This window comes from Hippoglossus stenolepis, chromosome 3, assembly GCF_022539355.2.
Source record: "Hippoglossus stenolepis isolate QCI-W04-F060 chromosome 3, HSTE1.2, whole genome shotgun sequence".
NCBI classification, from domain to species: Eukaryota; Metazoa; Chordata; class Actinopteri; order Pleuronectiformes; family Pleuronectidae; genus Hippoglossus; species Hippoglossus stenolepis.
Window position 1 is genome coordinate 3,791,584 of NC_061485.1, and position 72,089 is coordinate 3,863,672.

General features: G+C 42.0%; 2 protein-coding genes across 2 annotated transcripts in view; one reads left to right on the forward strand and one right to left on the reverse strand.

The window, feature by feature from the left end:
* grip2b (glutamate receptor interacting protein 2b) overlaps positions 1 to 2,446 on the forward strand; it is a 202,560-nt gene extending 200,114 nt beyond the window's left edge. Inside the window, 2 exon segments of the mRNA XM_035152981.2 lie at positions 1,787 to 1,933; positions 2,143 to 2,446. Coding sequence (XP_035008872.2) covers positions 1,787 to 1,933; positions 2,143 to 2,301 — 306 coding nt within the window. The 3' untranslated portion in view covers positions 2,302 to 2,446.
* An 8,776-nt stretch (positions 2,447 to 11,222) lies between these two features.
* On the reverse strand, positions 11,223 to 44,657 carry LOC118105340 (sodium- and chloride-dependent taurine transporter). Its single transcript, XM_035152999.2, has 15 exons — positions 44,381 to 44,657; positions 35,168 to 35,397; positions 34,888 to 35,022; positions 29,393 to 29,481; positions 28,187 to 28,332; positions 27,657 to 27,789; positions 26,007 to 26,141; positions 25,668 to 25,771; positions 25,445 to 25,569; positions 22,650 to 22,762; positions 21,724 to 21,861; positions 18,950 to 19,052; positions 18,008 to 18,108; positions 17,552 to 17,722; positions 11,223 to 16,907 (listed from the first exon to the last, which is right to left on the reverse strand). Exons 2-15 carry the CDS (start codon positions 35,394 to 35,396, stop codon positions 16,752 to 16,754), a joined length of 1,878 nt encoding a protein of 625 aa, XP_035008890.1. The 5' UTR covers position 35,397; positions 44,381 to 44,657; the 3' UTR covers positions 11,223 to 16,751.
* Positions 44,658 to 72,089: the final 27,432 nt, after the last annotated feature.

Sequence of the window (72,089 nt, forward strand, 5' to 3'; positions counted from 1 at the left end):
CATAACGTCTCACAGAAAAAAGTGCGGCGTCAAGACAAGAACAAAAATGAGCTCGTTCCCCCTGGTGTCCTGTTTCCATCACTGTCCATCAGAGCCAGAGCCGGTGTCATTGCAGACAAAAGCCAGATGTTAGTGGGTGTTAATGGTTTTCTTCGACCAATGGAGAAGTCGCTATAGAGACAATCTGATTCCCCCTGCTTCCAAAATTCAAAATGATTTCTACCAGTGCTGCTAAAAAGTTCCGTCTAGTTTTTTTAAATGTGAAGACAAACACGTTTTCAAATGTCGTGAGGAGGAGTTATGTAATGTTCCTGACAGATCCGTCGCCTGGCAGCGGCTCGGCAGCAGCGGACAGTCTGTCGGCGGCACCGGGACATTTCCCCCGCGGGCCCCGAGGGCTGTTTTGGTTCTGAACATTCAACAGCAATGAGTCAAAGACCTCTCAGAATCCACACTTTCATTTTTATCATCCAAACGGGTGAGGAGTCGTGACCAGAAACCATCGCATGCTATTAACGTTAACGGTTCACAGCTGGAATAAACCAGCGTCCCAGTGCTGCTGATGGGCCGTCCGACCACTGACCACGACTTTCAGCTGCTTCCACTTTGCAAGGCCATAAAAACGACCTCTCCAGGATTTGTTTTTGTGAGGAAGACGTTACATTTGCACACTGCAGGGTGTTATGTAACAAAGTGGGGAATGTACTGCTCGTCTGCTCCGGCCTGTGCAGCCCGGGATGAGAAAGACATTTGTTATCCAGGGAGAAAGTACATTAAAGTGAATCCTCGGCTGTTTCACTGATGGACTCGTTGGCCCTCAGCCAAAGTGTTACAGTCTTTAAATGGTGCCTCGTTAAAAGATCATGTAATATTCATACATCATGCGCTGCCTCTCCAGCTTTTTGTTAAGCCGTATTTCTCAGGAGAACATCTGGTCCTCATTACTTATTGTAAAAATATCCATTTTGCATTTAGCTCTTTGACTCTGTTGAATGGTTTAGAGAAGAAGCCGTCATGCTTCAGTGAAGTGATGCAACATGGCTGAAAACTGAACAGTGGATCATTTAGTAGAAACACATCTTAACACAAGGGGTTGGTTGTTTTTAAATAATTGATTCTCAGGATGTTAAAGTCTAACATATACATAAAAAAGTATTTAGATAATCTTGCATTTCATTTACAAAGGTCTTAAATGTTGTTTAAGTTATTGTTATATACTTCAGGTAGGTACTGAAGAGATGTACGATAATAATAATGTATATTTCTAGGTCATCATACTTTATTACATAGGATTTAGGAAACTGTGCTTTTTTCCTGCTTTTTTAAATCAGGAGGATTTTCTGTCACTTTAAGGGTGAAAGTTAAAAAAAGGTGGCAAAATATCCTGCAGCCATTTTAGTTAGTTCAGCTCTTTCAATTTGTGGAACAGGAGCTGTCGAGACTACAGAAATAGTCACTTTACCTTTTTTTTTACAGTCTCCATTTATGTCTTGCACCTTTCTTTTCATCTTTCACAAGCGAGTCTGTGGGCAAACAACACCGGAGACATTTTTAAAGTTTTACAATTGAGTGACAATTTAGAATGATCATCATCAACCGTTGTCTTTGTGTGACGTTCCAGGTATTTCCTAACTTAACAGAGAGTAGTCAGTCAGTTAGCTCTAGCTCATGTTTCTTTTTTTAAATATAATCTCCAAGTATTATTCCTATCTCTCGAGCAGCCTTTGTTTTTCATTCAACTAAATTGAGTTAAACGAGCCCGTTTTCCCTCGTTCCTCTTCCGCAGGTGACGGTGATAAAAGACCCAGAGAGCGACGACTTTGGCTTCAGCGTGTCGGACGGTTTCTTGGAGAAAGGAGTTTACGTCAACATGATCAGACCTGATGGACCCGCTGACCGAGCCGGGCTCCGACCCTATGACAGGATCCTGCAGGTAATGATGAGACCGAGAGAGCTCCACAACAGGAGGAGCAAAGGTGGTGCATCAGCAGGAGGAAACCTGTGGGTCTGGGACTTCAGATATTAGCTCCAAGGATTTAGCACTAAATACTAAGTTGTAATCAGGAAATATCGTTTAACCTGAGTGGATTTCTGTCTTTGCAAGTCACAAACTGGCGAACCATTTCCATTGTCTCTGTCCAGGTGAACCACGTGAGGACGAGGGACTTCGACTGCTGCCTGGCGGTGCCTCTGATTACAGAAGCAGGAGACCGACTGGAGCTGGTCATCAGCCGCAACCCGCTGGCCAACGATGACCCGGAGGACAATAACAACACTTTGGACCATCCACTAGACCTGTAACACACACACACGAGGACACGGAGACGGATCTGCAGACACACACATCCACTCTGTCTCACTCAGCCAGGAGACAAAGTGGTGGAAACTTACAGTATATCTGGAACTGGCCCAAACATACACACACACACAAAAACACACACACACACACACATTCAATCCAGCAGCTTGCAATAATTCTACGAAAGCGGGGCCAGTGTGCAGAGAAACCACCAGAGGCTCCGTGACGACTCGGCTCGGACGCCTCACGTTGCTGCTCGAGCACAAACGACCACTAACCTGGGACGTAAAAAAAAACAAAACATTTTAACTGATACAGATTGTTGTTTTCGTTTTTTTCTTAAAACAAACCTGAAATTTGAGCAAAGTGATTTCAGCTGCGTTTCAACGTGAGGCCCACAGCTTCGCAGAAAGTCCCAGTGCTGATGGTTCCAGACGAATCTGCCTTATTACACATTCTAGGAATTTCCAAGTGCAACTGAAGTGATGAAGAGAACACGGCCTTGCTTAGGTTTCAGATTTTGTTTTGGGGTGTTTTTTACATTGTGTCTGTACAGATGTGGCCATATTGTTGCTAACGTTCTGCTCAAATATTCCTGCTCCCATGCAATTCCCGAGAGTCATTTCCTGGAAAAGGTCGAGTGGAGCTGTTTTTCCAGGTGTCCGGTCCTGTAGTCGTACTTCTATATCGGATGTTGCACGTCAAGTCACCACGCTGCTTCAAAAAAAAGGAAGAAAATCTGAGTCTTTGCCATCATCACATGGTCGAGACAACGACGTCAACTGCCGAACTCTCTGGCAGCTGCGTTTGTTAGATAACAACTTGTTATACCACTGAATGTGCTGTGTGTAGCACTTCTGAGAAATCCAGTAGAACAGGAAACAGGGATTGAGCCGTACTCTATAAAAACACAGTTAAAGCTTGTGAGCTTGATAAAAACAGATGGCAGATGAAACGAAAAGCCAACGCGAACGTGTTTATCCAACTTGGTTAATCTTTACATTAGAGGAACAAACATGTTGCATAAGAGCCATTGGTAATACCCACTGGCAAACATCAGAACTCGCCTGGGCAGGAAATGTCAGCGCTTAAGACCAGTGCTGACCCGTGAACACTCCACATCCACTCTGTTAGCGAGCTCAATGTTGAAGAACGAGCATTGATGCTTCCCACTTGCACTGGTAAAACTTTCCGGCATAACTGAGCAAGTTTAGCATCGTTGCTGTTGCACATTCTTCTGCGACCAGAGTCACAAAAACAAGCAACTTCATAACAGGAGGCAACAGGTTCCCAGTGTTGATTAAATGAAATATCTCAAAGCATTAACAACACCGGCGTTGCAGAACAGATGCTCACAATTATCACCACTACAACAAGATACAACAATTTTCAAATGCTACACACAGCACTTCCAAACGGTTCCAGTGGATCGATCATGACCACTTAGTGTTAGTGCTGTGGGGGGAAACGGCCCAGATCCCAGATGCAGATGACGGTATCATCTGCAAACAGTGTGACTGGATTCGTCCGGCTGCAGATGAAGCACCAAGTTGTTCAGACTCGCGGCGTGTCACACACACACACACACACACACACAGATATGTTTACACAAGAGGGCCAGTATGCAGTGTGTATGTGACTTTACATTTGTTCATGTTCCTGGATGTTTGGATCTAGTGGACTACAGTGATCAGTGAGTGATTTCAGACACAACCAGGATGTTTCCCTCTCGATTCAGCTGCTGAAGCTTCTGTGTCGTACGATCACTTTTACATCGTAACTTCACAGACGGTTTAAACAGGTATAAACTGGAACTTCTGCCAACTTCAACATCGGCCAAGAAACCACAACGTTATAACCAGTTACCAGTAGAATCAAGTGTATAATCTGATGGTGAAGGCCTATGTTGAACCCATGACTTTAATTTCTGAGACATGAAGTTTGGTATGGAAGAGGATTTAAAACTGCATTTCCCATGAGCCTTAGCTGCTGTTGCTTTGGAGACAAAGCCTCATAACCCCTGTATCAATTTCAATGCTCAGTCATTGCTGTTAAAGACAAAACCACCGTAGTTGTTGAATTTATCCAAAAGTGAGAATTCACTTCAGTTAATTATACTTTTTCTCTCATTAATACGTTTGTTACTTTACCGAGTTTTAACCTCTGTTATGAGACATTTTGCATTTTAAAAGAAACAGATGCATTTGCAAATATTTTACATGGAGGATGAATCCAAGCAAATGTCATGTCCATCCACGTCTGTAGAGACAATGTGTGATGGACCAAGTATCTCCTCCCTCTTTGCAACTATGGCGAGAAATCCAAGACTATTCTTAACCCTCCCACCGCTCCTCTAACTCATATTTTGATCCGTTTGGTAACGACAGATTCTTCCACTTCTGTCACCTCCTGTTTTTCATGGTTTTCTCATGATTCCTTCCAAAATAACGTGTGTGATTCCAGTGTGGATCGACATGAGCGCCCTTCCCACTGCAGCTGAGCACACGTGTTTATGTGACGGAGGGAGAACGTACACAGGTCAGAAGGTGACACATGTGTGGCAGAGGAGAGAACTCACAAAGTGATGTGTGTGTGTGTGTGTGTGCAAAAATGTGTAAAAACTACACAACACACAGGAATAATACACGTGAGAATGTGTGAAAGAGAGAAGGAGGGAACAGGAACAATCACAGCTTCTGTTCTCTCGCTCTCTTTCACTTGGGTTGGGTCTCTCACTCTTTCCTCACATTGTTACATAACACAGTTAGAATCCAGCTGCCCCCTCAGAGAAGGCCCCTATATATGTGTGTGTGTGTGTGTGTGTGACTTTTTATTGTCACGTGTGCATCTGTGTGTGTGTGTGTGTGTTGGTTTCTGTGTGCACTATATACATGTGTGTTTACATGTGTGCATGACTCTTTTTTTCTTTCTTCCTTTTGAACCCGTTTTAACTCTTCTGAGCTTCTGAGCTCGAGTGTTAGCGAGTGTGTGTGTGAGTCAGAGCGAGCGTTAGGTGGTGTACATTTCATTGTACAGTGGTGATTTCTATCAGGGCCGTTCACCAAAACCCTGAAGAGACAGAAAACAGGACAGACTCGGTTTCTGTGAGCGAGCCAGAGAACTTTTTCATGAAGAACACACACAAAAAAAAACTAAAGGGACTTCAACCTCTTTCCAAGCACTTACTACAAAAAGAGAAGCACACTGTTGAATACCATGCACTGTAAGTATTTTCATGTACAACGTTAAAAAAAACAAAAGAGAGAGTTTTTATCTTACGCAAAAATCAAGTGGCCAAAAAAAAAATTAAATGGAAAAAAGCGACAAAAGAGAGAGACGTTTAAAAAGCCTTCCAAACTGTTCTGTTGGTTTTCATGTATGTATGTAAATACGTATGTGGTCAGTCATACTCCCTATGCATTTCTGGGGTCAAAGGTCAGTTCAAAGCCAAATCCAGAATCGTAACACAACAGTCAACAGTGGAGTCGAGTTTTTATTGTGATTTGTATTTTAACGTAATTTCATGTTTACAGTTGAATGGTTGAGATTTACGATTGACACTGCAATTATACTAATGACTATTACTGCATGTTATTACTCCGCCCTGTCATCATCCTGAAGCCATTAACAGATAGTTATAAGCTTTATAATCTGGAATCAGCTGCAGGAAGTCGGTGTCACGTGCCCGCCTGCCCCCTTTAATACCCACACATCCCCACAAAAATCCACTGTGTTTACATTGTTCACCTTTAGCTTGAAGTGAATCCACTGTCTAACGAGGAGGATTCCATTTTTCTTGACCAGAGAATCGAGCCTGGAAGAAACGATTTTAATTCCTCATTTCTCAGAGTGACAGCGGCTCGTTGTGTTTCTACAACAAGTTCCCATGTGTTGAGGTTTCTGTCGCATGGATTCTCACGTGCAGTCGATCCTTCTTTGGAGACACTTGAGAAAAGATCACGATGCTGTTGTTTCCTTTCAGTTTGGTTTTTCTAGATAAGGAGAGGCCATACTGAAAATATAATATAGACTATATTATATAATATATGATATAGTCAACTTACCATTAGCTTTCTGCCTGGAAAAGTAATGACATTTTGAAGCATATATCTTGTTAAACTATTGAAATGGTCTTATCTTCTCTTATCTTATCGGAGCTCATCCATCTTGGAATTTATCAACTCGTCTCCTCGGCAGAAAACCGCCCAGATAACTGATCTGAATTCATCGAATTTGCTCCATTTCCAGTCAAATCACGTGAATCAATTCCCGAAGAACCACCGTGACCGTGTTGCTCAGTTAACTTGGTCATCTGAGCATCAGGTCGTTTAATTTTAACCATATGGACGTTACTGTAAACATGAATTTAACGTTATACTCTGGACTTCCAGCAAACTGTCTGTACGCAAAAGGGGAAATGTGGCATATTTCCAAAAAAGCACATTTTGGTGTCTCTGACTATCTGTTGGTATTTTCAATATTTGCTTCACATTTCTGATAATTACATGTCAACATTTGGCATAACGGCTTTTTTTTTGTATGTATTTGTTCATTTTTACATTAAATCATTTTTTGAAAAGATGTGTTGACAAGTGGCATCAAACTGTGTTACGATTCCGGATCGTGTTTCTTGTAATGTATGCGACGTGTTGACATTGTGGTTTGTTTGTTTTTTTTCAGATTGTGTAAAGTTCTATTCTATGTAATATAGTATTTTTCTATGACGATATTACAGAAAATACAAAACAAACAATATGAAAAGGGAAAATAAAATGTATAACTTTGTCGTTGTTTGTCCTTTTTTTTTCATTTTCTATGAAACAAAGCGTGTACTGCTATACTTCTCTTTTTGAGAAGAACGTGAGAAAAAAATGAAAGAATAAAATGTCTAATTTTCTGACCGGGGTCTGTCGTTATTTTGATGTGAATGTTGATAAAACTGTTTTAATTTTGAAACTTTATATTTAAATACTTTATATTTACATCAGGAGCGGGTCCTCTCTACGGAGGCAGCCATGTTTTTTACAGTAGCCCAGACTGGACAAACTAAACCTTTTGAGTTTCTATGACAACTGAAGCTACCACAGGTTCTCTGTCATGTTTGGAAGGGGGGTGAGGGTGTTCAGCTGCAACATCACACTTCACCACTAGATGTCCCTACATTCTACACAGTGGACCTTTAAATCTGGGAAGGACACACTTTGATATGAAGTAGTTTTCCATCAATATTTCAGAAGCTTCGACAGGAACCAACTTTAAATTGTGTTTCCCTAGTTCCATAAAATGTCAGTGCATTGGACGTAATCAGCACAGATGGGACATTTCTACCACTTACACCAACACTGCAGCTTGTTACCTGCAAAACAACATGATCGAGGCTTTTTGCATTATATTTAGAGATGGTCCTGAATATGTTGGTGGAAAATCTGCGTGGATAGAGACACAACATTACTGTCATGTGCACATCTTATAAAACGTTGTGTTTCTCTTTATGTGTGTGAATGGAGCCTCTTTGTGTGTATCTGTGTGTAGCTCGTGGGTTTTCTCCATTTTCCTGTGTATACTGGACTTTACATTCTGCCTCTGCTGACTTAATTATGCCCGAGAGCCAACTGTTATATAACCGGTCCAGCACACACAGCTCACATACTGACGCACACACACACAAGCAACAACACATGTTAAAGTAGTTCAACACCCAATGCACACACACACACACACGCACTATTATGCACTTTATAACCCTACCAACATTAACGCAAACCATTAGATCACAGATTTTCATCGTGATTCCACCAGCAGCAGTGGAAAGTGACGACATGTGGGTTCAGACGTTAGAACTCCAAGAAACCTTCCAACACACATAATGACCGACTTCCTCCAACAACTACACAACGACTGGTCCACGGTCGACACATGATTGTGTGATTAGGAAACACAAGCCCCTTTCTGTACCAAACTGAAACGGGTGTTTCAAGCTGCTCTTTAAATGGACTATTTCATTCTATTCAACCAAACTTTACAGTTACTGGTGTCTTCAAGTAAATAAGGTGATTTATACCGTTTCTTTTCGTACAACAATTCTGCTACAAAATATTCATAAAGTTAATCTTTTAAGTATTTCTGTTTTGTACTAATTACGACTTGTACCTTTTCTCCTCCATTTACTTGAGAGATATCTATTCATCTATTTATTTATTTATGTAATTTTGCCCTTGGTACTAAACAGTCATTATTTCAGGTGGAACCAACAGCAGCAGGTTTATTTTGGGTTTCTGTACAGTGCGGATGGAACTGAGGGGAAAACCCAAACCTCACATGTCGCTGAGTTACAGTTACCAGCGACTGATCCGAGGAGGAGACGGGGGTGGACACGTCCGATGGGAATAAAACTGGCAAAAATTAGAAAACATGTTCGTTCACATGTGTCCCTGAAGGGATAGAAAACTGGTCACGTTTGATTCTCTCACCATCTTTAGCCGCTCTTCCATTTCCTGTTCCTCTTCTGGTTTTTTACTGTAGAACAAAAGCAAAAGCACAAGAAAACACGTTTAGTTTTTTTCTCACTCTGCGTCGATGCCAGAAAACTGTCGTGGAAGATGAATTGCAAACCAAAGATTCTCAGCGGCGACGTCTATTCTCGGAGCTGGCAGGCAGAGAATGGAAATATCAGCAGCGTGCTTCTTTCTTAGGAGTGAGAGATATTTAAAGCTCAGGCCCCAGAAACACAACAGCAGTATTCCTCTTGTTCAAACCACAAACACCGTCTGAGCTCCGGCAGAACTCTGAGGTCAAACCGGATCAATAACCACAATAATCACATCTGAATTTGTTTTTACACGTCTCTGGGAAAAAACTATAAATCACAACAGCAATGATGACAGAGGATTAGCGACTGGATTCCTGCAGAGCTTTCTGACGACTTGCTGGGAAGAATAAACACAGCATTTTTAAACGAGTATTTAATGTTGCACTGTAAATACTTCCCTGGGAATCCTCAGGTTTAATGTGACCCTGCAGATATTCTGGGGAAATTACAATTAGCTGTGTTGAGTACACACACGTCTGAGCCTTTACTTCCTTGTTGTGTAACGGATGTTGGGGTCAAAAAAAGATTCCATAATAAACTTGGTTTTAAGAACACACAGCTTAATCATGGACGGGGGGGGGCTTGTTTGTATAGATTCTCCTCTTGTTTTCGCCGGTGAGCAGCTTAGGTGGTGATTTCTGTTTTGGTGTATTTCTGTTTGGTTGAGTGAGCGCACACTGGATTTATTTAGCTCAGGTTCTGTGGGTTGTTCTGCCGAAGCGAAGCCAAGACAAACCGTGAACTCCGGATAAACAGTTTTTAAGAGATGATCACATGAACAGCACGTGGAATAAGAGTTGACTATAAAAGGAGAGAGTCTGGAGGCTGCTGGGATCTGCAGACGCTGCCGCGAGGAAGCCAATCACAGACCTGGATCCACCTGGGCAATAATCTAAATCAACCAATCAGTGATCCACAAGATATATCAAAACATATATACAAGTATGTCCACTGGTGGTTTGTGCAGGGAGGGTTTTTGTTTACAATATCTGGAAATGATAAAAAAAAAGAGAAATATGTGAAATCTGAGAAAAAGAGAAATGCTCTGCGGCGGAAATGTTTGTGCAACTTTATGTTTCGATGAACTAACCTCAGTTCTGGATCTGCTCCAAAACGATGTGGAAATCCGTCCAATAGCTTATGTGTAATCTTGCTCACAAATAAACAAATACACTAAAAGGCCGACTCCATAATGTAGCTTGACATTTTTATTTCCTGTACATGTTTAAATACACAAACATACAGCGAGTATCAGTTGTGTAACAGCCAGCAGCATCTGTACAGGCTTTAAAGTAACGATAACAAACAGCAGTAATGTAATTCAGTGCCAAAATAACCATGTTCATCTTAACGATGCGGCAGGTTATCATTATAGTTTTATTGTTATTGTCCTGTAGCTGTTCTCAGTGAAAGTGCTGCTGCAGCCTCGTGTTTGTAGACGTAGATTAAATCTTGTATTAAAAGGCTCTGAAGGTTTAAGAGTTTATTATGTTGTCAAAAGGTATTTTATTACAAAGTAAACGTGATTGAATGACAAGAGTGCACGTGTAAATAAAGTATCCTGCCAAAAAGAGAAAGGAAGATCTAGAGTAGATAATATTAAAATGTTATCTTTGTTTCAATCATAATAAACAAGATAACGTGTTATTACTGCACATCTGAATAAAAGTAAACATTATTTTCCGGTTCTTGAACAAATCAACACAAACACTGAATATAATAATTGTGTTTTACTGCAATTTAAAAGTTTTTATCTCCGGCTTTAGAATTTGAGTTTATTCACTAGAGTTTATTTTGTTATATCAGTGTGTGAGTGTGTGTGTGTGTGTGTGTGAGTGTGTGTGTGTGACAATCATCCAAACAAATAATTCAATATCCAAACAATAAAAACTCGGCTCATTTTCTGAAGACAAATTTTTTATTAAGAAATAAAAAAAAGTTTTACACCTTTGCAAAACCTGTTCAAACACATTTTTTTTTTCTAGCTCACAGGTCGGCCATAGAAATAAAAAATAAAACCTTTCAAATTCTTTTAAAAATGTTTTATCCTTCACCAAGGATTAAAAACACATTTTCCCCATGTACATTCTCAAAAAGGAAGGGCTGGTATTCGGTATAATGCAGGAAAGACTGAGGCGTCGTCATTGGAGACCACGCTCAGAATGAGGATGGGGGATGAGCAGGACTCCATTTCCCAGAGGCCTTAGCGCTGAGATTGCCATCGTTCAAGCAAGTAAAAAGGAGAAAACTTGATTCAGATATTGTTTTCTTCAAATTTTCAAACCAAAGAACAAAGAGGATCTTTGCATTAAGGATGATTTTTTTTTTTTTTTCCATCTTTCCAATAAAGAGCAACTTTAGTGATTAAAAACAGATGTGTCAGCACAAAGCGCACATCTGTATGATTACATGTCACAGGAACAAACAACCCGACTCCAGCCTCTGCTGATGAGTTGAAAAGCTGAAATCCAGCTGTTGGCTGTTCTCGTGTCGGTGAACGTAGAGTTAAAGTTTCCTGATAAAGTTTTCCGGTGGAGGGGGGGGTCGGATTCAGATAGAAACGTCTGAATGAGCTGAATGTAGAACTTGCATAAAAAGAAAAAGACCACATTTGATAAAGTGTAATCTGTGTTTTATTGGATTCGCTGCTTTTGCTTTTCCAAAAGCAGCCAAATTTATTCCTCCACGGTTCCATCACAAGCAGATTGGAAACGAGAGCCTTATAAGGACGTGTTTGGATTCTGCAGACGTCCGATGGGTCACAGATTATGGAGTCGTGAACTTTGGTGCTGACATGTTTTTGGAAAGCTGCCTGATGTTTAGCAACAAAGCAGTAATGAGATTCAAGTGATGAGTATTAGAGCCATAAGGGAAAAATACCAGACTACTCAAGAATAAAGTTGTAAATTTACAAGAAAGAAACTGTAATGTCGAAAGGAAAAACGGAATAAGTTTACGACTTGTGCAGGAAATAGAAGTGAGCATGAATTTCCTTCAATGCTTATTTCCTTGTATAGTTTTGTTGCTTTATTCGTGCAATGATTTTGCTTTTTTCTCGTTAAACTAGGACTTTGTTCTTGTAAATTTACAACTTTTTTCACTTGATATTTTTACAGTTTGTCAAATTATGACTTTTTTCTTGAAATGCAACTTTTTCTCAATAAATTAGACTTTTAGCATAAATTTACAATTTAACCATATCACTTTTTTTCATTAAACAACGACTATATTCTCATAATTTAAATAGCTTTTAATGTAATGACTTAAATGTGTGTTATATTACAACTTTATTCTTAATTCTACTCGTAATTACTAATTTCTCACTAAATTACGACTTTTTTCTTTTAAATTTACAACTTTTTATTCCGATATCATGACTTTGTCGATATCCCAGATATTTTTCCTTCGAGTGCCTCTAATACTCTAGAACTGAGATAAGTAGGCGGATGGAAAGACGGTGGTCTTAGTGGCAGTGTCGTACCCCTCAAACTCTCCACTTGACTCTCAGTGCATTTCAAACCACGTGGTCTTTGATGGAATAGTGGTTTAGTTTAGTTTCACACTGCAGAGCATTTTTGTTTGGATTTAAAATGGACCCCGAAGATTAAAAAAAAATATTTTCACAGGCTTTTAATCTTACGTCAAAGGTAAGTACCACCTTTAGAAAAAAAAATAAAAAATAAAACAGCAAGAAAAATAAAAGTTTTCTACAAAGTATTGCACATCACAAATTGTAGCTTTTTCTGTTGGTTTGTTTTTGATTGATAGTTCTACAAGTTAGTCCGATGACAGAGGTTCAGATACACTATATTTGGAATAAAAAAGGCAAAACGTGACAGACACACAATCAAAAAGTAAAATAAAACAAGAAACTGCTCGATTCAACAAAAAAAACCAAACAAAAAATCAATAAAAAGTCATAAGTAATTATTTTCTTAACCTAAAAAATAAATCTTCAGAAACTTTTACATTCACCCGCAGGTGACGTTCACATTTCAACATTCGGCGGTAAAAACTTGTGCATCGCTAATGCTTCAATTCTCTTGCAAATTCATTAACTCTGAGAAAATAAGTCAGTTAGCTTAGGTTCATTGGTTTTACGTAGGCTAACTGATGGGAAGTGTAAAAAGGCAGAGGGACATGTACAAACTGTAAATATACACAGACAGGCTGAAGAAACCAATACATGGCTGCATGAATCACTACTTCTGGTTCATGGTTTCACCAAAGAGAAGAAGGGTCTTAGCACTGGGGGGGGGGGAAGTTTTTTTTCGTTTTCAGCTGCAGGATGAGAAAAGCTTAAACTAATTTGTGGGTCCGTTATTTAAAGTCTCCAACTTTTTGAGATGCATGAAAGTATCTCAGTAAAACCAAAAGGTAATTCCTTGGTCAATGTTTTGCATGAATTATTTAAAAGGTTCATAAAGTTCAAAGTTTTTGCAGGAAGGAGCTGACAGATCTTTAACTTCCGCTACGTTTCAGCAAATATCTTAAACCTGCAGGTGGGTGCTGAGGTGGTGACGGGGGAAATGGGAGCGATGGGAAATATTTGCAGCTGAAACAAATTTGCCAAATTTGGAGGCTGTGCATCGTGGAAAGGCTCTGGAGAGGGACGCTTTCACAAATCACACAATCTGTGCTAAGACCCTTCAGGGGAACGGAGAACCAGGTCTGTACAAAAGAATAAAAGCTGTGAATGTGTATTAAAACGGGAGGTCTGCAGTGGGAGCTCCGCCGTACAAACAACTCATATAGGAAAAAAGTTTGTCACTGTATGAAAATAGATGTGTGCTGCGGATTTGGTCTCACAAATCCCTTTTAATGATATGAACTACTTCAGTCTATATGAAGAAATTGAATAAACTATTTTTTTTTTTTTACTAACACTAGATAGATTAAACATGAAAACAGGCCCTGGTCGTACAATCACGTCTGATGTTTGATTCCTGCAATGTGAAAGCGGATGGTGACGTGGTTTAAGGGAGAGCGGATGAAGTTGAGGTGTGTCGACAGTATTCAGATATTTGTACGTCAGTGAGAACCCTGAATAAAAAGATGGCAGTGTTTTTCTTCTTCTTCTTTTTGGCCTCATCACTCGATATGACGTCCAAATTATACAAGTAAGGTGCAATTAAAAACTCACTTTGATTCACTCCCACTGTATTTTTGCCTTTGACTCTGGATAAAATAGGCAGTTAAGGTGTGATTTCTTTTTTCTTTTTCTCCGTTCTGACTCAACGGCCTTTCGATCTCGATGAAAACATTATTTTCTACTGCTACCGTTAAATTTCAGCTCTTCGTCTCCCACAGTTTGACGTCTAATATATATATATATAATATTTTTTTTGGGATGCTGGGATAATAAAAGCACGACAGAAAAAGGTCCTGAGTGGATGGTCGCTGGTCACACAAACACATTGGAAACCCCTTGTTACACAGACATATTTAAAATGAAAGCGACAGTTGTTCCTGTCGCACTTCGTCTAGTTTGAGTTGTCAATGGTTCACATTGTCGATATTATGGCCCCTTTGCTATTGTGAAGAATGTAATGTAGTTTTATTTTTGTCTTTGTTTAAATAAAGATGTTTTAAAAAAAAATAATAATAATAATAAAATCAGCCAGGACAGAAGCAGACACTGTTCGTGTGTCACAGGGCACGTTTCTCTCTCTGGGTCCAGTGACTGACGGAGTTTGGACGGAGCAGGTTTCAAATGGAATCAACTGCTCAGATTAATTTAGTTTGTCATGCATAAAAAAAAAATGCATCGATATTCACCCAATTTCGTCCAAATAGTAAAAAGTACTGTTCACGATTTAATTTATTTTGACCTCAGATTGCTTTTTGAACAGTCTGGGCTCCCGGTTTGAATCCCGAGCCCAAACGCGGCCAAACTCCGTCGGCCAGCGGCTCCGATTCGTCAGCTGCCTCCTCTCTCGGTGTCTGGACAGGAGTTTGGCACTCGGACGAGTCGGCAGGCTGACACTGGCTGATCTGCTGGGACGTGTCACCCGACCAATGGTTCAACGCCGCAAGTCGCAGCGTCGGTGACATGTTGGTTTTAAACCACTGGCTCCAGTGCCCCTGCGTGTCTGGCTGAGTTCATCCAACTTAAATACTGTCACCTTGTATTTACAGAAGAGGAAAAGCTATATAAACCCCCCAACAACTACAAACTTACAGATGGAGCCATTGTAGAAGTCCCATTTTTTTTTGTTGTGTACATTAAACTGCTTGTTAATTTATCCCCACGCGAGAAAAAATCTGGTAAAAATCAGTTTACGTCGTCTTAAAACTTCACCACGAGGAATGTGCTACAATGGCTGCCACTGTAAGTGTATGATTTGTATAATAGCTTAGCATTTTCACCAGATGAAAGAAGTATTCCTTCTTCTATGTAAAACTACAGCAATAATCATCAATAGTGAATACCAATAACATTATAGTCTTAATAATAAAAAATAAAAAAAGAATCTCTAAACATTGACAGAGGAAAAAACTAATAATAATGTCACTTCCTCTGTAGAAAACAAAGTAAATCCAATCCAAACTCGTAAGCCAAGAGTGCCTAGTGCAGTCACTATGTACTGTAAACTGGTCTAGGACAGAGAAAGATAGATAGAGAGATAGATATAGATAGACTGATTAGCTACTACTGTACAGTACGCCACAGACAACACACTCAAGGGTTCAACCTCCACACTTCAAATCCTTTCAGATACGTCCCTCTTTGTGCAGGAGCGGGTTCTCCCCCATGCAGCGCAGTCTCAGTGCTCGTTTCTCTTGGACCCATCGTTTACGGCTATGGAAGATGGGGGACTTTGTGCTAAGGTGCGTTTAAGAACTAGGGTCCTGCTTTGATAAGGGGCGTCGGCTATGGCAGTGTCAATTCTATATTATTTTTTATTAGCTGCACCAGGCAATTTTATTAACGTCGCAATGCCCCAAAGGAACAAGAGCTTTTGGGCAAGTTGGTCGGTACCAATCCAGCTGGTCTGCGATTACACGACAAGAAGGAGGCGGCGTAAGAGAAGAGTTTGACTTTGGTGGCGACAGCTTTGGATTTCTGCTCTTTAGTTTAGATTCGTCATGTCTTGCTGATGCCAGACTTTAATTTGAAACAACAACAATTTGGAGGATTTTGACATTTACGTAAGTTTGGTCGTGGTTCTGATTGGTAAAACTTTGCCTTTCGCAGACGAACAAAGTTTCAACTTCTACAATTTATACACAAATACGTCCAATAGATTAAAAAAAAAAACATGACTTTAGTTGTACCTGCAGTGGCTCGACCTCCTGCCTGTTCAAAAAGCCGAAAGCTGAACCCAATGGCACATTTGCTCAGTCAGAAAAATCCGTATTTGTTAATCTATGATAAGTGTAGATAACATTTTTCATATAGTGGCTACAAAAGCCCGTTTTGATTCAAAGACTCGATAACCACCTTCTTCCTTCTGTTAGAACAATGGCTTATTTTCTGCAAAACTAGCTGTTGGACCAAATAGAAATCCACCAGCGTATCACTGCGCCTTTAAATAAGACAACTGTGGGACGATTTGTGGTCACATGAATATTTAAAATAAAATACAAAAAAAAACAAAAACAAAAAAAAACAGCGTCTGAGTATTTCAGAAATAGATTTGAAATGTGATCGCTACCCTCTCATTAAAACCACCAACAGCAAACTACTTCCGATGTACTCCTAAAAGATTTGAAACTGGAACTTTTTTTTTCTCCTAAAAACCCTTATCAGTCCACCAGACAGACAGATAGACAGATAGACAGAGAAGCTAGCTAGCTTTAGAAGCATTTCAGAGGACAGGAGAGGAGAGCGATCTCATGGAGAGCCTCCACCTCATTCCTTTACATCATCGTTTCTACGATGGTGTGGGTGGGGGCCTTCAGGAGGCCCTTGTTCCCATTGGGATCCAGTGGGTAGGTGAGGTCCTTGGGGCCGCGGTGGTCTGCGGGACGGGAGCTGGCGCCGCCACGAACCGGGGCAGCAACCGCCTTGATCCTCTGCGGGAGGGAAGGAGAGAGGACGGAGGGGTGGGAAGGAGAAGGGAAAGAGAAAAGAAGTGGTAAGGGACAAAAGTATTAATGGAGACATTGAAGGAAACGAATGAGCAATAGTCCAGAGAGCATGGGACAGAGAACATGACAAAGAACGAGATGTGTTTTTAAAAACAAGCAGATATGAGCAAAATAATGTTTAAATGGTTCTTGAATTACAAATCTTAAGTAAATATTTCTGTGGATCCTCCTAACAGTCACTACAAGAATTCTTTTGAGGATTAATTTTATGCAATTTTAATTGCGATTATGGTCACGCCTCTTGAGCGGTATTTAATGCCCAGTTCAAAGTAAGATTCACTAAGCTGATTAAGACGTGTGGTGATATTCGGTTGTGGTCGGTCACGTTGGTTGGGCAGACGCACACGCCTGTAATCGGAGAAACACAAACTCGGTGCAGCTTCGAGTTCAGCTCGGGGTCAGATAGTTTTCTCTCGTGGCTCAGACGGGTTGAAAATGCAGCCAAAGCCGCTCTACGACAAAAGGCTCAGAAGGAATGGAAGAAAACTAAAGTAATCCTCAAGAAACTCTGTGCATGACCCTTCAGGCGCCGTACAAATCAGCGAGGGAGCGACAACACAAGCACCCACCTCAATGAGCGGCCCATCAGATTGAATGATCTTGATGACAACCACCATGGGGATGCAGATCATAGAAGCCAGGGCCAGGGTCCAACCGAGTCCAATGGCCCCGTCAGGATACTCGTAGACCTTGTTATACGTCAATGGCTTGTATTTGACCAAGGAAAAAATAAAGCAGCCCTGAGGAGGAAAAGGAACAAACGTTTGAATCAAGGTTCCTCTTCATCAAAAAGCAAAAAAAGTTAATTTACAGCAGATATACTTGTCATGTTTTTTGGTAAATTTAACTTCAAGTGAGCACAAGTTCAAATTGGTGATTTGTCTCTTTAAGACAAGTGTGAAGAGGAATGAAGAAAAGATTGTGATGACACTAGAACAAGTTTCAGGAAGCGGAAAACGTCTTAGAATAAAAAAGAGGAAGAGGTCGGACTCTAGCCATGTGAAACGCAAAAGAAAAGCTCTTACCGCACACAGTGTAGGAGTGATGAAAGACCAGCTCCACTTCATCCATGGATTTGGTCTGTAGCCAATCATGTCCTCAACCGCATCGTAGAAATTATCAACGCCTGCGGAGACAGGAAAAAAAACTAATTATCTTCTCCTGAGAAAAACTCGCTCAGCAACAGAATGTGCCAGGAAGTTTAATAGGAAAGGCAATATTATCTGTGAGGCACATTTTTATTTGAAAGTTCTGTAAAAACAGGACATGGAACTTTTATTCTCCCAAACTGGCTTTGATTTACCGTAGATTCGTAGATTAAGTAGATTCTCTTTGTGACAGTGCAAAAAAATATATAGTATCGCGATATATACAATTTTCGATTTTATTCTTTTCGAAAATAAAGTTGCTTGATCTGCTTCCTCTTGATTTAGTCGAGGCAAGAAGATGATACCACTTTGGTCCAGCAGATGGCAGTATACATTGACGTCTTACGTAATGACATTTCAGAAAAAACTAAGCGGACGTGTGAAAGCAGAAAATACTCGATGATACAACCTTGAGGTCTTAAATCCAAAGTTTGGAGGAAGAGGTTACGTTTTTTTATTGTTTTCTAATGGCACTAGCTCAATGAGCAAGAACAACGATAACAACTATAAATAAAACAGTTTTGTGATGTGCGTTGTTTTTGGAAATATAAATCATATTATATAAAGTGTTTGGTAGAGAATCTTCAGCTTTTTAACCACAGTCTAGTGATTAAAAAGAAAAACTTATATCAAATTGTGATACTACTTGACAACCAAGTATCGTGATAGTATCGAATCAGGAGAAAGGTTCTTCGTCCTCTCGAGTGCACGTGAGCATTACATTCAGTACAGACACAAGATAATACCTCAGGAGCATCAGGCCCCTTTGCACTACAGGAAATACAAAAATAAAAGATATTAAAGAGGGATGTTACTCACCATATACCCAGGCAACAGCAATACATTCAAAGAATGCCACCCACAGAAGGCACACACCGCTCGCTGCATAGTAATCAAACAGCTGGAAAACATACATGCCACCCTGCACAGAGACAAAACACACAGAAAGACGGCTTTAAAATACTGTTCAGAAAATGTCCCGTTTTATAAAATCACACTAAAAACAACTGTGTAGGATCTATATGCTTAGATCTTCTGTTACATAGAGGTTAACTGCAGGAGGAAGGTTTGGCACTAAGCTACAGAAACACACACACAATTGTTTAAGTATCATGTGAGTATTAAAATATGTGGTGTAGAGACAGAGATATAAAAGAGACAGAGATATAAAGAGACACAGATATAAAGAGACACAGATATAAAGAGAGACAGATATAAAGAGACAGAGATATAAAGAGACACAGATATAAAGAGACACAGATATAAAGAGAGACAGATATAAAGAGACAGAGATATAAAGAGACACAGATATAAAGAGACACAGATATAAAGAGACAGAGAAACAAAGAGATATATTTAGACAGAACATGACCGGCAGACATGTCGGCACGTGAGAAGACAACTGCCTCTGAGTGTGTGTGCATGAACATGCCTCTGTGTGCTCACGTGTGTGTGTGTATGTGTATATATGTCCGGGGTGATAACTGTTTTAACAGTCATGGGAATCCTAAACTTAAACCAGGCCACCGCAGCCATAAAAAGATGTTGTCATGGGAACGACAGAGAGGGAGAGGGAGGGAGGGAGGGAGGGAGGCGGGGCAGAAAATAGAATGACAGTGAGAAGGTTATACGTTGTGTGAGAAGAGAAATGAAGGCTGGGAGGGTGGTGGCGGTTTGGGAGGTCGGAGGAGGAGGAGGGAGTGACGATATATATTCTGGTCGTCAAGGAGACAGAGGATGAAAGGTGCATGTGAGATGAGGTTCGGAGACACGAGCTGCACAATGAATTAACATGGATTCAAAAAGGTCTCATTTGCTTTTTCCCCCCCCCCCCATCATAAATTATTTGAGTGTTTCCGGTCTTAATGTTGGTATTCGCTGGGACGAGCCGGTAGCACAGGGGCTGATGGATATTTCCCGTTTCTATTCTAGGAGAGACATTTAAAAGAGGAACCGACAACAGTAACAGTAACTATGTCCAAACAAAGACTCCCAGCTCGTCTTCACACTGAGTCTCTTTGTCTTAATGTTACAGCAGTTAAAGATTCATTCTGGTACGTCTCACACCAAACTCTTCAGACGTTCCAGTTGCTTCAAGTGGTGAATGTTTAAAACATGAATTGATGTTATATATAAAAGAAATCCAGAAAGAGATGAAGGGATATCTAAAGAACGTACAAGGCTAACCAGCCAACAGAGCGGAGCAGCAGAGAGATTCACACATTTCATTTTGTCTTGTGATGGGGATGAAAACCACAAATTTGTTGCCTCCTTTGTGTGTGAAATTGGAATTTGACAGTTGGCCAGTTGTTCATAGTCATAATTTATTCATAATTTTCAGATGAATACAAGGCACGCAGAGATGGAAAAATCCACTTTTTTTTTTTAATGCTCCAAGCGCAGTGCAGGTAATGTGACGGCTTGTTAGCTCAGACACTGTGGTTTCATGAAGCTCTGTCTGACACAGATCAAACTGGATCTTTAGTTCATGCAATTTTTATCGTTTTTTTTCTACTAAACACGAAACGCTAGAAAATCTATTTATCCTTGTTTTGGCTTTTAGCTCTTAGTGCATGTGGACGTCCCCAAAAAGATACAGAGTAAGGAAACGATCGGGGTGGTGAAGCTTTCCAATGTGGATGAACACAGACGTAATGTGTGTGACAATCTGTGTTGTTGTTGCAGAAGCTTTTTACATAAGACTGATATTGAAATAACTGTAACATCAAACTTAATCTGATTGATCAAATTTAGCCAAAAAACACAGATGGATTAAACAAAGTTGAAAACTTCAAGCGTCAATAGATCTTTCTTCTTGCAGACTTTGCTATGACTTCTTATATCATGAATATCTCCGGCGTAACAGATGAAACAGGGCATTACTGTGTAGCTGCTCGACAAAGCCACAGCAGATATCCACAATATCAAGTCCCTGAGAGAGAATGACGACCACACTTCATTTGAGAGGTCAGTGATGAAAAGAGTCTGCTGGTACAGAGCAGGTTTTGTCAGGATGGTGCATCACAATGATGCGTCTGTATTATTCAGGAGAGGATAAATGTCACAGACTTGCTTTGTGAGTCACAAAGAAGGAGAGAAAAGAAAACCCGTCAAGAAAAAGGTATGAGGAGTAAAACGAGTTCAGGGAGGAGACGAGGAGAAGAGCTCAGGACAGACGAGGAAGAGGAGTTCAGGCCGAAGAGGGGAGGTGGAACAGCATGGCAGGATGAGAAGGATGGGAACAAAGAATGATGGGAAAACCATCGGAAAACTGACAGAAATAGAAAGAGGAAGAGAGGAAGATTTGGAAAAGCTAAGTCAGGTCTAAAGAATCTATTAATACTGGCGATGGGAAGGGAAGTTCTCATGACTTGACAGTATAAATAGTTCCCTGTCATCTCCCCAGGGACGGACTCTAATAGCCGCCTGAACGCTGGTGGTTCTGGTGAACGGAGCTTTGGGCCAGAGCCGATAAATGAGGTCAGCAGCCACAATATGTACATACAGTGGCTACTGTAGTAGTAGTTGCATGGAGCCTTTCCAAACAGTAAAACTCACAGGTGACAGTATATACATCATTCACAACACTTCACCTTGGTAACCATGGTGAGTCCAAGCAGGTAGCTGATGCTGCAGATGATCGCGATGAAGATCTCTCTGTTGTAACCCTTCCTTAGGAAGGACGGATACAGATCCACCAGTGATGTGATCTGCCCTTCCACCTCCACAAACTGCAGGGACACATAGGTGTTGTCAGATCGATGTTACATGTTCATTTCTTTGTTTGTTTGTTAAACTTAAATATTTTTCTACCGTCGTCATGTTGTGAGATTTACAAGTATTGTAATTTAACTTCTATTTCTGTTCGTTGGAGAAACTTACAGGTGAATTTAATTAAAGAAGCTTTAGTCACAGTCATTACTTCCACCAAAGGAGGTTATGTTTTCACCCTCGTCTATTGGTTCATTTGTTTTTGGTGCAGGATTACATGAAAACTACTGAATGGATTTACATGGAATTCATCACCAAACCATTCGATTTTAGCGTGGATCATGGAGTGTGAGCAATAAAATATGAAATATGACTCAACTGAGAGGCATTCTGGTTCATTCTGTGAGAGTCAACTGATCCCACATCACCCCTTTTCAGGAGGTGTGTGCATGTCGCTTTCAAACGCAGGCACGTGAGGGTCAGCGTGACACGTGTGTGAATTCTAACAATGTTTAGTGAGTGCAATTCATTCCAGATACGGACCTGGTGAATTTAAATATGATTTTATAAGACTTTGGCGAGTGCATTAGCTCGACTTAGTGCTGTAATAGTTTCGAATGAATTCTGTTTTTAATCCACGTTAAAGAATTAGTTTCGTCTCTGGGTGCATGTGCTTCCTCACACATATTCCTACGTCTACAAATGGCCAATAAGCCGTTAAGAGTCTTGCTAATGGGCGCCTCAACAGTTACAGCTTTGTATCACCACTTCTTTAACATTTACAACAGCTGGGACTTTTTCGGCTAACCTGACTGTCGAGGCCAAGCAGCAGCAGCATAACGAAGAAGAGCACTGCCCAGACTGTAGGGAAAGGCATCATGGTTACAGCCTTGGGGTAGGCGATGAACGCCAGGCCAGGACCTGCAGAGGGGAGGGGAGGGGAGGGGGGCGGGGGTGAGAGCAGAGAGAGGGGCATGGGGGGGAGGCGACATTAGTATCATATGATGAGCTCATCTGATCTGCATCCATGTCGGAAGAAAAGCCCCAAACACATGGCGACGCAGAACCAGATATGAATGCACATGATGGCAAACCGACAAACTACAAATAGATGTTTATGTGTCTTTATGTAGGTGTGATTGTGTGTGTGTGTGTGTTGTGTATTAACATCAAACTAGGTGTCGTTAATTCAAGTGTATCTGATCTGACTCATCTTTACTTACCTCTTACCTCCTCGGAAACAAGCTACTTATGACATTACTGAAGTTTTGTATTAACACGACTTCATTTCACATTAAACAACAAAAACATGGAACGTTATAATAAAAGGAGAACAGATCAATAACAGGAATACAACAACAATAACAAACATGTCGAATATCATCTGTAATGTCCTTTTTTGTGAGTATAGTTAAGTCATGAGAAATTCGTAAAGCAACCTACATATTACCTAAATATATACATGTGTGTTGTTAAGTTACCAAAAGAAATATAAAAACAAAACAAAACAAAAAAAAGAGCGGAAACCTCTGGAAACAAATCAGCAATTACGTGAAAAATTTAACCTGATGAAGAAACGCATGAGTCACTTCTCCAGGCGGCTGAGAGCCTTTAACACGGAGACGATCATCTGCCTAGAGAAGGTGATTCAAGTGCTTCTTTCTTAGTTTCTCACTCTCATTAGTGTGTAAGTATGTCAACACTTACGTCACTCAAGTCATTTTACATTCCTGGCTGAATAAAGCATGTTCCTCTCTTTGATGAATGCAAAATGACTGATACAAAACAGCAGCAAATGCAGTCTGTGATGTGGGAATAAAGAGCAAAACCTTTTTTTGCTTTTCGAGGGTCTAATTTGATGTTCAACCAAGAAGTCAAGAAACAAGGAAGAAGCCGGAACAGCAAAACAGAATTGCAGCTGATAGCAAGATATGCAAATGTGTTCCGTTTTTTTTTTGTCGTGAGTATGACAGGGCATCCAACCAAACACCGCGATGACTCCGGAAAAAAGTACTTCCAACCTCCAACTGCACAAGCAGAACGTTAATCAAACCAAGAGTATAACTCATGGAACAGGATCCACATCCGTTTTGATAATTCATTATTCCACTCTACTAAAAAGCTTCAGTATTCTAAAACTTTCTTCAGCTTTCTTTTCTTTTCAGTACATTCTGGAGTTAACAGAACGTATAGCATGGGTGCACAGCCACACTCTATCCTCCGTGTATTCAGTCAGCATATTCTCTCATGCAGATAACATGCACTCTTCTGTCAGATACATCAGAATCAAGCAGTCGCGGTTAAGGCTGACTTGCCTGTGATGTTCCTTTGATATATTGCTTACCTGTCAAAGCCTGATGGCCACTATGAACACTTATGGTAGTTCTGCAGTAGATTAATCAACCTGCTGGTCTTTGGCTCATGGATATATTTTCTCAATTACTGGATTCTATCCTGCCCATGAGCCAGGGATGTAAGACGCATCTGCTCCAACCCAAAATCAACCAAATAGCCCTCACAGTGTTGATATTGGACAATTCCAAAAACCCAACCAGACTGATTTGACCTTGGGACATTAGATGAAGCCTGGGTTTCTTAAAAGTACTTGAAGCTGAAACTATCTTCGTTCTGTCGTTAGCATGAATTGCAAGATCCAGGTTTTCAATTTTTGTCCAACCAGATGCTTAATGTCTTCAGCAAGTAATGGAGGAGTGTATCACAGAAAACAGAGTAAAAATAAGTTTCCAAGTAGTATCGGCTGTTATTTATAGCTTGTATGAGCGTGACTTGTATTTCTTAAGACTAAAGAAAGTCCCCTTTTCATCTGAAAAACAAGCATGAATAATTTCTCTTGTGTTTTTCCTTGGAAAACCGGGCAAAGTCCACAGTAAACAAAGTTGCACTGTTATTAGGCTTCAGCAATTCTGTACATTGTATATATACACTGTAGATCTATGGGAGAGATGATGGCACTAAGAACTTCTTTGAAGCTTTTCAACCACATCTCACTCTCCATGTTACAATCAATACAAAAAAATAGAGGCACTGAGGGACAGTCTCTTCTTCCTTTGGCAAAATGTTGTGTAGCTCATATTTCCCATGTGTCTTTGTGATTGAGCTATGGTACTTACTGGCTGTGGACCCTCAGACATTGCAAGCTTGGCAGAAACTACTACTAAACACCATTTGCCAATATGTCACTGAAATAGATAAGTTACAACAATGGTCATGGCAGTTTGTCACGTGTAGACAAGGAACATCTCGAAAAAACCAAAACTCTAGCACACTGGCACAAGAGGTACTGTTTTTTGCTAAGCCCTAGTCCATGAACCTTCCTCAACTTGATGCGGTGATACAGGTTTCCTCCCATTCTGCGTTTGTCAAGGAGTGTTTGATTGCGGAAACTTCCATATTCAGATGCCGTCATTTGTAATTAATCAGGGAATCCTTTTGATTCCAAATTACAATTGAATTTGGAATTAAACGTATTGGCTAATTCTCTTTTGGGTTTCGTTGCTGTTTTTCTTTATATTCACTGTTGTTTAATTTGTTAACCAGGAAGCAGCGCCCACCATCACTGCCGCCTTTACAGAACCCTCGTACCTGACTCTGCCACCTCAGCAATGTCCACCCCTTGCTCTTGTGCCATGAAGCCCAGGACGGAAAATATTGCGAAGCCAGACACAAAACTGGTACCACTGTTGAGGGCTCCCAGCAGCAAACAGTCCCTATGTCACACATATGTCATGAGGAGGATTTGTTAATGAACACACAAGGATCCCTCTCTCCCCTACAGCTAACCCCCTCACTGAAACTAGCACCTCACCTGTAGCAGTTGTATTTGTACTTGTTGTAGCTCCCCAAGGAAGTCATGGCGCCCAAACAGATGGCGTAGGAAAAGAAGATCTGGGTGCCAGCGTCAATCCACACCTGCAAAATGGGAAGAGAGAGCGGGGAGAGAAAGGCTGAGGCCACTTGATGAGGGGGAACACAGGAGCATGATCGATGTGTAGAGAAGCTCCGACGACCCAACTGAACAGATGCTAACTGTAGCTAATCAGTAGCCTATGCAAAATCGATAAACTGCTAATGTTTGGTTAGACTACTGCAGAGAAGAATGGCTCGCAGCCCACTGATGTCACGTAAGATGAGCAAGGGCACCAACCTCTGGGTCCTTCAGGCGAGCAAGGTCAGGGTACAGGTAGAACTTGATACCGGCTGAAGCACCTGGCAGTGTCACGCCACGAATCAACAGCACGATGAGCATGATAAACGGGAACGTGGCTGTGATGTAGACCACCTGAGGGAGATCACAGAAACAGCAAAGCAAGGTCACATTAAGAAAACACTCAACATCCTCTTGTTAGTATTCTGGAGGAGGCCTGTTTATACAGCTCGAGTGTCTGCTCTGCCTCTTCCAATGACAAGGATGTTAATTTGTTATTCGGCCCCTGAGATTACATCTTTGGTTTCATTACACAGAATTATGCCTGATAAATATTTGAAGTCTGGAAGTTATTTTTTTCCAATTATGACAGGAGCAGACCACTGGCTGCCAGTTGAATCAATAGCGGTGTATCAGTATCGGTTATACGGAAAGCAGTGACCACACTTGGCCTTGTAGGAGTCTTTATTACCAGAGTTACAGCATGTGGCTACCAGAAAGCATAAATCCGACCAGACCAATTAGACTGTTGAGGCTATAAAAAGAGTCTGGGATTGATTGAGCTGCCTCTGGTCTCATGGCGAAATGTTGTTGTCGCTGTAGCAGCAACAAACCAAGGTCTTAAATGTCGTGCAAGCTATTCATCCTGCAATACTCCTACAAACTGTGATAATCAAATGAGCCAGTTTCTTTCTGAGTAAATGCTTCGAATTAACCAAAATAATTACTATGCCGATATCAAATTTGAGCTAATCACAGATAAAATCTTCATGTTTGGGCGATTCCTGTACAAAAACAAACATTTATGGGTTTTTGATCAAGCCAAAGTGTTTTATGTTGACGTGTTGAGTAATAGCTGACATTTAATCATATGTTTGGAACTCTAAAACATAAATACAAACAGTTAAGTGTTGTCAGACATTACCAAGAATACTTGCTATTTTTCCGGTAAGCTAAGCTTCAATTGTGGCATTATCTCCTGTGGTAAGCCAACTAAGGACCTAGACCCTCTGATGTTTCAACAACAAGTACTTTTTATTGTGAAATGAGGGTTTTTTTTATGTTCATGTTGACAAGATTCCTCTTTACTTGCAACTCAACTTCAAGTCCGTTTAGCCATTCTTCTTTACCTCAACTATATCACTAGCCTTACAGAGCTAACAAGTTGTGACAAAATGTTGTCTCTACTAATTTTAAACACGGACCCCAATCAGCATCGGGATAAGAGGAGTTCGATTTTGAACATGACAAAAGGTTTGTCATACGTTTATGGCAAACACAGAATGACACATACTTCCTTGTTCCATTTCTAAACATTTTCTGTTTCACAAGATTAATAAACTTCTTCATACTAAGTCCGGGAAATGGTCAGACAACATTGCATAGAATACATTTGCAACTCCCTCAGTCTTGAAAAAAAAAAAAGAAAAAAAAAGAAAAGCGCACTCGGCTCGAACAGAGCACGTTATTGTTCTCCTGGTCATGTGAGCGTCGCTCTATCAGTGTTTTCTGCATCAGTATGATATATTAACAGTGGATGAGTCAGTTCTCTGACTTTTTGAGTTCAGCAAGTTCAAGAGGAATCTTACAACACGACTGTTAATAAACGACAACAGTACATAGCACAGGACACGTTATGTATGTATCTACCTTGCCAGTAGACTTGACTCCCTTCCAGATGCAGAAGAAGCAGATGACCCAGACGAGCAGTAAACACAAAGCCAGGTCCCATTTAACAGGACCAATATCTTCTATACCATTGCTGATACCCAGCACGTTATGTCTGTGAAACAAAAAAGGGAAAGTTTTAGAAAGACAATATGATTTAGAACTTATGTAAATGATTACATTACTAATGTTTCAGCTACTTTCTGTGTCCTGGAGACAGACGAGTTGACTTTGGCAGGTTTCACCAACCACGCAAACCACTAAAGATTTGAAAATATTTAACATGTGTAGCTGTAGCATAGGGCTTTGGCATTTGCCTCCTATACAAAAGTGTTGAGGTTCTCTTATATCAGCCAATCAGGTTGGTTCCAACACATTCTTTAAGGTCGACCCTCTCTTTCTGATTTCAGAACATTAATCAAAAGGCAACTCTAAACCGGTCACGTGTGAAACGACATGAAGAGTACACGTGATTAAATGAGCATGTGTGCACACACTCTTATGTAACTTACTCCCAGAACTCAGTGACGGGGGAGGTGAAGTTGGTGATGTTGGAGGCCAGCCAAAGGGTTTTGTTCTTGCGGAAGGTGTCCTCAATGCAGCGATCGGTGTTCCAGGGCTGATTGCACTTGGCCCAGGGCAGCTCCGGCTGAAAACACTGAAATGGAAAAAGAACAATTCACATTAGTGATCACTCACTATGCTGCTGCTGCTGTTTTTTCTTACACATAGGTCACTTAAAAAAAGCTGTGGTTTTCCTCGAAATGTCTCTAATTTCTAACCTATACAAGTTTCAGTATAAATTAGCAGAACAGGTTATACAGATGGGGAATGGAAGCTATGATTTGGAGGGTTTGATTTAAAACTAATATTTTGGTCTAAACCACTGCACATAGATCTGACTGAATGTTAAGAAGCAAGCTACAAACTGTTCTTTTTCCAGCTAAGTTTAATTAACCTTTGCAGAAAACTACAATTTTTCCTTCAGTTTCACTTGGAACATGTTAAAACCAGTGGAACCTCATGCAATGCTCATTTGTGCAACTATTGTTACTTTTCTATTTCATGGTAGTTTTGATCCATCTCCTTTTCTTTTTTTAAACATGTTCCAGTTTACAGCTCACACTTATGTGCGTAACGATGACATGTGATTCTACCGCCAGCAGGATGAAGAACAGGTAAAACAATTTGGCCCGTTACACTTATTTATATTTAATAAGCGGTGACTTGACAGATTTTTATCTTGCATGCGTTGCCAGATTCCTGACGCGCCAACACACACACACACCTACACAAACATTAAGTCAACACAAAGCCCGATTCATCTTGGCACACAAAGGGCAACGTGCAAAACAGGAACACCTTCCCAAAGCATAATGATAGGGTTGTTCTCGCAGATCAAGGACAAATTCCTAATTTGTCATCACATTATCTACTGGATCTGTCACTCTTCCAGTTAATGATGGACTGCATCTGTTGATCATTTCCTCAGCCAGGAAATGTAGGAAGGTTTTTTTCCTTTTGGTGAGAGATTCACTGTCTTCGGCTGATCCTGATACTCAGGACAACAGAGATTCCAACCAGGCAGTATTTAGTCGGTCGAAAATACAAAGTCCAACTAACATAATGAATATTCATTGTCTCTAAAACACAAGTTGTGTATGAAAAGGAGTAAAAGAAAAAAGAAGGTGCCATCAGTCATTTCTCTCCAATCCTACCTGGAATAGGTAGTAGAGACCCCAGGCCAGGATGACGATGTAGTAGATATTCAGCAGGGAAACGATCACAATGGAGGCATAACCAATACCTGCAGAGAGAGGGGGGGGGAGAAAGGTCACGATACAGGAAGACGTCTGCTGACAAGGTGAAAAGGCAACAAAGGTCACAATGTGATTAAACTCAAGAAAACTGAGTCATTAATGTTGTGCTTGGAAAAAAAACAAAACAATGTGGACGTTCTTTAAAATAAGAAACTGGGGCTTTAACGTGACAGAACTTTGTCTTCGTGACCCCAGCGAATGACATTTTGAACTTCCTCAAAAAAGGGTTCACTTTTTTTTCTCTTCTTCTCTTTGTTAACTGTAAAGCCTGCGCTTGTTGCGTAAAGCGAGGAAGGTTTTCAGAGGCATGTGGTGAGCGGCCATAGAACAGGATGTGAGAGCAGTCGCTTCATAATGAAACAAGTGTCACATTTCATGAAACTAAAAAAACACACACACACACACACGTGATGTTCAGGGGGGTGAAAGTGATGCATGTACATGTGGAGTACATCCTGTTGTGAGAGCCGCAGAGACAGTCTGCTGTCGAGTTTATTTTTCTTTCTGCCGCCATAAAAAAAAAAGAGGTTTAATAAAATATAAACTCCGATGCACGAGATGAACCTGGGTCATTCAAAAAAGGTATAAAGAGAAAAGCTTTCTACAAACCAGCAGTCACATCCTGATGCAGTGCAGATGCACTTCAGTGATAAAAGTGTTACTTCCTGTTCTGACTGATTTCTCTTTTTCTGTTATGTTCAGGAAACACATTTGTGCACGTTGTTCACACTGGAGAAGCCCGTGTTTGAAATGTACTGTCATCGAGCTGAAAATCCAAATGTCTCTTCCTTTTTTTTAAAAAACAGCTCGGGTCACTGTGGCCCTTCGCCCTTAGCTTGTGTTACTTACGGGACAATTTCACATGTTGCTCAAAGCCGACAAAACAACAGGTTTTAGTTTTTTAACCTTCAGTGGTGTCAGTACTGGAGCTGGTGGTAAACACAGGATCAAGGCTGAGTGAGTGAGTGTGTGTGTGTTCCTACTACACAAGGGTATGGAGATAAGAAAATCCTCTAAAGTAACAACAGGTGTTGGAAGATTGGAACATGGATTAGGTTAAAGGTTAAGTAATGATCATGGCCACAAAAGGCTGTGTGTGTGTGTCAGTCAGCACAGACAGTCGACAGCTGCCATTCATCCAAATTAATGTCCTTCAACGTCATTGGCCATCTGTGTGTGTGTGTGTGTGGTGAACTGTATGCATTAATTCAAAAGTTCTTCAGCCTGATTCACCATCAGTGTGTACGTCTGTGTGTTTGTGTGAGTGAGTGTATAAATGAATGTGTGAACTACTTCACTGTCGCATCATGTCCTTTTAATCACTCAGCTAAAAGCTAATTAGCAGCTGCCGAGCATCTACATCTCTGACACACACACACACACACACAGTCACACCACACACACACACACACACACACACACACACACACACACACACACACACACACAGTCACTTGCTCGGATCACATGGCACAGTGCTGATCAAACAAACAGATGTGTTCTCCTCCATGATGTAATTTCTTGTGCTCATCTGCTGACCTCAGCTGACCTCGTTCAGTTCTGTTTACATTTGGGATCCATACTTTTAAACTCAAACCACCGTAATTTTTTTCACTTTACAGACTCGGGTGATTTCCAGATAAATCTTTTGGAAAGTTGAGTCTATTATTGAGGATTGAGACTGAAGAATATTCTTTTGTGTCAGTACGCTGCTATTGGGCTTTTTAAAAATGTCTAAATCCGCCTTTAGTGTCGTTGACCTCGTTTCCAATGGAAAACTAAGGTTAGGAGCAGATTGTAAATATGATAATCCTACAGCCATACAGTGGGCTACTGATTTACTCGCGCTTCCTTCAGCCCTCATCAGCATTCGTCCCTGTCTGTCTTTCAACTCCCCTCGCTGACCCGTCTTCCTCTGCTGGAATCCTTCACCTACATGCAACAATAAACCTTTAGTTGCTCATTCTATCTTGAGTCCTGTGTTTGCATGGTGTTAAACCACCCGGCCACCATGGAACCACCAGACTTTAAGCCCTTCTCTTCCAAGGCGTCATGAAAGGGAAGTCATGGAAAGTCTCTGGGCCTTCTCTAGAGTTCCCTGGTGTTTCAAGAACCACCATCAAGATGGTATAGATTGAGCAACAGCGGTATGAGAAGGGTCAACCACTAGTTCTTCTTTTGACAGTTTTACTGCTGAGATGAAAAACATCCTTCAGTCATGATGAGAAGCTGTCTTCTCTCCTTCTGGGTATTTGGAGTTCAGAAAACTAGCAGCTGATTCTGGGTAGAATCGTGGTGGCAGAGGATGTTTTGAAAGGTGACCTTGGACTCACTCTTTTCCCCCCCGATCGCCCCTGAATGACAAAGTTCGTCGAGCTTGCCCTCATTTGCCTTCCTTTCACCCACTCACATAAAAACAAGCCCTGAATCTCTTCTTACGCCCTGAGCTGTTCCCAGATCTGCGCCTCCAGCCTCTCGGGGAGAGAAACGTATGCAGCAGGGTTGTCCTCGTCTTTTTGCGGCCTCCAGAGAACAGGACGTTTTCTTGACACCTGCTGTCTCTAACCAAAAGGGGACGGTCACCTGTGGATGGGTCCTGGTGAGCTGCTGAACGCAATTTCATGCCACATTATGCTGGAATGAAACAGTCCCCGACCTTCCCTGCTTCGGTGGAATCCTCAGTCGATGAAAATTTCTAATCCTGTCAAGCCGCTTTACCTCCTCATAGACGCCAACATGTCAGCTGGAAACCTCCTGGTGCGAGTCACACACCGACCCCGGCTCCTCTTGCTTTGTGGTAATCAACGAGAGACAATCCCGTTTCACCTCACCGCCTCGCCCTCCTGTGTGAGGCTGAGACAACACAATCCCCTTCTCGACTGGGCCACTGGGGAAATTGTGAGTTGGAGCTCTTCCCCACCCACCCCCGCCCCCCCAATCACTTCCTGAACCCCAATATTTATCCTCGTTTCTACTGAGTATCATAATCTGGGAGAGATTTTACTTTCTCCACATCATAGACTTGCATCTCTGCCCACTTTTCTACAACGCTGGATATTCCCCCTGTTGCTGTGAACGTGTCTGATCGGGAGAATCTTCCTCTGTCTTTGTCAATCTGAAAGTGAAAGACTAGAGAATGTTCTAACCCAACTGTCCGGACATTTTCCAGAGTACATGTCTGACAACAACTTTGGTCCCTTTGATTATCTTGTCATGCATCTTTACTTTGAGCATGAATCTTCCAGGCTCTAGTTGTCGGATGTTCTCAGAGACTTCCTGGAATGGTTCGTCTCTGTTCACATGGATGATTCACTCATCCTGTCACAGTTTAACTCACATACGTAAAGAAAAAAAAAACATGTGGGCAACGGGTGCAAGGATCAGCCGAGTCGATTTCACTGTGAACTGCGTTGTAGAGCAAGGCAGCTGCTGATCCGTACTATTATATTCTACCTTTCTCTTCTACTTTGTATTAGCTCAGTCATTCAATATGTGTCGGTTGTGTTGTCCTTTAAGAAAACAGGATAATCACACAGGGCCTGACAATAAGATCTGTTTATGACTTTAGTATTTGGTCTGTATGGCAGGATTATCTTATCCTAAATGATCGGTATTGAATCACTGTTTGTGCTGTCTGCACAGAGGCAGTGGTGGTTTCTCAAAAACAAAATATACGATGATATAACAGTTTTTATTTCTTTAAGGCGGCTTAGAACAATTTGTGCAGCTACACTGATCTCATCAACACTGGCCATCTTTGTTTTTCCTCTTTGGTTTGGACTGGTTCCCTGTTTTAATCCCGCCCACACAGCTCTGATTGACTCAGTTGTTTTAAAAAAAAGCAAGAAACGAAACCATCTACTGTCGGCCGATCCTTATTCTTCTGTTTTTGTCTCAGTTCAGTTCAAACTCCTAATGCAAAACTACACATTCATAATTACCAGCCCATATTTACACAGTGGCATCAACAAAATAAATAAAGATACAGGAGAAGATCTCTCTCTCCTCTACCTCCTGAATTATTCTTTTCTTTAACCTCTCTTATTTATCATTCTCTTCTATGTTTCCTCCATTTTATCCTTCCTTCCTCAGTCTGTAACTATTCTCTCCCCCTTCTTTTCCGTCCCTCCTGCCTTTATTTTTCTCGTCTTCATCTATCCATCTCTATGCTCCTCAGATCTCTCTCTCTCTCTCTCTCTCTCTCTCTCTCTCCCTCCCTCTCCCTCTCTCTCCTCCCTCTCTCTCCCTCTCTTCTCTCTCTCTCCCTCTCTCCTCCTCTCTCCTCTCTCCTCTCTCTCTCTCCCCCTCTCTCTCTCCCTGTCTCTGATGTGTTGCAGCGATGTTGCCATAGCAACGCGTGATTTAGGACACTCTGTTCGCCATCTTGTGTTTGTGTGTGTGTGTGTGTGAGCTAGACGGCAGAGGGATAATGTATCGGAAAAAGGAGAAACAACGTCTGCATGTGTGAAAGTGAGAATAGCGGCATAAGTAAATAATTAAATCAAGATAATGAAATGACGACGGTCGCGACGATAAAATGACTGAACCGAATCTATAAACATGAGGATGGAGGCCTCGGCGTGTTGGTGTACCAGCGCAGGCCTGGTTGCCTGGTAACAGTTGCAGGGTAAAGTCTCAGCAGACTGCAGGCGAGCCTGGTGTGACTCAGCCGTATGTTGCACAGCCAATTCTCTGCGAAAATTATCAGAGGTCTGGAAAATTTAAAGCCTGCAGTTGGACGGGAAAAGGCCTCCGACACCGAGCTCTGTTTTGAATCAGTGAGATTGCTCAAGGGTGGGCAGTGGGTGGAGCTCGAGTCCGGACGCAGCAGACGACAATAGATTTAATCATTTGCTCCGTTTTCAATAAAGTGAGAACTGTAAACAATACGACCGGCATCATCTTTACATGTCATTTTAAAATGTGTACAAGGCCTGGATGGATCCAACTATGGTGATATTTTATGTTCCTTTATAATTTGACATGTTGCTTATTTGCACATCCTGTTACATTACATTACAGAGCAACATTTGTGTTTTTTTTAGCTCCATTTTGGGTCTCTACCAACTCCTGAGGGAAATACATCTCGAACCACTGGTTGTTAGCGGTGTGCCTGCTGTTTGTTGCCGTGAGCACAAACGGTACATTGTGTTCTTAGCGCTTTTTCTCTACTGCTGCCTGTAAACAACACGAGTGAGGATGAACCAAAACTGTACATTTGTGCCACGGTTAGTTAAACAGAAAGCTAAATAATTATAACCCCAAAAAATACTTACATTTCAACAACCACCCCAATAGCCACACCCTTTATTTTATGATTGAGATTGTTTTTAATTTCTGCCTCATCGGGGTTAATCTATTCCACACTGGTGCATTTGTGAGGGGCTACGTACCAGTAAAGATGGGGCAGAGCTTCCCCCAGCAGGTGATGCCACCCTCGGAGGTGAACTGACCCAAGGCGACCTCCAGGAAGAAGACGGGCAGACCTCCGCCAAACAGGAAAATGAAATAGGGGATGAGAAATGCACCTGGGTGGAGTGAAGGAGGGAGGACACGAGAGGGGGGAAAATAAAGGAGTTAATAATTAATGGAGCATGAATTCAAATCCAAACAATTCAACAGAGAATGTTTGATAAGCAAATGTAAATAGATCCATTATTTCTCAGGCCTCACCTCCACCATTCTTATAGCAGAGGTATGGGAAACGCCAGACGTTCCCTAAACCAACGAAGCCGCCTGCCACGGACAGAACAAAGTCCAGCTTGCTGGACCACTTCTCCCGTTGCGGGTGTTTGCCCTCTGCCTCGTCTTCAGGCCGGGTGCCAGGGCTCTTACCGGGCGATGGCTTCAGAGTGTCCTTATGGAAATCCTTCAGGCACTGAAGTTTCTCTTTCTGCGCCATTCTGTAGAAACAGGAGACAGAGAATCGTTCCAGTGAGACTAGTCTGCAAATAATCAACTAACAGCAACCACATCTACTGTTGCTATGGCGAGGGGACAAACTTAGAAACAACCCAACTTTCCAGCTCCAGATTTTGGCTGGTGGCAGAAGTTTCCCCGTCCAGGTTGAACAACAAAAATCTCCAGGAAGTCGAGCATTAAAATGTTCTGGAAGAATACAGGCACATCTACGTGGTTTTCGATAAATGCTCAAAATAAAGACCAGGAAGTACTGGGTCTTAGGAATAGAAAACTATTCAAACAACTTCATGTATGTTTACGGTGGTTATTAATGACCCCTCCTTAATAACTCATCCATTAGAAGGACGGCTGAATGAGTCAGGGTTTAACCTGAAAGCCTTGAGGGCATGAATTTGAGATACACAAGTTTTCACATGTGAGAGGTTCCTGTCCCAGGATGGACACAAGTGCAATAGATGCCATGTGTAATCCTTCAAAAATCAAGGTTTTCTGGTCTTGTATATTTGTGTACATGTAAAAAAGAAGAGTCTATTCTACGACTCCCTCCCTTCCTCATTAAAACTATAACGTACGACTCAGGGATCGGTCAGTGATCAGATGTCGCTCTCGGTCCATCTGTCAGACCGCTGCCACTCAATACTTCTCCCTCTCTCATTCATTCCCCGTCTATCTGACTTCCTGAACACAAGACATTTGTTTTCTTCCATCGCTGCCCACAGATACTGTAAAGAAGGATTTCGGAGGGTGCTAGATACAATCCATGCAAATTGTTTAAAATTGACTTTAGTATATTCGTGAGCAGCACATGCAACGGACTGTTATTTCCCTCTAGTCTCTTCTTCCCCTCTCCTCTGTACGGTGACATATTCAAGTACCGACGATGTCTTGGTGGTAAAATAATGGTTTGAACTTTTGGAACTATTTATAGAATAATACCTATACATTATAACCCTACAGATGATCCTATTTTGGTGTGAAAAGCGATGCAATATCCTGTGCATGAGTTGTTTTATACAGTGTACACAGCATGAATGTCATCTATATATAAAACGTCTGCATGAGGCATAACAATGCAGACAGCAGCAGTCAACAGGAGTGTGAGTGTGTAAATGATATCTGCCATCTTTCCCACTGTGCTTCTAACGTTCCCTGAAACAAGTCAACGATTGTGTTGAAGTGTTTCCTGCTGTGAGATTGTAGACGCCGTTATGTCTGTGACAAGCTGTTAACATGGGGAGATAATAACGGCCATGACGGATAATGATGTTACTTCCAGTACAGCGCCGGATTGACATGTTATCGTGAAAAACTAAACCAACAATGCATTAGAGATAAAAGCAAATCCTGCTGGAATAATCAATGTAGTTTTTTTCTTAAATGTTAAAGGTTCATTAATTGATTAATTAAATAATTAATGCTTGTACTACTTCTGAATATAATATGTTACAAACCTCAAATATTACGATTTCAGAAATGGATGGATAACTGCCGTATATATTCAGAAAATATATGAAAGCGAAAACAAACTGAAAGATTCAGTCTTTGCTGCGATAGAATTTAACGGTAGAGGACCCAGAATCGAACCTTGTGGCACTCCATGAAAGCCTTCACCATCTGTACAACTGTATTACATGTACCACATAAAGTACAAGTAAAATGTTTTCTAATTACTTTACCAATATATAAAAAGAAATGATGAAAATGCCAGAGTTCTAACTTTAGTTTTTATTTTCGCATTGAGCTGTTCTTTATCACAGGATTGGAAATAACTCCTGATATCCTGCCATCTACAACAATCAAGAGAACAAGAATAAAAAGAAGAGGAGCTCGACAGGAGGAGGAAGATTAAGGGAAACAATATTCACTGTAGAATATCAATGAAAGGATCCAAAATCAACATGGATGCACATTGACATCAATTATCAAGGAAGTAAATTATTCTCAGGTGTTACTTTACAGAATCAAAATCCTGTGTGGGAAGAGATATTTCATTTTGTGTTGCAGTTTCTTTGGTAAATGCTACTTCAATTTGAAATACCTACAGCACATGTGACATCCTGCACTGGAAAAGGCCTCAAAAAGGCCACAATACCTACCATTGTGAATAAGTCGCATGCTTTTGTTGGCTTCAGCTGAGCCTTGTGCAAACAAGCGGACCTTGCAGTTCTCTGCCCTGTGCAGAACAACTAGGTGCTCACTTGATGGAAATAATGAGATCAAGGATACAAGCAGCTGAAATTAGTTTCCTCTACAAGGTTCGGAGATAAGCAGGAGCTCGGATATCCTGTCGTTTTTCACGGTCGCCTCTTGAATGCCTTTCGATGGTGCAGTTCCAGACATGTCCCGCAGTGTGAGGACCCCTGAGCAGGACACACTGGAGGGATTACATCTACCATCTGGCTGGTGAAGGCTTCAGGATTCCCAGGAAAGAGGTGGGTGCTGTGGTTGGGGAGTAGGATGTGAAGGGTACCTTGCCTATTTTGGTGCCACCACAACCCAAGGTACCACTCTGGATAAGAGGCGGAAAATGGATGGAGTGGCGTGTCGAGCGTAAGCCGCAGCAGCTGTTGTGGCTGATCAGCCAAAGAAAACTACGCCACCTTGAGAAATCCCAAAAACAACAATGTCCCTGGGCTGCTGACTTCTAAATGTGTAGGATGAAGGATTTGCTGATTCCCATTTCGAGTGGAGGGATTTGTCTTCTGCAAGTTGTGACGGCAGTGAAAGTCATCAGCGTCTCTCAGCGACAGAGGAGATATATAACAGCGGGAAATGTTGTTGTTGCACCGCTGCCCATAAGCCGACCTCCAGGGAGCGAGAGCGGCCGTGGGAACCGCAATGAACTGTGGGACGATTTAAAGCTCAGGCCAAAAGCCTGGTGTAAAACATAGAGGCTCATTGTCTAGTGGTGTGTGTGTGTGTGTGTGTGTGTGTGTGTGTGTGCGTGACGACTGGACACAGACTCTGGACTTGTAAACTGTGACTTCATAACCCAGCGCAACACCAGATAAAGCGCACACACAGACACACAAACACAGACACACACTTACTTCACTCCCTAACCTCTTACATAACACACTCTCCTATTTTAAGACCATGTACATTTCCACTGGGCTGACCGCCTATTTCATCCGCCCCTCCTCCCCACACTCAGCTGCAATTTCTTTCACTCCGTCTTCTCGTTCTGACTCCCTCTCCCCCCCCCCTCCAGTTTTCATTCAATCACATCCCAATGATACGTCTTCGGTTTCTGAACATTGATAGAAATCACTGGATCACAGTCTTATTCCCACCGATGTGGACATTAAACCGAAACAAAGTTGTTTCCTCTGCGTTTCAGTCGTTCACACGAAAGCAGCATTTGCACGTCACTCAAATGGAAATTTTTCACAAACGCCTTCCAGAGTGCAGATTAAAAAAAAAATGAAAATCATCAAATCTTTCCATCATTGTGCTGCTAACCATCCTTACTCCTCCTCTACAGCTCTGTCCCCTCCTTCTGTTTCGCTCCCTTCCCATGCCTCCCTCTTCTTTTTCTCCCCCTCCCTTGAATGTTTACTTGCTCTTTAACTTTTAATAAACTCTCCCCGCCGGTATCTTCTCCTCCTCCTCAATTACTCCCTGCTCTGCACATCATCTTGTTTTCGTCCCTTTCATTTATACCATCGCTCTTCATCCTCATCCATTTGTATGTCTCGCAACATTTTCCTTTCCTCCATCCAACTTCTTTTTCCTTTTCCTAATTTATCGTTCACGCCGTTTGAGACTTTTCTCTCACTTTCATGTTAGAGAAAGATAAAAACAGACAGATGTTTTTGTGAGTATAATTGTTTGAGAAAGAGGGGACAGACAAGGAGAGACATGAATAAAGGGAGACAGGGAGAGGTAAGGGGTGGGAGGAAGAAAGGGACAGAGAAAAATAGGTTGAATGAAAGCTGTTAAAAGTTAACCGAGACAAATAAAGTGAGAGGGAGGTAAAGGGGAGGCACAAAAAACAAGGGGGGGGAGGGCCGTACCAAGATGGAGAGCGGGAACTAAAGATTTTATGTGTCACAGAAAGTGAGATAATGTGAGAGTCAGAGAGAGAAGTGGGTCAGAATAGATGCGACTGACACAGATAAGACAAACCCTTGCAAGATCAGAGATGGCACCGGATGACCGAGACGTCAAGTGCAAGAGAAAACAACAAGTGCGAGATACGGAAACACACAGCGGAGCAGCGGAGATAAGAAGTTAAAGAAAAAACAGAGAGACGTGCATGTGTTTCCCTCTTATCTAACCAGAGTCAACAGTCACAGGTTACAGCGGGTCAACAGTCCTGTTTAAACACAACATCAACATAATCACACGGCCCCAGACTCACTAAGCTTCAGAATCTGTATCGCTTTGGTTCTAAATCTCAAAGGTTTGCCCTCAGAGATCAGCTTTATCATGAATTTCGTGCTCGCTGAAAGAATACGCCAGATTTTAATCATCATTAGCACACCCGAGTGCAAACGGCTAAATTCACTTGAAGGCAGTGGAATCAGACCAGATCCGGGGCTTCATTTCAGTCATGAATGCTGGCGCCCTGGTGGATCACTGGTGGTACATGAGGAAATGGTTTTACTTTGCACACGAGGGAATTATCTGTGCACGCGTCATGCACCTGCCAGTGTGTGAGTGCATATCGTTATCTTTACACCCTTAAAATAAACGTGAAATACTGCACCACTGACATCAGACGAGCTTTTTCACGGTCAAAAGCAGAACCGCTTTTCGCTGCTTGAAGATAATCAAAGATAATGTGTCTCATCACTTGTCATTTTGAGACCAGCACGCTCATGGGAGCTCAGATGGTCACAGGTGCATTTGCTATTTAAAAAACGTGGACACTCGACAGGAAAATGTCTGAAACTCGTAAAGACACTAGATTTACGACAAGGCCACGAGTCTGAGTCATGAGATACTTAAAACAGGGGAACTATTGCAATCTGGGCAACAGATGGCGCACAAACTAGTATCCATGCTCCATTGAATTCTGTTATAATAAAAAAATGATTGCAGAAGCCTTTAAAAAGATCTTCTGATATGGAAAGTATAAATTGGCATGAGTTGAGACTTAATATCTTAAAATATGAACCTGTATGAGGTTCTGTTGTCAATAAACTTCAGATATACAAACTTTCCATTTAATCTTTCATTTGGGAGCTGCCACTGATTGCTGCTTCACCGTTTCCTGTTTTTCGGAGGATTTGTGATGCAAAATTTGGGAAAATCCAACATATCTGTGGTGAACAGCCTCAAGGCCTCAAGGGGGCATTCACCTTGCATCTCTATGATTCAATTTCATCATCCTGGCAATGAACGAGGACGTGCACTTGGTGTCAGGCTACAGAAATAGCCGATGTTTATTTTAATCAGATTAAGTGCGACTCTCCTGTGGGTGCCGGCTGTAAATCAACACGTTCAACACCTTCCCCGTCAAGGAAGATGAAACCTTTAGAAGCTGCAGAGCACTTTCATTAGCTGCTCAAACCACAACTACAATGCAATTAAAGAAAATCATGCCGGACTAATGAGGCGGCTCTAACGACATTAAGATGACGTGTGCGATAGCGAGTGTGTGTGTGTGTGTATGTGGGTTAGTAGTTCACGCAGAAAGCACACGAGCAGCGAAGGTCAAGGACGTCCCGTCGTAAAAAGTTTGTCAGCGGCTCCTTCGACGTAACTGGGTGAGGTTTTCTATTCACAGTGTCAGTGTCCACTCGCTCAGCCGCGCTTTCATTTCAAGAAGCTACTGTGAGAATGCTGCCGTGCCTGTGGCTGAGATTTCACCAACACACACACCCTCACCTCAGGTTACTGACTTAATAAATGATTTAACAGCAAACAAGCCTGCAGTTAATGAAGCAGCTTTCACTGCCGCTCTGACAGACGTACAAGACGACAAAGAGCCGCGTCTCAAAGCCACAAACATTCCAGTAAAAAATAAAAAATGTTCAATTAGTTTGTCTGATTTGTTCAAAACTAGATTTTAGGGTTAATTTCGCCAGTGTACGAAAAAAAGGTTTAATTTGCTTAAACATACAACTGGGACCTTTTTCCTTGAAATAGCCTCCAGCGCACAGGAAGTGACGCATGTGCTCAAGTGATGCTTCTCTCATAATAAGATGAAGAACTGGATTCTTGCCACGGGCAAAGTCTGGCAGAGCAACTCAAGTGGTATTTGACCGTTAGTGCATTCATGTGGTGTCGGAACAATCTGAAAAATTTGCTCCTGACTGGGAAAATACACAAAAATACAACAACCACACAACCAAGTCGGAGCAACAACTGGTAAAGTCTGCGAACCTGGTCTGATCCACGATCCCTGGTGGAACACAGCATCATCTCCTCAGTAGACGGAACAGACAAATGCAAACTTTCTGCAAAGGAGGAACTTTCCCCCCCGAACCACTCAAGCAAACGATTTTTCTCTGTCTAGAAAAGTTTCACTTCTCAGAAACTCATTAGTTTCACAAAAGTTTTCCACCTTTACAGATGTTTGCTGCCACTCAGCTGAACAGAGTGGCAGCCATATTGTGCGTCACCTGATTTAAACGCTGCACCGGGATTCGCTGACTGGACACATGGACGTTAAGAGCTTTGGGTGGAGTGGATGGGTGGTGATGACATCGTCCATTAGCCCAACCCCACTTTAGGTATACAGGAACTTAACCAGATCAGATGTGATGGGTCTGATTCGATCCGGAGCTCACAGTGAGTAATTCAGAAGGTTACCGCACATCAGCTCCAGCAGGAGTCTGCAGCCGTGGAGATTAGATTAAACTCAGGGCCGCGGAACCAACACACACACACACAGTCGTCCTGCTCCAAAACAATGGAGGTTCCAGCCCAACAACAGCTACCGAGGGGAAAAAAATTCCAAAAATGTCGTGTCACACTTTGTTTGTGATGCGTCTCTGACTCCGTCTACATAGTTTCTATCCAGATTCAGTGCGTCTACGTCACCACGTGTGGAAGAGCGGCAAACCAACAACTTTCTCCAGGTCTCATTAAATTAACTGTTGCTTCGTTTTATTGTCCCACTGTGATCTTAAAGATGGTTTCGAGGGTTTTGATATCCTGCTAAAAGCCCAATAAATACCTGCTGTAAAGATGCTACCATTCAAAACCTCATGTTAGTTTAATCTCGGTGCAACGTCATCGCCCCAGAAACAAAGGGTTTGGACAAAAACTTGTAAAAACAGCTTATTAATTCTATTCAGCTTTCACTTTCAATGCTTTTAAAGTTAAATGTCAGGAATTCTCATTTTAAAATGACAAAATATGTTAAAATTATTCAAAGTAAACAGAATTTATGGTGTTTTTTCGTAGTCGTCTGAATGTGTTGTGCAACTCTTCACTAATGCAAAGGGGAAAAAAAGTGCTAATCGCTGGTGGACTGTGGGCGTCAACAACTGGGTAATTTTCCAGTGTTGAAACAGAGCCAAAATGGAGGCAGTTACCTGCTATCACAACCAACCATACATTCAAAACCCTCTGCAGCTCCCACTAACTCAGTGTTTCTCTTATTTTAGCACGAGGTCACATAGATGACACTAAAACAGACACCAGAATAAAATAAAATAAACATGCACATAAACAGTTAAAGGCCCAAAGGCCAAAAAAAAAAAAAAAAAAGAAACTGTGGAGGCGGGGGGAAACTTCATGTTTCAAATAAAACTCATTATACAACTGCACGTAAGATGACACATGAGGTTAGTAGATGTTAGAAATAGAATATTTGCTTTCCACAACAACACAGCGCCTCTGGTCTCGTGTGCACTGCGAGATTGTGCAAAACAAACACAACTGCACTTGTTTTATTTGCGCACTGGCACAAAGCTCTTAAAATAGGCCCCGGTCCCAAAAGACAAAAGTCACCTTTCATCAGAAAAAAGGGCCAAGTCAAACAGAGAGGGGAAGAGCGCGCGAGACAAAAGGTAGAGAGATAACAGGCGAGAGAGCGAGAGGAGGGTGGGGGGGGAGGAAGAGCGCACGATGTGCAACGTGCGCCTGAAGAGCATCTCCGCCTCCTCCCCGCTCCGAGCGCGTTACTTTCCTCTATAACGAATTCTAATAATCACACAAAGTCAACAGAAATAATCACGCAAATAAAAACAAAAAAGAGAAGAGCCGCTGTTCCTTTCGATTGAAATGACCTCAGGTCCACGTGCGTGTCTGTGCGTGAAAAGGGACAAATACTGGACAAAAGGGAGAGACAGACAGAGAGACAGAGAGAGAGAAGAGAGAAGAGCCAGCGGTGACCTGGAAGTGTTAGAAATTGAACGCTCGACATCCTCAACCGGACTGGAACCGCGGCTGATGTGGGTTTAATCCGGAATAATGAAACAGGCATCTGGCGCGTGCATGTGGTGGGGGGTGGGTGGGGGGGAAGAACAGCGTGCTCCTGCCACGAGGAGGGGAATAAACCCAAATTGGAATAAAGCACTGAAAACCAACATATGATGGCGCGATACCTGCTCGTGTTGCATTCAAAGCTGCTGAGACGTTCCACAAATCCACCAGCTATCCTCCCTGAGCGCACGAGCCAGCCAGCGCGCACACACGCCCACACACACACACACACACAGCAGCATTTATCCCAACAAAATTAAAAAAAACAGAGGAACCACAGCATCAGGAATCAACAATCCCTGAATCCCACACTGTAAATATAACAGGAGTCCCAACACACAGGCCACAGCAGCACGTTTCATCTCCATTTCCCCTCCGAGTCTATACATGCTCCAAAAACTCTTCTATTTAATTCATCATCCATGCAATAAAAAAAACAACCTGCGCTCATCGCAATAGAATAAATAGAAATAAAAAGGCGTCAAAAATCCGGATTCTGATGGAAAATCGGAACCCAGCATCTCATTCATCCTCACCCGTTGCTTTATAGGTGTGTGTCGGGTCGGGGTTTTTTTTCGTTACCTGCTCTGCTGATGGGATTTCTCTTGTATTGTGCTATTTTTTGTCCTTTTAATGTCCTTTACGCGCGGGTCCCTTGTCCGTGTTGTCTTGTCCGTGTCCTCCTGTGTCTGAGGGCTGGACGCGTCGGTAGCCTAATTTTTTTACCCTATTTATAAGCCTCCGTTTCTGACCTTTGTCTCTCGCATCGGGGGGATCAGAAACAGTGGAAAATTACCGGCCTGCCTCCTCCGAGCAACAGGAGAGCCGTGTATCTGCTGCCTTCAGGCTCCGCGCGCAGCGTCGGAATTATCCAATGCTGTGGCTGCTTATCGCCATGCTCTTGACTTCACGTGGAGGGTGTTGGGGTTGCGCCTGAGGGTTCGTGCAAACTTGAAAAAAAAAATGCACGGAGCTTTTTAAAGATGCATTCGTGCTACAGAATATTTCCTCTTCTTTCTTTGTGCGTAATTTTCATTTTGGATGCACGAGGGGTTTTAGCTCCTCCTGTTTTTTTTTCTTTTTTCAATGCATTTTTCTTTTATAACAATTTTTTTTTTATTATCAGACTATAAATACAAGTTCAAAGCCACTTGAGTTGAATATGATTTGAAGCTCCACACAGAGGAGGAATTATCCAAAATCCATAGAAACCAGATTCAAATGAATTTGAAACGTAAACACGCCTCGGGCTGCTCATCCTCTTCCACAGAGCAGCTCTGTTCATCCGATCCTCCGCGTCCGAGGCACGACTGTTCGGAGGTTTCACACAGAGAAGCTCGGGTTTACGAGCTGCCGCTGAACGCAGCATTAAAGTGGCAGTCCCCCTTCCCCATTACCCCAGCAGGCGCGCGCAGTCGCTGAGGTCCACGCGGTGCTGGGAATAAAGAGGCTCAGTGTGAGGAACCCGTGGAACCCGTGGAACCCAGAGGAACAGCAGCAGCTTGTTGTTCTGTTTCCACGTGCAGGTGCAATTATTAATATCAATGAATATGAATATGAATTAATTTAGTTCCACCAGTCGCAGGGTCACTGGTGCCAGCTCAGTCACATGACCTGCTTCACTGGGGAAACCCAATGCAACTCAGGCATCTTTAAGAAAAGTGCATTTCCTGCAAAAGTCAAACTGTCTCCTGCGAAAATGATCATGACACAGTTAAATAATCATGTTTTATTCCATGATTTATAATATTGATCATGTCCAAGCTTGTTTTATTAATACTAGTGCAGTGCTTGTTTGGAATGGGACGTTTGCTCCGTGTTTAGCTTCTTCAGATTTGAAAGAGGGACGTTAGAAAACTTTGTGTCCATCCTACCTGGTTTATCTGCAGTAAAGATTTTATAGATTTTATATATCCATGTTCACGAGTGTGGCCTGAACATACGTTTGAATGATTTATCGAACTGCTATTATTTTTTTTCGTACATTGCTTGTCGGCTATTTTGTGTTAAACTACCGACACAATCTTCTGACCCAAGTTCACGACTTCTCCAGAGTTACAGATCGCTGCTGGAGTTCTTCAGAGGATGTAGAAGAAGACACGTTCAACCCAGTCACACTGGCCCCGCCCCCTCACTGGTCGTCTGTTACCTAGCATCGTAGCAACAGTGAGAAAAGTAGACGATACCGTCTTCTGGTGCCAGAAGACGGCATCAGTAAAGAAAATGGAAAAATTCTTAATTATTGTGATGAGTTTGATAAAGTGACTAAGGTAAGAAAATAAAGTTTTGGAGGGATTTTGTATCTGGGAAAGTTCCTTTTCAAAGTCCTTCTATAATAGAAAATAATATAATAAATATCTATAAAAATACACCCAAATGAGGGCAACGACAAATGTAATGCAAATGTTTATGTTGAATAATTTAGTAAATGGCCAGTGAGGGGTTTTATAAAAAGTGAAATGACCCTCGATAAGAAACATAATTTAATTAAACACCACAAACTCAAATTAAAAAAGCATCTTATCAGTGTTTGTTGATTTTAATCGTTACAGATTCTCTGTTGTCACATGAATGGACTTTAGAGAGTGAACCTGAACCTGTGATCTCATCTCCAGCGCCACCATGAGGCCGTATGTTCTCCAACCATTGACCAAACATTTGACTATGTATTCCAAGGTTTAGGTTTTGTCTCTTTCTTCTTCCAAACTCTGGAATTAAATGTTTTCTCAATGTAAAATCTTCCTGCAATTCATGTTGGAAAAGTCTTAACTTTAACAAAATCGTCATCCTTGTGTCGAGGGCGTCAAACATCCTTCAGCAGGACAATCGCTGACTGTAGAAGGTCAATTTAAAACAGTTCTTCAGCTGAAAGCATTCGTTTCTTCCCTCGGCTGCATCTTCATCTTTCTGCAGGCCGAAGCATTGTCAGTGTTGCCAAGGAAATAACGTTGTGGGAAGGAGGAGGAGGAGGAGGAGGATTTGAATCCTTAGACAGACGTGTGGTTATGTCTGATGAGGAAATGATCAGGCACAAGGGCAGAGGCTGGTTTACATATCCGATATATTCAAATAAGAGGGACGGTGCAGAGACGATGATGGCCCACACAGAACCAGACACTTACAGACATCGTGGGTAAATGTTCACTTCATGAATTGAAACATTCGTGTGTTTTTACGACGTGTGTTCCAGAGTTGTGCTCCTCACTCTGCGTTGGACCGTATTTCAGTGTTTATTGAGCGTCACGTCTCTGCCACTCGGCCACGACAGACAAAAGACAGACATGGCGTCGACAGCATAGTTAACCTCTGTCCTGAAAACTCTTTATGGCCATGTCTTATCTTGTCTGGGAGAGAATGGGAGTCACCGCTGTTTTGCAAGACTGCAAACTAGGGTTGTAAAAAAAAATGCAGGATTTGAAATCTATTGTTAAAAAGCGACTTTGCAAAGAAAGACAAGTTGATTCCCTGTCAGCCGGATGTGCAGAGTCACGACAGATCCTGCGAACCGGAGCACAAACGTCAGTCTGCGAGGAACTTCCTGCGTTTTCCTGCATATTTTCTCATTCGGGAGTTTTCATTTCCTCTCAAGCTTCACTTTGGACAATTTCCTAAAAAATCTTGACAAAAATCAAATAATTGATTTCACTTTTCAAGGATCATTAATCGTTGAATATGATTTTTGAATCATTAGTCACCGAACTGGACACAACATGCACTCAGGCCAGATCAGGCCCATGCATCCACCAGGACGTTTTATCTGTGCAGAGCAAATGCTGAGCATTCATGTGCTGCTCAAGTTAAACAGAATTTAGCACCGAGCCAAAGATGTGGTTCACTGGTCGAAGGCAGCAAAGCACAGATAAGAGGGGACGCGCTCTTTCTTTGCTTAGAGGACATTAGAGGACATGTAACGTCTCGCATTTGCCAAAAGAGGAAGCAAAACAAACTTGAAGTGAGACTTTGTGTTTTGCTCTTTTGCAGAAACGAAGGGAGGTGTGTTGAAAAAAAATCATGAATATGCAAAGTCACCTGCTGCACCGAGCGCTCTCATTGGACGGCAGCGTGTCTGAGCTGTGCAGTGGGCGGGGCCAGTTAATTTCCACCATGAGGTGATTGAACTCATTGAACTGAAACTGCCTGCGAACATTTTTTTGAACACGATTAATGAGTCACCATCTACAGATTAAACACAGATGTGTCATTTATCTGACAATATTATTTATGTTGTTATATTTGAATCAATGACAGTTATGATAAATTATGAGTTTTTTTTCCTGGATTTTCTGCAGTGAAATGAAACGATTCAGTGTGTTGTCATAGTTGAGCTGTTTACACTGTCTGCTTACAGTTTGCATTAACTTGTGTTAAGTGTGACTCTCACTCTGCAAAAAGCATTTGAAAATTTGAATATTTAACCTCCAGGGAGCAGCTCTACTGACCATTATGCTATATATATATATATATATATATATATATATATATATATATATATATATATATATATATATATATATGTATTTCCTGAATGTGAAAGTCATTGAAAGGTTCAGCACTGAGCTTCTGATTCAGTAATCACCAGCCTGCAGCTTGAGACCTTCGGATGAGGTCAAACTCGCTGCTCGCGGCCGAAGACTCTTCAGCCTCCAAGGAGCTCGACCCTCAGTTCACCTGAAGAACTCAAGCTACAAACTTCAGCCTGTTTTGAAATCATCTCCAAAGTGGCCAACTGGATCTGATTGGACCAGAGGATGTGACTCTCATGTTGATATATGGTCTTCATGTTTCTCTTCTGCCTCATACACTAAAACTCTTTTTGTGTTTAGAACAGTTTATTTTATTTATACGCTTCAAAATCACCAGTTTCAGCCTCAGATCTTCCTGCTCAGTGGTTTGCAGAGAAATCTGTTCACATTTAAAAGCATTCACTTGCTAAATTACACACACACACACACACACACACACACACACACACACACACACACACACACACACACACACACACACACGTGGAGCACTTCCCCAGCTTTGGTTTTGCTTCTCCATCTGTTATATAAGCGCAAATGTCCAGATTTGTTGCTGCAAACACTGAAGTAAACACACTGACTGGAAAACACTGCTTCACTCAAATGAACACAACACACACACACACACACACACACACACACACACGCTCCTTAAGGCAACTTTGCATCATCCGAATGAGTCAGTGCGATGTTCAGGGAACCAAACGTCCTGCGAGCTTTCCCACCAGATGAAGTGGTCGTCTCCGGGTTAATAAGGAGGCACTTCAGCAGCGCTGCAGCTACGTGTGATGACCTCTTCTCTGCAGTGGATCTGCACAGGGATCAGACAGGAGAGCAACGTGATGGAGATCAGTCACAAACCATCACAGCCTTTTCAAATCGGTTGCGACGTCAAGTTGGCGAGTTCGTAAATACGAAACAATGTTTATCGTACCCGAGGGAAGTGAAGAGGAATCCAGTTGAGTGGAATTAAAGTAAAATATATCAAACTTTATGGCAATTGTAGTTCAATCAGCAACTTCCTCTCACTGAACATGTTCCCTAAATGGAAATTTCCATTAACAACTTCTCTCTGGTTTGAGTCTTTTTCAACACGTCAGGGAAATTTCCACGAAGCTTTTACTGGAATGGTTGATAGTTGGTAAGTTTTAACACTTTGGTGCAGTCACGAAGTCGTGATCATTCTTTTATTAGTGACCACGTGGTTGTTTACATTATAAAACTAAGATGGAGAAGTGAATCTGACGGTTTGGGGGAAGAAGTTGCTGCAGAACAGTTTTATCCAGACGTAGGTTTTCCTGCAGGTATAAGATCATGAGAATGTCCCTAATTTCCCTCTGGATCAATAAAGATCCATGTCACTAAAAAGAGATTGTGGCAATAACCACAAACCAGGCAGTTGTGTTATGAACTTTACTCTCGGATTTTATTGTGGGACAGAAAATATTGTAAGAACTTTTATTGTTAAGTTTTCTGTTGCAAAGATTTGCTTTAGTTTGCAGGGTTAAGACGACAACATATTTTTTTGTGGAGAAAGAACCACATGGATTTAGGTAAAATTTTCTCTGGACTAATTTTGCACATTATTACTTTTTTCTTGTTCAATTTCAATTTTATCTTTGTAATATTACAACTTTATCCTCAAAGTCTCAATTTTAGTTTTTCTTCGTATAATTATAAATAACTTGTATAATCAATAATGTTATAATAACAGTTTGAGTCATTGTTTACCAGAATAGACTGAAGCAAGTTGTTAAAGGCTAAGAGCATAATGGGAAAAATGTATTTCCTTTTCCTGCTGAATAAAAGAAATGTCAATACTGGACTTAACGTCACATAATTCCACTAATTGTACGTTAGAACATAATTAACCTGAGGTCAGTGTCCTATGGGCGTAAATGCTAAATGGACAGTATTTACACAGCACTTCAGCACCACTCAAAGAGCTTCACTTCACAGGTCACACACACACACACATTAACCCACGGGGTTATGTGGGGTTCAGTATCTTCCTCAAGGACATTCCAGCATGCAGGATGTCCAGGATCCAGGCATCGAACCGCTGACCTGTGTGCACAACCCACTCTAACTCCTGAGCCACAGCCTCCCACGGTCAGTGCGACACCAGACACACGTGCCTGGATGCAAATTATAGTTCGATAATCGTCCCATCGCTGCAGTGGAGGTTGTTTATTTTCTCTGCTCTCATGCAAATCTAGACAAAATGATGTTTAGGCAAATGCACGAGTCTCAGAGGACAAACGGCAGGATACAGATGTGAAGAACCTGCAGGTGGATTCCATGAAGATCCACAGCGCACAGAGACTAAACATCATATTCAGACGACCCTCATGTATTTGTCTTTATCACGTTCTAATGTCCTTCTGGAGTTGTCACAGTTATTTCGACAACTGCATGAGACACATGAGTCCCGGGTGTAAACAAGATGGAAAAACAAAAAAGCAGCTTTTGCAAAATTAGAAACAAAAAACACCTAAAGTGGTAAAACAGCAGCATCGGTACATTAAAGGTTGTTTTTACAGATTACTGTTCACAGTGTATGCATGACAGACAATACAAAAATAAATGCATTGCCATATTCAACCATAACGTGCTGTGAGTGAAAATGAAACGTTTGTTGCTCGTGTTTTCTCTGCGGCTGCAGCCCCGGTGAAAAGCTCCCTGTGCAGTTTGCAGACGTTAACACCATGAAATGTGTTGTTGTGTTTCCACCGCCGCTGTCAGTTGATGAGAGGTCATGTGACAGGAAAAGTGACAAACATCTCGATGGCGGCAGACTTCCTGAAAAAGAGAGAGAAAGAAGAAATGGCTGCAAACAACCTCCTCTCTGTTTGTTCCCTGTTGCTTTATTTTTACTGAACACAGATTTTCAACTCTGATCATTGTTTAGTTATATCTATGTTAGTTATATCTATGTTTGTTATATCTATGTTGGTTATATCTGTTAGTTATATCTATGTTTGTTACATCTATGTTTGTTATATCTATGTTGGTTATATCTTTGTATTCCATTTTTATATGAATCTAGTAAATTAGCCATAACTTCACTGTCTGAACGAAAAGCCACTAAAGTTTTCACGTTGTTTTGTCTCTTCAGTTTTTATTATGTTCCCAAAGTAACAGCTCATCATTTACATGAAAGTACTTCCTCATCCTTTAGTTGTCTCAGTCACGAGTGACAGTTTTCAACAGTGCAGGTAATGACCGGATCACGTTTGAGCAAAGAGACCGATTTTCACTTTGTTTCCTGGAGAATAATTAATGGGTAACTGTGAGTGTGTGGACTATTGATTGATTTAAAGGTGACTATGGAGCCTCGGCGAAGGGAAGCACTCTACAGAGTGATGTCACCCATCTGATCTCACCCTGTGCCCAAGGATATAAACTTACATGTCAGCTGGGAAGTCGTTTCAGCCATAAAGAGCAATTAAGGGTTCAATATTTTCGGATGACGTTTCTGGTTAATGGACAATGACGAGGGTGGATGTTGGTCGTAGATGTGGGAATGTTTACCTCTTTTGAGTTTAGAGCTACAACTTTAAAACAACCCCATCCATTGTTTTGGGTGAAAATCTGAGATGCAGTAAAAGCTCAGAGAGAATGAAAGCGATGACTCTGCTCATCATCTGATCATCATCTCAGCCCACTTGTTGGGTTGAGAACCTGCTACGTGATGGAAGTGGGCTCGGTCCTAATCCCATATTAGTGAGCAGGCAGTCAGGCAGGCAGAGCAGAGATTAGCGCCTGTCATCTGACCGCCCCGGCTGCCCGGCCAGGAGGATTAAACCAAGATTAATGCATCACTTCCCAGTAAACTGCAGGAAAACAGGGGGCAGAAAATAATGTTTCATGATCGGACGAGTGAAGATACTTTCGTTTATCCTATTCTTTAGGGAACCGAGGGATGGAGGCACAGGTACAAACTCATCCTTTGATATTACAGCTACAAACTTAGATGGTTTAACCTCAGCTCAGGTAAAATACTTAGTTATGGGTTTAGAGAAGATTCAGATTTGTTATTTAACAAATGACATGATGTAACATTTAAATCTCTACAGAAAGATAGAGAGATAGATAGATGGATAGATGGATAGATAGATGTTTCATAATAGAATCAGTAGCTGGACTTCCCTCAGTAAAACGGTTTTACATTGTGGAAGCGTTTATGCCCCGTGGAGTTAAACTCATCTCTCTCTCTCTCTCTCTCTCTCTCTCTCTCTCTCTCTCTCTTCTCTCTCTCTCTCTCTCTCTCTCTCTCTCTCTCTCTCTCTCTCTCTCTTCCATTAGTCAGTCTGTTTCTCCGTCTCCATTCATGTGTGGCTTCATGCAGCTCTGTCGGACCTCTGGTCATGACATCAAGATTATTCAAAGCACCAAACCACTGGTTTTAGACATTATGAACTCCAGCTCCAGTTGGACACACAAAACCTTTCAAGCAGACTTTTGTGATTCTTGCAGAGAATTCGGGATTCGTCTGGTGAAGTCTCAAAACCAGCAATTTGAAAATCTGCAGAAATTTAATATACAAGAAATGCATTTTATATGAATATTTGCTCTTTTCTTACATCATAATATATCTTTTTCTAACTACACATGACAGACATCATATGTGTTTGAACAGTGTTTGCCTGAGTAAACCAAACACTCGATTTGCATCACATCATTTATATTTACAAGCACAATAAAACATCAATGCATTTCATCTCCAAATCATGAGCTTCACATATTAACCCAAACCTGGAGGTTATTTGTATTTTCAGGACAAGTTGTGTAACTGTCAGCGAGGCCAGAGACGGTTTTATGGCTGATCAAACCAAACAAGGTGCAGGATGTCCTGTCGTGATATCTCTGCTGCGCCGGGTTTTACGATCAACAGAGTTTAAACTTGAAGAAGATATATCTCGAGTGGTATCTTGTTTATTGTTGCAGTTTTATCTTTCTATTCTGTTGGATATTTGTATGTTTTCAGTCTGAGCAGTAATGCAAAGGTCAGTCTTTTTTATTATGGTTTCATAACAGCCTGCAGGATGTAATAAATAAAGCAATAAAGATGTAACATGAGAAAAAAAGAGGTGAGTCCAGTGATGTTAAACCTCTGACTTTAACATTCTGTCTGCACAGACTGAAATGATACAAGGAGGAAAGGAGAAGCGTGAGTATTGAGACATCTCTGCCGCGATTATGATTGTTGCCATGCAACTTTTGATAATGTTGCCATGGAAATAATCATCGGTGCCGAGTCTGAGGCAGAAAGTCGATCTGTTACCATGGCAGGGGCTTTGTTTTGCAGAGCATTCTGGGAGAGAGCAACGCTCTCCTGGGTCCTGAGTCTGTTGCTCTGTCCGGGTACAGAACCCTGCTGGTTTTCCAGACAGGTACTGAGGGTGTGTCTCTTGTCTGGTCTGTAACCCGTCGTGTTGAATACAGTGAAGTTCTTATCTTTATTATCCTGTGATGAAACAGAGCCAAGGCCTGTAAAGTTCAAACAGTAGCAGACACAGTCAAACGTTCTGAGGGGGAAACGAAGAAAAGGCTGAACAGTGTCTTGAGGGACATTAATTTGTGGAACATTCACACGAGCGTGTTTGGTCCAGAGCTGAAGAGGTGGTTTCAGTTCAGATCAAACTCAACCATGGTTCCATTCGTTTAGTTTAAAGTGTGATCAGGGTTTTGTCCATATTGTGATAAAACATTTATTATAATGTTAAGAATTATGCGTCTTTTTTATACGCTTCAGTGCTTCTTCACGATCATTCCTTGTCCTTAGTGAGTCCTCCTCAAACACCTTTACAACATATTGTCCCTTTTTACTGTTTGTGTGCAGAACTTTGTAAAAACAGTCGATGGTGCAGAGTGAAGTTAGAAAACTTTGTGTTCATCCCACCTGGTTTATCTGCAATGAAGCTGTTGCACGTCTATAATGAACCGGATTCGGTTTCTTAAAGTGAAGGTTTGTCATCAAATAACAGTGGATTTGCTTCATTGCTGTTCACGTGTGTGATTCGGACAGATGTGGAATTAAAAGGAAGAGATAAACTATAGGAGCTTTTAACGTGTGAAGATAACAATATCATTTCAAAGTGATATTTGCATGTGAGGACAGGGGTCTTTGGGGAGGGACACGTGATAACCCATCTATGATGACACTAGTGATGAGTATCTAACATCTGGTATCTTGTTTGTTTAATCCTCACAGGAAAAGAAATATAAATGGACAAGTCTTTACGGAATGTGTATTTCTTTTACCACCACCACAAAGACTTATATGTTCTGTGTCTTCACCTGTGCAAAATATCCCTTTTTTAGTTTTCTGCAAACTATTTCCATTCGAACCGGGACAAACTAAGACCCTAATATGTAAAAGGAAGCATTTTAAGTCCGGCATTAAACTGAATTCCTGCCATATTTGCAGATGTGTCCTCTTGTGTGTGCGTCTTGTGTCTGGGACCCTTTACTTAACAAAAGACCTCATTATTGCCGTGTGGCTGCTGGTGGACTTAGCTCGCAGGCCAATCAGCGTCTCCTTAGCGAAGCATTATCCGCTCGGCTGAGATCCTGTTCTGCAACTCGCTCATTAAGCGCCCTAAGTCACTTATTTTTTTCTCCTTAGAAACAGACATCTAATCTCCGCAAAGCTTTTGGGGGGGGAAAGCACATTCTGACGGTTTCTCTCTCTCTCTCTCTCTCTCTCTCTCTCTCTCTCTCTCTCTCTCTCTCTCATTCAAAGCATCAGACCAAACACTCTCATCTCTTTTTGTCTTTTTCATTTTTCTCTGTTTGTGTGCTTTGTTTTTTTCCTCGTGATCCATGTTGGTTTCTTTACATTCTCTCAATCTCTCCCCTCCACCGCTTTACCTCCTTCTCTCTCAGGGATCAACACATGGCCTGTGGAATGTGTTGATCCCCGATCAAGGCTGATCAAGGCTCCACTTCACCTTCTGGTTGTCGGGTCACTTTGCTCGACCGCTCCCCTTCTGCCTCCCCTCTTACTCGGGCTTGTCCTCTTTCTTGACCGTGAGTCTCTCTGTTTCTGTCTTCGGCCCTCACATTGATTTCAATGGGACCACTGTGTCCCAAGCCTGAGCTCCTGCAGGTCAATAAGGTTTCACGTCGCTTCTGTCTTTCCAGAACAGAACGAAACGCCTTCTGAGATTCGTCGAGCGAATTCCTGCAAGTGCACATTCCTGCTGGATTACTTTATGAAGCTAACTTCAGGGTAACAAAATCCTATCTCACGCTACAAACCACTGGGCAGGATTAGATTCGGTGGCCAGCTGCAGTACAGCTCATAAACCCCATCGCCATAAACAACTTGAGCATTTCCTAATCTACAATCAAACTAATAAACTACATTAAACTGGATTAATACAAGTTTATGAAGTTCACGTGTCCTGCGACACCATGCCACTGAGAGAAGGAAACTGAACATCGAGGATTCGTATTAACGGCATAAAGGCTGAAAGTTCAAGCACACAAAATCAGGATAGAGAGTTCATATCGGCGTGTGTGTGTGTGTGTGTAGAGATACAGCTGTTTCAGATGTATTGAATGTTTATATTGATAAATAATGAAGACAAGAACATCTTTATTCACAGTCAGTGGTTCTCGTCACTAAAGGTTCAGCAGATAATAAAAATGAAAACAAAACTGAACCAAGAGGAAAGGCCGGAGTCAGCTGATGAGGAACAAGATGACCTGGCAACCAGGAACAGATATGTAAATACAGAAGGGAGGCCGATGACACACGTTAGGATCACGTGCAGATGATTACAAGAAAACAGGAGACAGGCAGGAAATAAAGCCAGAGACACACGGGGAGAGACATTAGAATTTGAGAAATATCCATAATCAAAATGAGTCCAACAGAAAATCTGAGTCATGACACTTGTAACCTGCTGAGTTACAGTTAGTTGATGTTTTCCTTTTGTCTAGATGACACAAGTACTACAACTTGGCGGAAGGATGTGGTCAGAAAAGAAGTCATTAAACTTTGGTGCAGATCTGGATCAGAGGACAGTTTGTTTTTTACTTTCTTTAACATTTAGAGATAAGGACATGTTTACAGGACTGATATTCATGAGTGTGAGTAACTTGGTGCAGATCCTAATAAGAATCTGATGAGGTTTCATAAAGGGGACTGTTGGGCTGGAGGGTGGAGGCCCCTCGAGTTTACATCAAGTATTTTAACTGACGTAGAGAAAAGCCGACCCTGTAGTTTTCCATCGCAGGAGATGATATCTGGAACATACTCTGGACTTGATGAGAACATGGGAGCAAAGAGGTTTATGTCCCGAACCCTCTCTTCCTTCCTTACTGCACCTTCACCTCCTCTCCTCCACCCTCTCATTTATCCTGACCCCTCTCTTGCTCTGCTTCCACGTCACACATCCCCACCTCCTCCCCTGTTCTTTTCCCCCCGTCACCTTTCCTCCCCTTCCTCCTCCTTGTCTGATTCATCAGCTGTTTCCACCGCTTCGCCGTCTCCTCTCATCTCTTATCACTAATGTCAACTCCTCCCTCATTCCACATCTCCCCTCTCGCGTCTTTATTTAACTCCTTTTCTCCTGATTTTCTTTTTAGTCCCTGTTTTTGCTCAGCGCTGTGAGGGCGCCACAGGCAGGCGATTAAAGGGTCATTTGATTTATCCAAAGACCCCCTCTGTGGGCTTGATGGGTGGATTTCGAGGTTCCTCTTCTGCAGCGGAACCCAGCCGAGGTCAGTTTGGATTCGCCACAGTTACAACGGATGCCGGAGGATCTATTGTTTCCTCAGAGTCCGGCTGCTGTGTGATGGACACAACTATTTAATCAAGTGAAAGAAAAGGAGCCTTCAGCCTCCATTAGTCCGGTCAGCATGAGGCCGTGTCCGAGGGCAGATGTGCACAATGCAAAGATACTGAAGGAGGAGGAGCTCGGCTTTGATGGGCTTCGACCTAAATTCACCCGACCGTGTTCACACCTTGTGGTTTAGAACTGGTCTCACACCAGCACTGGACAAAGTTTGACCAACTCATCTTCAGTCCATCGTGAATGTGTCTTGTATACATTTATAACTGTTGGAGATTCTGTGTCTTCGTGGAGTGACTGCTGTTTTATTTTATTTTTTTATTAAGCTCCGGCTTCCTCCCACACTCCAAAAACATGCAGATGGGGTTTAAATTAATTGGAGACGCTTAACTGACCATATGTAAATGTGAATGACTGTTTATCCCCCCCCCCTAGATGCATGAGATGACAGCCCCCAGAAGTAAAGCCCAAACATCTGGATCACCCCCTGGTGGCTGGTTGCAGTATGTGTTACAGTGGATGGGAAATGGACCAAAACAAGAAAGTCCTGGTTTCTGTTATTTTAGGTATTTTTTTTTTCAAACTGATGTATTTTCATGAGTTCCTGCCTCATAAAAAAAATATAAAATGGGATTAACAGCTGGAATTGACTAAACATGACGTGAATTCAAGAGACAACATCTGTATCCAGGATGTTATGAAACTGTGGTGGATGGTTTAACACGATATTGAAGATTGTATTATTGTCATTTCATTTCTGACACATTGAACAGAGTTTTGTATGAATGTGATGAAATCATAAACTAATAATTATGAATCAGCTGTTTAAAGAATAAACCCCTGGGTCAATGGATGTGATTTAACATGTCTCCCATTGAACCTCCCCTCTGTGTTTGCATTCACACGGTTATTGTTCCTAAGTGGGACAAACAAGTCAATTAGCTGCTCGGCCTCGTTTTGTGAGCGACTACAACTTGCTGTCAAAGTCCATGTAAACTTCACAGGGTGAGGATTGTGTTGCTCCAGTAATAAAGTGTAATAACAGAGCTACACACCTGCAATGAACCTAATGAATAAACCTCTTGTCAGTCAACATGAACCTAAACATCGTGTGACCAAAGAATCTTAAACTCTAAATGTTCGGTGGACGTCTGTTGTTCCAGTTTTCGCAGAACAAGCAGCTGAACGGAAACCGAGTGTGAATGAATGAGCTAATAAGAAACGAGTCACAACAGGGACAGGACATGATGCCTGTACCTTGTCAGTGATGTGTGTGAGTCACGGTCTGTGGCAGGGGAGTCCCTGTGCTACATGCCAGCAAGTGCTTAGATTACAAAATCAACCAAGGGCAGGTCCGGACTCAAACCCGCGGCCGCTGCAGGTTCAGATTCAAGCCTCTGCACAAGCCTTCATATATCGAAGAATTCATTTAAATTGATTCTGAGATAAATCGCAGTCACAACAGAAAACATACTTTAAAGCCGAACTCAATTAATCTAGATTTAAAAAAATGAATAAATAAACAACACTCAATTAAAAATTTGAATATAAATTATTGTTTCAGCAATTGCAACAAATCTTCTTTTCACATTGTATCAGTGATGAGGGATTCGGTCACAGACATTTCATTTTGAATTGTTTTACTTGTTGACACCAGAGAACGACACGACACCATGTTGTTAAAAAACTATTCAAACACATTAATAAACAATAAATTCCAAACAAGGTTCAGGACACGACACGCTGTTTGTCTAACCTAAAAATTAATACGATAAGAACTTTAAGGTGGGAATCCTGTTATTATCCTACACATATTTGGCCTGTAAACAAACGCACACCTTCATGTGGAAGCTTCCAACCACAAACCTGTTCCGTCAGTGGTCCCTCCAGCTCGTGTCCCCCGGGTAGACGTTTACCATCTGCCCACGTAAAGCTGGCACCGGTTCAATTCTGCATGCTTCAGGGAGCACCAACCTGCCTGTGGCTGAACTGTGCAGTTTGAAATAACAAAACATACATCCGCCGTGCGTTAGCCATGAATCAGCTCCACATACTTCCGAACTTGCTCTCTCTCCGTTCAGCCGGAGGTGAGTCACAGTTGATCCGGTGTTTTTTGGGGTGAGTGTCAAACCGAATCTGCGGCTCTTTGAACATTGAGATCTGCATCATCAGCGCTAAATAGTTCCTTGTAACATGCTGAAAGTCCTGGCACGGTGTCAGCAAGGCAACGGGGACATCGCTAACTACGTATAGATGTAAACCGAGGGCACGTTGCAATGATAGTTAGGAACAATCTGACTGTTGTTGGCCAATAAGTGACAAATGAAAACATAGATGAAGAGAAAGACGGAACAACCACATGGACCAAATATACTAATATGAGAATATGTGTCGTTGACGGACGGACAGAGAGTAAACGGAGAGTGGGACTGATCAACACGGTGAGAACAACACTTAAATACAGACAAACAGTGGCAGCGCAGCCTCTTCCTGTTGTTGCAGCGCTGAACTTGAGAGAGAGAGAGACGTCATGTCCAGTCTGCTATTGACGGACAGTTAACTGGTAATGTTGTCCGATTGCTCTCTGTTCCTGGAAGCTTTCCCCCGCTCTCTTACAGGAGAATCTACATCTCGCTCGATGCTTTTATCCAGACGGCTCGGACACGCCATGGGTAAACAGGGATATTCTACCAGGAGCCGACCATGTGGGATCTTAACTCTTACACCTGGTGATGAGGAACTTTGTATAAGGAAGCTGGATATATCTATAAACTTAAAAGCAGCTGTGTATATGTATTGACTTGTGTACTTTCATTATCTAAAATGTTTTCAGAAGTGTTCTGAGTAGCGCCAAATCATGATATACTTTATCTCAAGACACTTTACACAAAAAGTGTAGAGAAACCAACAGTTCCCACAGTGAGCAGCACTTTGGTGAGTGTGGAGAGAAAAACTCCCTCAGCAACTGGGAGAAAGAAGCAGACTCAGGGTGGACGACTTATTCAGATCCACATTTCATAGACATTATTATTATTATTATTAGTCTAAAAACTGTTTGTTTCCTTCTCCAAAATTATCTGACTTTTGTCATTGACTAATAAAGCAGCGTTTGACTGGATCAGAGAAATCAGCCGGTATTTCCTATGACAACCTGACGTCCCCCCCCCCCATCGACACAGACGTCTCCGTCAGATCAGATGTGATTTTCAGATCGGGGGGGGGGAGTAGGAGTGTGAGGGCAAACTGAAGGATACGAGCTAACAGATGGTTGGCATGGAAACAGGAGCCCGGCGGGACTCCTGACAGACGAGGTCTGTGGCAGCCTGGATAGTGCTGACACACAGATGGGACGAGAGGCAGAGCACAATGTGTTATCATCATCCTACTTCTGTTGTGTCTGTGATTATTGTTGTGAAAATGTACAATTTCTAAAAGTCCAGAGAGCAATCTGAAGACAAACGTGTCATTTATGGGATTAAATTAAGTTAAATGAGGTTTGCTGAACAGAGAGTATTTACCAAAGGTTGTTTAAAAAACGATGGATGATATTATGACTCAGCAAAAGTGAAGCCAAAAGGTCTTGATGGCCCCCTGGTGGCTGGTATAGAGCATGAACCCTTCCTCATCCATGTTAGCAGAAGGGACATGGACCCGACTACACGTTACATTTTACTCAAAGATGGTTTCCATCATTTTAGGTAGTTTCTATCACAATGATTAGTAGAATTATTTATATTAGTGATATTATTAATAACTATTAATTATGAATTGGACATTTCATTATCATGCAAAATCATCCAATAGTTTTTCTTTCATTATCATTTTTGCAAGTCAGTTCTTTTCTTAAAAAAAAAAGAAACTTTATTAAAAAAGTCTTACATTGAATTTATAAATGTATGAATGGGTCAATAGAACTATTATTAATTTAATACTTAATTCAAAAATGTATGATTGACAGCTGTCACTGTTAACAAACGAACAGAACGCTGTGTCTTATCCTGGAAATTACAAAATCCGCCCATCCAGGACACCTGATTATGTAACTATCATTTCTATAAAGGAGCAGAGGAACAAAGCAGAAACAGCCTCGGTCGTGTAAAGTCTAAATAAAACACTATTTATTTTAAAAGTTTAAGTCAAAGAACCAGAGAAGAACTTTCATTATTCCTAAGAGTTAACATGGCGGCCGTGGACCCTCTCATACAGCGCTGTGTGAGCGTGTATGGAAGTTCCTCCCGCTCCAGTGACTGAGGCATCCACTGGCACGACCACGGCATCGAACTGTAACTGTCAACACTTAACATGTCTGAGCGGCTCGGTCCCACTGTCCCAGTAATAGAGGCTGAGTCACGTCCTGGGGCATCGTCTTCAGCTATAGATAGAAGAGCAGGGAGGGAGAGGCAGCTGTGTGTGTGTGTGTGTGTGTGTGTGTGTGTGTGTGTGTGTGTGTGTGTGTTGTGTGTGTGTGAATCTCAGAAATTGTTCATATTGCAGTCACTGTATGAGAAAGCCTTTTGCCATCCTTCATCATCGGTGCTACTTGATCTCACACGAGGAAATAAAGTTCCAGAGAACAACAGAGAGTCAGGCAGCACTTATCTGCCCCCACTACCTCTCAAAGCGATGACTGATCTATGAGCATCTAGCTCAAGGAAAGAGCAAGTGAAGGAGAGAACAGGAGGAGGACAGAGATAAGGAGAGAGGAATTGGAGAAGAAGGGAAGGAAGGAGGGAAATACTTGTTATCTTGATGCGTTGGGTGCGGCTGGATGAAAGTGTTGAGAGAAAGGAGATCGTAGTGCTGTTGGGAAACTGGTGTAATGGGGGGGTGAAGGCCGGCCGGAGCGAAAGCCGTGATGGTAATTAGAGAATAAAAGTGATGTTTTCACACTCGTGTCGAGGTCACTGAACAGTTCTGTTGTTCAGGAAACATCAAGGGTGAAGAGGAAAGAGAAAGAGAAAATCAGTCTTAAAAACCTTATTTTCCTAAAACTGCTGATGTTTGACATAGAAATGAGCTTTTACAAAACCACACAGACAAATGTCAGGAGGTTGGTCACAAAGGTGACTTGTGCTGCGTTCACACCACATTGTGTTACCAGCTCAACACAAGTAAACACAATCTTCGGAGGACTCAGTCTACGCAGCCGACGTTGGCTGCATCAAAATGATGATGTTTTCGCCTCGCCGCCGCCATTACCTTGTTGAATAGAAGCCCGGAAGCGCAATGAATCATGGGAAAATGTTTCGCCGTCACTGATATTAGGAAGTAAAACTTTCCGTTACTGATTTATTCTCAATGATTCCTATTTTCCTTATCGAACCCTTATGACGAAGAAATGTGACTGAGTCTTGATGTTTTACAGTTTAACTATAAACCTATTTATAAATATCGATATATGGTGATGGTCATTTATACTTCTCACTGCTCAGAGGAATGCGTTGATGGAAAATAATGCGGCGCTGGAATTGTTCCCAGGACATGACGGCGATCTCAGATAGATTCGTCTCCGGTAGCACGCAGAGAGCACGACAAGCACCCAGTGCACACGCACGCACACGCACACGCACACGCATGCACGCACTTTTTACAGTGAAAGGTGTATATTGTGTACAAAGTCGACTTTTTAATTTAATTTTATTGCCTTTTTATATTTTTATTCGCTTGTCTACCTCATTCTGACCTGACTGATGCTGTAACAGCTGAACTGTGTGGATCAATAAAGTTTTATCTTATCTTATATGTGATTGTAGTGGGACATCATTTCCAGGAACAGGATCTTGTCACGTTTATGTTGTAATCAAAGATCAGAGTAAATCACGGTCATATAAATATTATGGCGTAAATCAGGTATTGAGTCATAATTATGATGATTATTAACTTGAACACCAAAGAGAAAATATTGTTATTTAAATAAATTGCATGTCAATAATAAGTGTTGTGTCTCATGTTACTTTCAGTGTTCTAATCACGTGTACGGAGGCATTTGGCCGAGATGAGTCAGTGCTACAGATGCATCACGTGTAATTGTTGGTCGTCCTTATGCAACCACTACATGTGATGGAGTGAACTGACTCTTTAACTGACCCTGACTCTTTAACTGACCCTGACTCTTTAACTGACCCTGACTCTTTAACTCACCCACTCTTTAACTGACCCTGACTCTTTAACTGACCCTGACTCTTTAACTCACCCTGACTCTTTAACTGACCCTGAGCTCGACACTGCCACAAAGTGAATGACGGACAAAAACCCAGAGTGAAGTCAGTGCATCGTGGTTATTTCAAGGGCACAATGTGATTATCACAATGTGAAGAAGCAGCTGATCTGCTCAGAGTGAAACCATTTCCTCTGCAGAGAAGCCTTCTCTCCTCCCACCTCGTTAACATGGAGATCCAACAAGGTGCGAGCCAACCTGACCTTAAAAGGCAACGGGAGCTTGTGCTCTTGTGCTCTTGTACTTTACATCAAGAGCCTTGAAATATTCTCTGGGAAATCAGTAAAAGTATAAAAAACATTCATCTCAAATGGGTTATTTTTCCACAAATGGACTTGTGACCATCCGAGCACTCGTGTGTGTTGATGTGGTCGGGCACATGATCGGTGCATTGCTAACTCGAGCCAGTGGAAAGAGAGTGACCGACACAAACCTGGATTGGAGTCAGTGGATCTTTATATCAGGGTTATTTTAAGGGCACATTATCGAGATAGTAACACACGTTGACACAGTTGTGTGCACTCTGCTCGCTACGCACACAAACGATGAGCTCATGCACAAAGGGAAACCGTTTCCTCTGCAGTTTCGCTCTTACGAGTGTCGAACAGCCATTTTGAACCTTGTGCCGACATCTCACCGTCACGTGTGCTGTTGTTTACAGACCAACACCAGCTCATACAGAGGAAGCAGAGGTGAGAGAGTTCACGACCTTTGGTTCAATCTCCATCACGTTGTATCACAGGTCAGAGATAACACATCACTCACACACACAGAAAAGCAGTTTCAGTTTCTGTCTGGACTTGGACTTTCATTTAATTCCAGTCAAACTCATATGAAATGTGTTGCAGCAGCTCCTGACAGTAAAATGTCAGTCAGTAGAGTCGACACCTCCACAAAGACCCGACAGCAACATTAAATTCAATCAAGCTGCACCAAGCTTCCCACCCTCATCGATATCAGTCCTCAAAACACAAAAAAAAACTCAAGATCAATGAATTAATCACTGAGAAATCAACGAAAATGTTGAAAAACTAATTTCACGATGTGATAAACAGAATTCCTAGATCTGAGCCTTGATCCAGATGTTTGAATCTGTCAAGTAGTTTTTGCATTAACCTGCTGAGTCACAAACACCAATGAGCAACTTGGCAGACGAAACAATATCACAACAAACACGTAGTCATCACAGCAGGAAACTGTAAAGTCAAAAAAAAACCCTGCTCTGTGGATTATGTGCTGTAAAAACAAAGAGGAGGTGGAATGAGGAGATGGAACAAACCGGGCTCAGGTGTTTCCCACGCTGCGAACTTGGCTCCTCATTGGTTCTGCAGCCGTGGAGATGAAAAGCTGTAAAAGTGACAGTTGCTTTAAACATCACTCATCATTTTACCACGTTTTTCACAAAGATCTCGTGGATGCAGATCCTCTTTCCCTGGTGTTTGGACACCAACCAGTCCAAAGTTCCAGTGAGAGGCCTCATGGTCAAGAACATGACGTAGTTATTTGTGTAAATCTGAAATACACCTTGTTTCAGTAAAAGAAAATAAACAATGAATTGATAATGAAGTTATTTGAACACGTTGTCGTTTAAATGAAGCTTTTCTATTTGGCTGTGGAGGAGAATCAGAAGAGAGCGGTAACGAGACCCTGCTCACACTCTGTGTTTGTTTTCTGTTGTCGTCGAACTGTGAGCAGGCTCCGTCTGACACGTACTCTCTCGTACGCGCGGCATTTTCCCTGTGATCTTGTGCTATTTCGGGGATCAGCCGACCAGAGGGCGTCAGGCAGCTTATCTGACTACTCACTGTAATGTAAATATTACAGCTTGACAGTGAGATAAGCGTCTGGTCACCTCACGGCGTCCTCTGTCGCAGGCGGGGACGTGAGACGGGGCTAAGGAACTTGACATTTTCACCAACATCCGCATGGGAAACGCACGTCGGGATGTTTTGTGAGGTGACGCCAGAAAAACGGCAAATAACATGTTGAAGTTTAACAAAGTCGAACACTGGAAATTTACTTAATAACTACTTCTCTTAGTGTTTGCTTATAGCAGACATTTCCATCTAGGGTGCAGCTGAACATAAACCTGATGACAGCACGTGATCCCACTGTCTATTCATGTCGTGCAGAAGTTGATCCTGAGGTCACCTGAACTCTGTTGTGACTCCTGCTGCATTCTGGTTGGAACCTGTTTATCCTTTGTTGGAAGAACTCAGCTGACTGACACAACATCCTTACCATACATAACCCTGTTTCCTCTCCAACACATTTAGGATGCAGCCCTATAAGTCACACCTCAACAGACACACAACAATACCTTCACACAGCCCCTCCTGCGTGTGTTTGGGGTCAGGGCGTCACTCAAATATGAGCACAGACACTTTTCATGTCAGAACCTCGTTTGTCTGTGGCCGCCGTCGTTCTGCCTCTGAACATTAACAACACACGGACGTCTCCCGGGACGTGATTTGACGAGCTGACGTCCAATCAGAGTTCAGGAGGGTCTCCGTCTCTGTGGTGCACGCTGGATCTTGAACGTACCTCCGCCTTCTCAAGGTGGTTTTCGTTTCATTTATCCAGGCTGCATATCATTGTGTGGATACTGTGCGTTTATAACAGCTTCTCAGGACAGAGCTGGAAAAAGAGAGAAATAAACAGTGTGATCTCAACCTTGAGTTGGAAGTAGAGCCGCTTTCACCACGACCACAACAACAGGACACAGCGAGGCTTATAAAATGAAATAAAAAAAACAATGAGTGGAAGTTGCGGAGTAGAAAACCAGAAGTTCAATTAGGAAGCGAGGGTTATCAGAGGTGTGAGGGTCTTGTTCTAATCACGCCGGGAATACAAGGTTGCGTTTTGAAGTCAGGCAGTCAAGTGGACGGATATTAGCTCATCAGGGAACAGAACCGGGGACGGAGGAGCAGTGCACCATGAGCCGTCCACGTGTGCTCCGAGCAATACTCAAAATAAAAGCACACGCACGCACACACTCCAGCACATACAATTACATAATATACTGACCTTTCATGCCACGTTATAACTTGAATTAATACGCATGGAGGATCAAAAACTCTGGCGGCTTATATAAAAGGAAAACTTGTCGCACATTGAACCTTAGGCGCTGGGCACAACAGACGACTAATTCAAATGACTAATTCAAATGGCTGGCGTGCTCCCAGCCCTGACGCAGCATCAGTACATTGTGTGTTCGCTGTGCTGAATAACTCATGTGAGCACGCATGACATCGTGGAATGAAGATGAGTCTGAGCCCGGGGGGGGGGGTTTGTCTCCGGATTGATTTACGGTCACCATTTTGTTAGCATCACTAAAATGCAGATGATGATGCTCATTAACGAGAGCTTGCACATGGACGGCACGACACTCAGGTTCCTACTGATGTTTTTCCTGCCGACACAATGATCACCGGCTGATGGAGGTGACGCACCTCCATCAGAGAAATGCAGCAACTGCCGTCTTCAAATGGAACTTGAGAGACCGTGGTTACAATGTGGGACATGGTAACCGTGGCGATCAGGTGATTAAGCCCTGAGAATATACCGCCATCAGTGTCTAGAGGCCACGGAGGCCACCATTAGTAAACTAGCAGGCGTGATGACGAAGGGAAAAGATGAGACTGTTGGGAATATCAACATTAGCCTTCATAATAAAAGTACAGACAATATATCTACATGACTAAAATTATAATAACCTTTATTAAACGTACAATATGTAACTTCAGCCGCTCTCTATCAAAATAGGGAGCTTTTGTCGTCTCTAGCTGGAATGACAGGCCTGAATGAAACACAACAATAAAACTCTATATCCTCTTTTTCTGCACAGATACTGAAGCTCGAGAAAATTCATCTTTGGTGAAGCGGAGGACAAACGGTCACGTGCAGCGCACAGCATCTCCCTCGCCGACAAAGTCCCTACACTTCCTGTTGCCCTATAATCACGGCCAGATTATCAGTGTACTGTATATGCATGCATGTGTGTGTGTGTGTGTGTTCATGAGGAGGTACACTAAGCCTGACATGCAGTGTTACATAAGACCACAGTACATACCCACATGCAAACAAACAAGTTTTGCAGATTACGCTCATGCTCTCCTCTCGTCAAAAACACGTTTTGATCCCAAGTCAAGTCAGAGGTTCACTTGTTTGTACAAAATTGTCTTTGTGAAAACATTTTGTGGCTCAATGTCAGAGTGCAGCTCAGTTTTCACTCATCAGATTGTATGGAAGCTGCGTTGCACCACATGTGAAGTGTAGTGTCCCAGTTTCTCCCATTTCTACTTCTAGTGCTTCGACAGTGACATCTGAAGACCCAGCTGTCAAAATCCGCATTTCCAGTTCTGATTTATTAATCTTAAATCGTAATCATAAAGATGATCAAAGATTGACCAATAGCACTTATCTTGAAACAGGTTGGTTACAAAAATGAATTGATAATTAACAGGGAAATGATAGTTCTAATTTAAATAAACAAGAATACAAGTTTGATGCTGAACTTGGAATATTACAAGTAACGTTTGCATAACCCAAACAAATTGTGACAATTTCATGAGCTTAATCACGTGTTTATTACAGTAACCATGACGATGAAGGTTCAGTTTTCTGCCAGGTTAGGTTTCACAATATCAGCAGATGACCCTGCAAGTTGTATCAAGACTTAAATACGACTTAATGTCGGAGGAGCTCGTTCTCAAGATGACATGGAGCAGGAAGAAGAAGCCCCGTGGTGAAACCTGCAGCGTGAGTCACCTCAACATCGACTGCCTAGTAAAACATAGTAAACACATCAATTACAGCCTCGACAGTAATAACAGCTCAATAAAAGCACGAGGGAAGTGAAATGATAACCCGTCTGACTAATGACCCGTCAGCTGAGAAGGTTCCAACACCAGTTGTTTCTGTTGCTAATCACAGACTGAAATTAACTTTAAATAAGGGATAATTGAAAATAATACAATGAAAATAATGGAAGCAAAGAGATGATTATATTATTATTTTCATTGATAAAGGGCGGTTGTGGCTGAGGAGGTCGAGCGGGTCGACAGCGAACCACAGGGTCGGTGGTTTAATCCCAGCTCCTCTGGTCTGCACGCTCAAATACCGAACATCAAATCGCTGATGACTTAATGTGAGTAATGAGTAATGGTTTGTGATCGTACAGAGGAGAATGGGTGAAAGTGATTTATATTGTAAAGCTGCTTATGAGGAACACTGGGTTATACTCTAGGGTCTATTTAGAGCTATTACCAACCACTCACACACACAATAACCTTGAATCAGACACCCAAAGTAATTTAAAAGGACACAAACATACACTTCTAACCTGAACCTATAAACCAAATCATAACCCTCAACGTGTTTATATTTTTATATATTGTTTATAGTTTTATTTGTATCTATATTGTATGTAAATGCTGCATTTCTTGTATGAAAGGTGCTGTGCAAATAAAGTTTATTATTATTTCTTAGATTTGGCCAAAACCTCCTCACTTCCCCAAAAAAGCCGTCGGCCTCAAGTTTAGTCCCGTCTGGTTCTTGGATAAACATACATACATGTGCACCCAGACATGTATACAGCACACACACCTCGTAGTAAAGAGGTTTATCTTATCTGGGGAACGACCTCTGCTGATGTCGTTCTCAAGCCGTCAGTTGGTTTATTACCTTGAGTGTTTCACACATGCTGCGGGTGGAAAAAGAAAAATGACGCTCAATGACAAAAACACAAAATCAGACATATTTATTCACCCTGGCAATAAATATTCCTCCTTCTCCTCTCATTCTTTTACACGTACGTCCTGCGACACCCTCACATGTAGTGGATTTTTCATTTTCCTTTCATATGGATACATTCTGCCTCCAGCTTTCTGAATAGAATATGAAATTTCTTTTCTCAGGAGAGAGAGTGGTGAATAAAGTAGACACCATATTGGTCAGCCGGTGAATATAAACCGGTTTTCCCCTGAATTCCATGAGCTCTAGCTGGTTATGCTGAACATCTTTCACTGAAAATCAAGTTGGATTCCTAAAGACAACAAGCTCATTTAATTTAAATCCGAGCAGCACTCAGTCCACTCCCTGTGTTCGGTCACTTGGAGCAGCCTCCAGTCACGAGCTTCATGACAAGTGCGGTGATGCTCAGTTTCAGGTTAAGTGCTTTTTAAATATCTTGTTCTGGGGCCAAACAGAGGAAGTCTGGTGGGGCCAAGGCGAACGGATCCAGTTATCAATAATCACCTGGAAAGACCGAATGACAGTTTGACGCATCGGAATGAGGTTTGTTGATAGTTCGGACTGATCCAATCGGGCAAAAAATGTAGTTTTAATACCCCAGATACGCATCAAATGACCGAACTCCTGAACATCGGACATATGAGAAATTGTAATTGTTCATATCTGTGATGAGTGAAAACCAAATGGCTGCCAGTCAGTCGCACATATTAAATTGGAAACAGCTTGTGATGCCGTGTAAACACCTGTCAATCAAACCAATGTGACCATCGCTTTATGACTCTGAGTCTTAATGGAACAATGATCGTCACGTGACTCGTTCAGAGGAGTGGGATTACTCACTCTGACCCTGACGGACATGGACGACTACCAAACATTTCAAAGTAAAGGTGCATGAGTCCGTCACACACACACACACTCATCAGGTGTTGCTGACAGCTTATGGGGGGGTATGTGTTTGTGCGTCTAAGCTGTCATCGCCGCGCCGGCAGCCCACATTCCAGCCATTCTGATTACAGAGTGCAGACCCCGATGACCTTATAAGGTCATGAATCAGGACCCTTCATACCGATCTGCACAGCAACAAGTGCAGAAGTTGATGAAGTCTGCTGCTCGTCGGTGCGGATGGAAAATCACAAAGTTTTGAACTGCGGCCATGTTCGTCACTTTCTGTGGGTCCCCTGGAAACATTCGGTTTTGGCAGCTCTCTCTCGGCCAACGTAGGATGAGGATCCTATAAATACGCACGTGTTTATATTTTTTATTTTCCTTTATTTAGCCAGGAAGCTCCTATTGAGATACAACATCTCTTCTGCCAGGGGGTCCTGGTCGGGATGGGAACCACTGAAGTAAAACGCAAACACGGAACAGACACAGAAGCATAGGAATCGGTGGCAAACATCAGTTTTGGAAATTAAAAAGGAACAACTGTGGTATGAAGGATAATGGTTTCTTGAAGGTGCAGTGATGGCAGGAGGCTGCGTGATCTGGTCGTCATGGTGGATTATACCGAGAACCTCTATTTGAGACGAATCATCATCATCATCACTACCATCTGACATCAATCAATCAATCAATCAAATTTTATTTGTATAGCCCATATTCACAAATCACAATTTGTCTCATAGGGCTTTAACATGGTGTGACATCCTCTGCCCTTAACCCTCAACAAGAGTAAGGAAAAACTACTTAAAAACCCTTTTAACAGGGAAAAAAGAACGTAGAAACCTCAGAGAGAGCCACATGTGAGGAGCCCTCTCCCAGGACGGACAGAAGTGCAATGGATGTCAAGTGTAAAGGAGAACATCAAGATAAAGGTTTTAGCAGCATTGATTAGTGTAAACATTTTGAAGTATAACTGAAGGTCAGTGATTTGGTGGATTAATGTCATTAATGGTCAAGTGTGGAGAAATACGATGTATCGAGCAGTCCTGCTGCAATCATAGTCCATGGTCAGCAGCCAGCAAGATCATGATCCACCATCAAGATCGGATGCCATTATAGTCCACAGTTATTGTCCACTGCCGCCATTAGGATCCATCATCAGCTGCCACCTCGGTCGTGGTCCACTACCAGTATCTGATGCCAACACGATAAAGGATCTGCCTTTGTTATCACGATCAGCCAGCACGATGCAGAATCCGCCATACTGGATCCACCATTACGACCTCTGATACGTGATCCAAAGATCCTAATCCATGATGTGGCCACAGCCGCGGCCCTGGGTCTGCGGACAATAAGGCAAAGGGACTCCGGGAAGAAGTCAAGTCAGTAACATGTATTGATGGGATATGAATTACTTTGATGTGATAAAGATTGAGAAGTGGAAGGAGAAGCTGGAAAGAGAAGCTCCGTGTGTCATGTGTCCCCACCTTCTAAACCTATAGCAGCCTAACTAAGAGCAGGTCTAGAACAAGCCTGGACCAGCTCTAACTATAAGCTTTATCAAAAGGAAGGTTTTAAGCCTACTCTTAAACGTACAGATGGTGTCTGCCTCCCGAACTGAAAGTGGGAGATGATTCCACAGGAGAGGAGCTTGATAGCTGAAAGCTCTGGCTCCTACTCTACTTTAGAGACTTTAGGGACAACAAGTAAGCCTGAATTCTGGGAGCGCAGTGCTCTAGTGGGTTGATAATGTACTAACAGCTCTTTAAGATATAATGGTGCCATATTGTTAAGGGCCTTGAAGGTGAGGAGGAGAATTTTAAATTCTATTCTAGATTTAACCGGAAGCCAGTGTAGCTAAGCAATACTGGAGAAATGTGCTCTCTTTTCTTGGTTCTTGTCAGGACACCTGCTGCAGCATTTTGGACAAACTGCAGAGTCTTTAACGACTTACTGCTGGAGCCTGATAATAAGGAATTACAATAATCCAGTCTGGATGTAACAAAGGCGTGGATTAGTTTTCTGCATCCTTTGAGAAAGGACATGTCTGATTTTGGAGATATTACGCAAGTGAAAAAGGCTGTCCTAGAAATTTGTTTTAAGTGAGA

Excerpts from the sequence above, each read along its gene's own strand:
- LOC118105340 (XM_035152999.2), bottom strand. The coding sequence starts at position 35,396 with ATGGCGCAGAAAGAGAAACTTCAGTGCCTGAAGGATTTCCATAAGGAC. Across the intron at positions 25,772-26,006 it reads CTCGCCTGAAGGACCCAGAG|GTGTGGATTGACGCTGGCAC; the intron begins GTTGGTGCCCTT and ends CCCATTTTGCAG. Across the intron at positions 25,570-25,667 it reads TACAAATACAACTGCTACAG|GGACTGTTTGCTGCTGGGAG; the intron begins GTGAGGTGCTAG and ends TGTGTGACATAG.